The 72089-nt window shown below is 36.8% G+C and overlaps 1 long non-coding RNA gene across 2 annotated transcripts; it reads left to right on the forward strand.

Moving 5' to 3' along the window:
- Nucleotides 1-11035: 11035 nt before the first annotated feature.
- Nucleotides 11036-43383, forward strand: LOC105375852 (uncharacterized). 2 transcript variants are annotated; one of them, XR_928915.2, is made up of 4 exons: nucleotides 11036-12254; nucleotides 40845-40911; nucleotides 41633-41701; nucleotides 42856-43383. It is a non-coding gene; the product is annotated as an uncharacterized LOC105375852 (long non-coding RNA). The 2 variants fall into 2 exon arrangements; XR_928916.2 differs by having other exon boundaries at nucleotides 41636-41701.
- The last annotated feature ends 28706 nt before the right edge of the window (nucleotides 43384-72089 follow it).

Below are 72089 nucleotides of genomic sequence, written 5' to 3' on the forward strand. Positions count from 1 at the left end.
TTCTTAAATAGCTCAATCCTGTTGGCAGTTTGAGATAAGAATTAGAAATGTTTTCAGATGAAACTGCTGATTGTCTTCAAGATATCTACTGAAAATTATGGAGTCATTCAAATATAGTCTATGAAATCGCTGAAACCTGAAGAGAGTGTTAAAGTGGGCCAACTGGATGAGTTAATAGATGGGGTCTGGGTCAGAGTTAGGGAACTGGGGTTTCTGGACCCAGGTTTACCATTTTACATGGTTAGAATGTAATGTACCCATGCTCTAAAGTGCACATCTAACACACACGGTTCATAAATATTAGCTGTCTCTAACCCTCTCTCAGTGAACCAATGAGGCTAAAAAAGAAAACATATCCAAAAACTCCAAAAGGAGAAAATTGTGTAAACCGAAGTTAACCAACTAACCTATGAATTCTGAGATTTATCTTCACTCAAAGTTTTACTTAATGATAGACAAAAAGACTAGGACACACTTTTGTTTGTTTGTTTTACAAAATGCCTATAAAAGTTATGTCACCCCAAAGGCCATAATGTCCCTTTATACTCCTCCAGAGGCGGTTGCATGCCTATGTAAGCTATCTTTTACCTCTATTTGAGGATGAAAAAGTAAATTTTTCTAATTAGAGGAGAGTGACATAACTGATACATGTGTGTGTATGTGCATGTATGTATGTATGTATAGCAGCTATTCATATCAGTATTTGTGCACCCCAGAGAAGAAATGAAACATTCCTTTCAGCTCCTCAATCATTCATGAATAACACTAATTAGAAAAAAGACAACCTGGGCTGCAAAGGCCAGCTCTGTTTTTGCCCCCACGTTCCTCTGATCAACATCAATTCCCCTCCATCTAAGTCTTTGGATTTTGGGTAAGCATAATTTGATGATAATGATTATGGTCATCATCATTTTCCCCAAGATCTGGCATCTTCAATGCTATGGAAACTAAATTGAAGTTTGGGGATTTTGAGTTTCCCACCCACCTCACTGCATTGTTTTCTCTGAAGAGAAATATGTTTCAGTTCTGAGACAGCTGTTCCAGGGGATCACAGATCACAATGCTCAGTCATGGCTGCTGAGATATCAAATATTCAAAACATTGCTAGGAGTATGGACTATTTGAACAATACAACACACAAACTTCATTTATTGCACGTATGTAAAGCCATGAACTTAACAATGTACAGTCGTCTCAAGAACACATGAAGCATTTATAAAAATAACAATATAAAGAACTCATGAAGCAAGTCACAACAAATTTCAAAAAAATCAGTGCCATAGGCCATGATGATGAATTAAATTATTCACTGAGAATCAAAAGAGAAATAGAAAATCTGTATACATTTTGAGTTAAAAATTACAAATCTACACAACTGTAATTGAAAGAAGTTGCAATTGAGGTTAAAAATACCTAGATCTGAACCCTAAAGGGTTCATAAAGGCATGGAATGCAGCAAATATATTCTTACAGAAAAATGTCTGGGTTTAAATTTCATGTTAGAAGAAAGGAAGGGGAAGAAGAAAGAAAAATCAGATAACCTAGTAATTACAAGGAAAGTTGGAGGAGCAAACAGACATTTAGGAATGAGAACCATCAAGGCTATAAGTTGGTACTTTGATAACATAAATAAAACAGAAAAGCACTAGTGATGTTAATTGGAAAATAAGAAGCAAGAAGATATAAATTAACATTAGGAATGAAAAAGGGAAAATAAAAATATCTAGCCAAAATTTTAAAGAAAGCTATTACTATACAACTCAGCCAACAAATTTAAAACCTTAAGCCAGTTTTCTCAATCTTAGCCATATTGCTGTTTAAGTTGAATAATTCTTGGAGAGAGAGAGGTAGAGAGAGAGAGAGAGAGTGTGTGTGTGTGTGTGTGTGTGTGTGTGTGTGTGTGTGTGTGTGAAGGTGGGTGGGGCAGAGGACTGCCCTGTACTTTGTAGGGTGTTTAGCAGCATCCTTGGCCTCTATTCACTGGTTGCCAATAGCACCCAAAACTCACCCACAATTGTCTAAAAATGTGGCTAAATGTCCCTGGGAAACAAAAATCACCCCTGGGTGAGAACCACTGACTTAAATAAAATAGGCAACTTCCTAGAAAAATATAACTCACCAAATTCTGCCCAGAAAAAAATAGAAAATTTGAACATTACAGTCCTATAACCATTAAAGAATTTGAATCAGTGGTTTAATATTCCCAGGAGGGAAGCACCAGGCCTGAGATTTTACAAGCAGATTCTACCAAACTTTCAAAGTATATAGAAATCTTTCCAGACTACAGATAAAGAAGGAATATTTCTCTACTCTTTGAAGCTAGTTTAACCTTGAGAAGAATTGTATGAGAAAGAAAAATTATAGGTCAATCTCATGAATATTGATACAAATCTTAAATTATTAGCAACTGAATTCAGTTTGCTAATATAATACACAGTGATCAAATTCAGGTTTTTTTCCTAGAATTTTAAAGTCTATCTAGCATTAGATAATTAATATATCGTTCTTTCCATAAACAAATTGAAGGGAAAATGATCATCTCATTATTTCATTCATATGATATTCTCCAATCGGGCCTGGTGGCTCATGCCTGTAATACTAGCACTTTGGGAGGCTGAGATGGGAGGATCACTTCAGGTCAGGAGTTCGAGACCAGCCTGGCCGACATGCTGAAACTTCATCTCTACTGAAAATACAAAAATCAGCCAGGCATGGTGGTGGGCTCCTGTAATCTCAGCCACTCAGGAGGCTGAGGCAGGAGAATCGCTTGAACCCGGGAGGCAGAGGTTGCAGTGAGCTGAGATAGCACCACTGCACTCCCACCTGAGTGCAGTGTGGGGCAACAGAGCGAGATTCTATCTCAAAAAACAAAACAAAACATATGATATTCTCAATAGTTGCTAAAATTTTTTTGATAAAATTAACAAAATTGTAAACAAAGTATGAATAGAATGGATTTGTTTTTTAAACAGTAAAGGGTAGCTGCTAAAAACTTAGAGTAAACCTATTGAGAATAGAAAGCAGAAAATCATGCTCACTACTTTTACATGATAAATGTCTCCAGTACATTCAACGATGTACTGGAAACCTTTCAACAATGCACTGGAGACTTTAGCCAGTGCAGTAAGGCAAAAATAAATAAAATAAAATAAAATAAAATAAAATAAAATAAAATGTATGTATATTGAAAAGAATGAATAAATATAATTTACAGATGATCTATCTACCTACCTAAGACTCCAGAATAATCTACAAATAAATTAATAGAAATAATAAGGTTGTCTACCTCTCTGCCTAGATATGAAATGAAATTACACAAATTAATTGTATTCGTGTACGCCAGTAAAAATCAATTAGAAATGTGTGTGATAAAGTAAAAAATAGCATTTATAGTAGCCACAGAAAATATAAGGTTTAACTGAACAAATTTAACTAAAAAAGTGTAAAACCTGTATGGTGAAAATTATACAAATTTATCAGACGATGTTAACAATTACATAAATAGAGAAACATACCATGCTTGTCACTATGGAGACCCAATATCATTAAGCTATCACATCTCCTCTACATTTTTCTACAGATTCAAGCAATCCCTCTCCCAATCTCAGCAGACTTGACTCTAGAATTTACAGGGAAGAACAATGGTCCAAGAAGAGCTAAGATACATTTGCTGAGAAGTTAGGGGAGTTTCCCTATCAGGTATCAATAATTATTTTACAGTTAGCACAATGAGCACAACATGTCTCAGCACTGGGATCTGCAGGGTGAAAATGCAGCAGCTCAAAGGGCTTAGTAATGTGCCTAAGTATATGAGGAAACTTGCCATATGACCGAGGCAGGTGGCATCGCTTATTCATATGGAAAAAATGAAATTGATTTGTCACCTCACATTATGCACACAAATTCTGATGTTTTAATGACTTTAATGTAAAAAGAAAAGTTTCAGAATTCTTAGAAATTAGAGAAAGATTTTTATGACATCAGGTCAGGAAAGATTTCTTAAATCAGGCAAAAGATTTTTAACCATGAAGGAAACGGATTGGCACATCTGATTACATTACGATTAAGAATTTTTGTTCATCAAAAGAAATCATAAGACTAAACAAAAATAAGCCACATGCACTGAAAGATATTTTCAACATACAAGCAATAAAGAGTAACTATTCAGAATACATAGAGAGTGTATAAAATCGTAATCTAAAGAGCACTACTCTCTAGAAAAAAAGGTAAAAGACATAGGCATTTTATAGAAAAGGAAATATGAGTGGTCAAAAACATGAAAATATACTTCCTTATTAGTAGTTAGAAAAATAAAAATTAAAACCAACTGGCTGGCTTAAAATTAAGATTTCTGGTAAATGAGTTGTTAATGATGTGTATCAACAGGAAGTCTTTTGTACTATTAGTGGGAGTGCAAATTGCTACACCGCTTTGGAAAACAATTTGGCATTATCTTGGAAAGATGAGCACTCATATGCTACAGCTCAGCCATTCCACTCCTGGGCTTCTACCAAAGAGAAAGTCTTGCTTGCACTTATGTGTCCCGGGAAACACAAAAAGAATGAACCCAGAATCATTGTTCCTAGTAGGAAAAACCTGGAAACAACTCAAATGATCATAGCTAGGGAAAAGGACAAATGTTATAAATCTACAAAATGGAATAATCTACAGAAATGAAAATGTTTTCATTTGTTTCATTTCAAAGGTTTCATTTGTTTGAACCCACAGCTTCAAACAAAAACTTAGGTCGTTTTTGGAAAAAGAGGAAAAGTAGATTGCAATAGTTCATATATGGTGTGACATCGTTTCTATGAAGCTAAAAGTTGAACAGCACTAAATAACATTGCTTAAGTATACAAAAGTGTCTAATAAAGATATATTAAATAAAAAACGGAGGGCATGATCCACATTGAAGTTGAGATAATGTTGTGGGCAGGCAAGGGAATGAGCTAGGAAAAGAACATGAGTAGATATAAGGTTTATGAAATGTTTTAGATTTTATACATTGCGAGAGTGAGTTCATGGGTGTTTGTGGTATTATTATGTTCCATAGCTTATGAATATGTTAGGAATAGTTTTGTATATATCATGTATTTAACAATTCTTAAAGTAACCTGAATCATGAGCTTGCGAGGCCAGCATGGCTCTCTTTTTTAAGAGCAAATGCACACAGGCTGATTGATAGAATATTGTGTAAGTCATGAAAATTGGGCCTGAAACTAATATGGGAAGAAGATGAAAGCAAGAAAAAATAATTTCTGAGGAAAATCTGGGAGTCTGATTTTGCTTTTCCCTACTGGAAGTCCAATTTCACCCTTTTAAACACAAACAAAAGTTGGAAGATTTGTTATATGACTTTGAAGTGTGGTTTAGAACAAACACTCCTAGTATGTCTCAGGCAGATAATGAGATATTACCTGTAAATTAAACAATTTTTGTTCCTAGAATACACTGAATTGGAAAGAAAACAAAGTCAGTTGATATGTGATTGAGCAAGCATCTCAGCCTTTCTGTGAAAATGGAACTAGGGACATTTCATTACATCCACCACCAAAATGAAAGATGCCTCCAGCCCCACTGAGATCAAAGTGTGTTACTCTGAATGGACAATGGTAACAATGTCTCATATGTTCAAGAATGGAGAAGTGTGTGTATGTGCGTGTGTGTGTGTGTGTGTGTGTGTGTTGGGTCGGGGTGGGTGGACCTGGGGGGAATTTTCTAGGCTTGCAGCTGTGTGATCAATACATCAATGAGATATTGGTGCCTTGTTCTGAAATTTTCTCATTCAGTTCTCTCATTTGTAGAAATATTTACTTTTTATTTGATCCTGGGACATCTAAACTTCATTGCACGTGCCTGTTTGCCATTTTTTCTGACTTCATTCTCCAGATAAAGAACAGGCTTTTGGATTTTGATTTTATCACTTCCAAATTGAGTGATCGTTGGGACATGTTTGTGCCTCAGTAGCAGAGGAGTGAGAATACCTGAGTCACTGGATTCTTAAGAGGATTAAATGAATTACCACGTGTGAAGTGCTTGGTTCAGTGCCCAGCACACTGTAGGCACTCAATAAATGCATGTTCTTGAGGATCACCTGAGGCCAGGAGTTTAAGACCACCCTGGGCAACATAGTGAGACCTTGTCTCAACAAAATTAAAAAATTAAAAAAAAATAACCAGGGTGGTGGTATATGCATGTAGTCCCAGCCACTCCAGAGGCTGAAGTGAGAGGATCGCTTGAGCCCAGGAGTTTGAGGGTGCAGTGAGCTACAATCGCACTACTGCACTCAGCCTGGGGGACAGAGAGAGACTCTGTCTTTAAAAATAAACAAATGAATAAATGCATGTTCCCTGCTTCTTCTGTATTTCTGTGGCTTCACAGCCAGTCTAGAGAGTGGATCATAGCCTGGGAGATGTGCAGGGGATGTTTGTGATCACATGTAACTGGCATCTTCATTTTAAACACTAAGCTAAGGCTACCCAGGGTGTCAAGGCTTTGCTGCAGAAAATGTGGCCAGGAGGAGGCCAGCAGAACTAGAACTCCAATGTCATCTCACAGTAGGGCCTGCCTTGCCTTGCTCTAGTATATGAAAAACTTCTTGTTTCTCCTGGAAGGGGATCAACTTGCTTGTACATATTTGCCTATGTCCATGTGCATGCAATCTGACAATTCACCTGAATGGCTGATAATTAAAACAGCTCTTAAAGAAAACTTTCTTAAGTCTTATAATTTTATTAATACATTTCGGTTCATTTCTCAGGAGTAATTAGCAATTATATGATGGATAGTTTTGCTATAGTAGAGAGCTGAATTTCATTTTTTTCTTTATGAAATACTTCCACTTTATAATTTATTACATATATAATTAATTTCATCTGGCTTTAAAAATTTGACAATGGCCATATTTCACCCCACTGGTTTATTCTGTACAAATTAGGTTGAATTCCTTTAAAAGTGGTGACAAAAAAGTTGTCTTAAGAAAAAGGCCACAATGTTCATTTATTCATCTGTAGCTTTTGAGGGAAATATTCCTGGAAAAAATTAAGGAGGTTATCTTTTCCTGTCCTACTTTTCCAAAATACTTGGTAAACAAATATTGTCACTATTTTAGGATTCTAGAATTTACACATGGAAAAAGATTTTCAAAGGAAGGTAAATATTTCTCCCCAAAGAAATCTGAAGCAATGATGTTCTACATAAGTTCACTTCTTTCTAATGTGCCTCAAATGAAGAAAGCATTTTAGAATCACAGAAATACAAAATTTGAATGGATGGAACCCAAGAAGATGCTTCATCCATCGTTTAACATGTAATTGTCATTGATAGTGGAGAGGAATGAGCATAAAATAATAATGCAGAAATCCCACGCCCAAACTCCCAGGGAAGGAAACAGTATTTCAAAATTGTTAAAGGTATAAAAACTTCTGTGTGTGTGTGTGTGTGTGTGTATATATATAAAATAAATAAAATTATGTATATATAAAATAAATAAAATTATATATACAAAATAAATAAAATTATATATATATACATATATATATATATTTTTTTAAGATGGAATCTCACTCTGTCGCCCAGGCTGGAGTGCAGTGGTGCGATCTCGGCTCACTGCAAGCTCCGCCTCTCAGGTTCATGCCATTCTCCTGCCTCAGCCTCCCAAGTAGCTGGGACTACAGGCCTCCACCACCATGTCCAGCTAATTTTTTTGTATTTTTTTAGTAAAGACGGGGTTTCACCATGTTAGCCAGGATGGTCTCGATCTCCTGACCTCGTGATCCACCCGCCTTGGCCTCCCAAAGTGCTGGGATTACGGGCATAAGCCACTGCGCCTGGCCCCTTCTGTATATATTTTTCATGTCTCTAATTTTGACCCTTTATATGAGTTGGTATAGATCTTGAAGCTAATACAGCTCACTGTTTCAGAGGCTAGAGAGAAATCTCATAGAGTCTTAGCATTAAATGACATGCAATTGGAAAACAGTTTTTTTTCAAGGGATGCTAAAGAGACTTGTGCACAGAATTTTAAAACATACTAACCCGAGACAATATAGGTGAAATTATACCTATAATGTCAAATGTGAGGAACTATGTTTGATGATATTTATGATTATTATCGTCTTCTAGTTCTGTTGATCAGGACATTAGCTTTTATTAATAGATAACATCTCTATTTGAGTACAGCTTAAAAGCAGCTTGCCAAAGGTCTATTTCTTTCATTTCTATCTAGAGCACAGAAGTCTGTTACAATTATTTTTTCAAAGAGCAAAAATAACATAAATTTCTTTAAAATGTGAGTGGGATTTGACTGGTATTGCTGATGCATTACCTGGAGGATACAGTCCAGCATGCCTCAGTTACCAGCCCTGAGGGCTTCATCTGCCCAGGTGGCAATAGCGGTATGCCAACCTGGACATGGTTTATGAACCATTATATTTTTCCACCTAACTACTCTATATTTAGTGTTCTTATTTTATTTAAAAGCCAGGAAAACATATAGTCTGTTTGTAAATATCAATAATCACTTTTTTTAACTAAAAAGAAGTTAAATTTGTGAATCAGACAACTGCGGGAAGTCCCCACGACTTGTGAAACAGATGTACAGAAATTTCACTCACTTTGGAGATAGATGTTTGCAAACAGAATGGGCAAGATTTCTGTTTTTAGTTTAGGTTTATCACCAAGAAGTATGTTGCAGTCTTAAAAATGTGTGTGAAATTTGGGAGAGGTGGCACCTGCCTGTAGTCCCAGCTACAGGAACAGCTAGGATAGGAGGATCACTTGAGGCCAGGAGTTTGAGACCAGTATAGACAATGTAGTGAGACATCCATCTCTAAAAAATAATTTAACAAGAAATTTATAGAATGAAACAATGAGCTTAATTAAAATTTGATTTATCCTGCCTGATTTGAGAGATGTTGATAATTTCACCTATAATTCACACTTAATAAATCATCCGATTATTGCTATTTAGAAAATTGCTAATATTAAAGTCTCACACATAAGAGTACTTTTAATATAACTATTAAATATATTTTTGTTAATTATATATAGATACTATTTCCCTTTGAATAGCACTAGTTATTAAAATTTTTCTACCTCCCATGTGCATTGTTGTTGGTTTTTATTTTGCAGGTTTTATATAAGTCTCACAAAAATGTTTATTAATTTGGAAACAAAAAAGATTTATTTCTTAACCTTGGCATATCCCATGTAGAAGTTATCTGATGCCTGAGAATCAAGCTACTTTTATATCTGGAAAACGTGTTGCTTATTATGTATAAAATAGCATATAAAATGATTATACATTTTAAAAATACAATGTTCTCACCCAAGTGCTCTTATTTCCATTCCTTTCTATTAATAGCCACTTCTGGGGCATAAACATTTCTAGTGAGTCCCTGTCCTACTCCCACTGTGCCTACAGAGCAGACTGATATATTCAGAAAGCACGGAGAGGGCGCCAGGACCACAAACTCATGCCACTGCTTTGCCTCAGGCTTCCTGCACCATCTGCATGGTCCTAGAAGCCCCTGTGTGCACAGACCCCACCTGATCCATTTAAACACAGGTCAAAGTTGGCCCTCGTGGCATCATCTCTGGGCACAAACCCCCTCCAGTCCTTACCCCAAAGTGAGCTGGCTAGACTGTGTGATTCTCCACCTCCCATTTGCTATTTACCTCATTTACATGTACTTTTTCTCTTTTTAGTATTTTTAATGTATGGAAAATTGTGTGATTAAGGCAACCAAGAGTGTCTGGGCATATGCAGCTTCCTCTCATCTGGACTCTGCTTTGTGTGCAGAAACTCCAAATATGTGCTATGATCATCTCACTTTTGTGACAAAAAAGAATACATATATTCTGTTTCCACCTTCTTGTCTTGCCTTTCTTCCAAGGTCTTGCTGACCTATATAAATTTCCTTAATTTATTAATAGTTCATTTTATATCTACTGTCAATATTGGTGTCTTTTCCTCCTCCTATTTAACACATCCCCCTCTCAATCTCCTCTTGATTAGCGCTACCCTTTGGAAGCCGAGGGCTTTCTCTTAGTGAGAGAACTATTTTTCAAGTGACTCATGGTACCACACGTTCTATTTTAAGGCAGGGTGGGCTGGGCCATGTAGGGATAGGGTTGGGGCAGGCTGTTGGGAGGAATAAAAGAACTTCTGGTTGCTAAGCAACTCATGAACACCTCAGAGTTCACAGATGCCATCCCACGTGACATGTGACCAGAGACTAAGAGTGTAGTCAAGCGTAATGACAGTGATTTATTAGCTTAAAAAAAAAACAACTGGAATGCTTCTGGTAAGAAATAGCATGCTCTTTCTTCTGTTCCCTTCTCTGAAACCCACAGTTATCAACAAAGAGAACAAGAACTACAAACCCACATCTTCAAGAAATAAGGAAGTGGCTAAACCTCCAAAGTACAGCATTTGAACAATACATCCAAATATGGTGAACCTTGACCCAATGGAGGAAAAACATTGAGAGCCAGGGTATACAGTTCCAGATTTTAAGTAGACTGCAGCAACTACCATTTGGAGAAGGTGGACAGTCCAGGGGAAAACTGGGCACATCCTTGGTGGGTGAGGCGGGGAGGAGATGAGTAAAGTTTCCTACTGCAGAAAAGCAGAAGGGAAGGTTCAGAAGAGGAATCCCATATTTTCCTAATGTCCTGCAAACTATCCTCTTTACAATGAGAAATAGTCTGGAGATAAGGGAATGGAAACAGGAGAAAACAACACTCAAGTGCTTAACATACATAGATCTATATGTACATACTGCAACACCAGGAACCACATAGATGTCTCTGAGTGAAATGCTCACCCCAAAGTGGGCAGCATACCATGCTTGCAGAGAGACATACCCAGTCACAGGAAGTAGCAGACATGGTGCATCAGGCCACAAATGAAAGAAAGAAAGAAAGAAAGAAAGAAAGAAAGAAAGAAAGAAAGAAAGAAAGAAAGAAAGAAAGAAGGAAGGAAGGAAGGAAGGAAGGAAGGAAGGAAGGAAGGAAGGAAAGAAAGAAAGGAAGGAAAGAAGGAAGGAAGGAAAAAAGAAGAAAATTTCACATTCTCTGCTCACTGACATCTCTTTTTCAACCAAGTCCCCCATCCTGGGCTTGAGTGAACAGCAGCCCTAGAAGGAATGGTCTTAGTTTAAAAATGAGAAGCAAGTAGAAAGAATCCACATGAATGCTCTTCATGGATATTATTTGAAAACAATACTTAGGGATAGGCATAACAAGCAGAGAGCAGAAGAAAAATGCACATTAGAAGAATTATTCCAGGAAACAGAAAAATAAAATTTAGAAGAAAGACTATTTCTATACTTGCAAAATATTTTAAAGAAATGATAACTGTTAAAAAAGTTTCAAAGAGAAAATATTGATTAAATAAAATAAGAAAACCCCATGTAAAGAGTTGAAAAGCAACCTGGCAGACCTTAGCAATAAACTAAAATTTAGCAAAGAAACTACCACAGAATTTAGCAATAAATCTACAATTAAAGAGGGAAAGAAAAAAACAGTGAGTAACTGAAAACAAAATCAGCGATACAGAGAATAAACATGAAAATATTATATAAAATACAATGGAAAAGAATAAGATAAAAGTGTTTCAAGAAAAGATGAAACAGAGAGAAACAAATCCTCATAAACAGAATTGCATTCCTGAAAATGGGAAGAGATAATGAAACTCCCAAATGTTCAGTGATATGAAGGAGGAAAAGATTTCTAAAATAAGGAACTAAATCTGTACATGGAAAGATATTCCAAGAAAAACTATAGAGAATGAAATATATCTTTGTAAAGTTAGTGAATGTCAACAATGACTAAACAAGGGTTTCTGTGGACACAATGGTAGGAGGAAGTCACCTCTGAGGGGCGCAACCTCACAGACCACTGAGTTTTCCAGGGCAGCAATCACTGCCAGAAGACAGTAGAGCAGTACCTATGGGCCCAGAAGGGGAAAAGGTAGTGTGACCCAGGGATTACATGGCCGAGTTGTTACTTTGTTGTTGATAGATGACCGCAACAGATCTATTCCACTTGTAAAGGCTTGAAGAATATAATGACCATGAAATCTCTTGAAAAGAAAATCCTTGAAGATAAGATAAAATACAGCCAAACAAAAAATGGAACTAAATCGCTGAAAGCTGAAAAGGAGTTGGGGAATGGCAATGAACCCTGAGACCACTGAGAAATAGAAACAGGGCCAAACAACTGTGGAGCTTATCATCACATAATATGAGGTAATAGTACAGGCCTGTGTTATAAGAAAAATAATTATTAGGATGATTAAGTGTATTTTTTGGTTATAGTAGGAACTATAAGTGTCTTCACACTCTCCTTTTTATAGTTGGGAGTAAATAAATGCTGTCTAAAAGTTTAATGAATCATCACAGAGACATTTAAATAATGTACCTAGTGTTATTTTTTAATTTCTAAAAAGAGAAAAAATTCATAAAGTGTCACTATTAAAAAAGAAAGAAAAAAACTTGCCAACGGGACCAAAAGTAATTATAAATCTTCCCTATTAGCATAATGAAAAAACCCAGAAATACACCAAACAAAAGAAAAAAGAACACACAGCACACATTGCAACTATAGTTGGGAAGAGGAAGTAATAAAATCAAGACTTTATATTACAAAATAAATTTACAGCATTAAGGCTAAACTATTATACTATAAATATAAATAAAACACCAATAACAATATAGTCTCGGAATGACTTTAAAAGTTGTGAACTACAGGCTATTTACAAGACATACACCTGGAACAAAATGGCAAGGCAAAAATATGTTAGACAAAGGCAAACAAAATAAAGTAGGGTTCATGATGTTTAGGTAAGTTGGAATAAAAAATTAACTAATTCCTAACAAGAATGGTTAAAGTAATGTATACAAACCCAAATGAAGACCTAATGTTCATTTATTTTCTTCCTACTAAATAGCAAAATATTTGAAAGTGCAAAACTGTGGAAAATATACAAAGATCTGGCATGGAAAAAATAGTAGTTAGAATGTTTAACTCAATTCTTTTATTCCATAAAAGATCATGTAGTCAAAAAATTAATAAGGCTCTTAATCTAAGCAACGTTATTATTAGGGTTGACCACACACATACACTTATCCAACTTTACACACTGAAATTAGTGAATTAAATTCGATTTAAATGCCATTAAATTTTAACCAAACATATATAGCCCCCAAAGGAATTTAAGTAAATTACAAAGAGAGGAAAAATTCAGGCAAACATTTAAATCACTAATATTGAATTAAAAATTGAAATGTAAGGGTTAACTTGGCTGAGATTAACTTCTTACAGCCTAACATTCCAGAAAAAGGATTGGCCTTCTGAAAAGATCCATGGAATCCAGCTTTAGCCCAGTACCCAGGCAAGCAATCCTGGACATTCTCACATTTGAAACCTTGTCCTCAATCATGCCAGGAAAGAGGCTGATGTTTTCCTAACCATGAATGCTGATGCACTGATTCTTTCACATCATACAGCTACAACCCAAAGGCTTGGACTCCAGCCTCCAGCCATGCTAGGTACAGGCTGGTGAGTCTCCCAAACTGAAGCCAAAGCTCTGCTACTTTGTATTACTATTGTGTCCTGGTTCTTGGCCCCAGTAGGGGAGGGGCTGGTACTTCCCTAATCAGGAAGCTGAAAAGCTCCAGATCTAAAGGTTGGGGTCACTTGCCCAGAGTCAACATCCAAACCTTCTAAATCCATATGTTATGTCCTAGAATGCAGTGGCAAGAAGACCTCTGCACCCGTTTCTGCTGCTGTCTCCATGAGATTTCCTCAGTGGATATTCCCTCTACTGAGTGGTATATGTGTTCTCTGGTCATTTGACCTTGATTGCATGATATTAATGACAGAAAAAATGAAATTTTTTATAAGCTAGAAATTTTTGTCATGCTGTCTTAACTCTTGGTTAAAAGGAAAATGAAAACTAATGTTGGAGAAAAATAGTTAAACACTGTGTATATAAATACATATACATATAATATATATATATATATATATATAAACCTAAGAGTCTACAGCTAAAGCTAAGCTCAGAGAAATGGGTATATTATATTGTATATGTATAATATGTATATTACAAAATACTTATATAACCTAAAAAAAAGGGATGGCAATATATTTATTTTTTTATCTTAAGAATTAAGAAGAGTCTACAGTCTAAAGCTAAGCTCACAGAAATGGGCATATTATATTGTATATGTATAATATGTATATTACAAAATACTTATATAATCTGAAAAAAGGGATGGCAATATATTTATATTTTGTTATCTTAAGAATTAAGAAACAGATCTGAAAAAAAGAATAAAATTAAAAATGGAATGTAATGCACTAGAAAACAAACAAAAAATTTTGAATAAACCAAGAGCTGTTTCTCTGAGAAAATAAGGAATCACACTATTAAATTAGTAGCTAACTGTGTTAGGCCATTCTCCCATTGCTATAAAGAAATACTTGAGACTGGATAATTCATCAGAAAAGAGGTTTAATTGGCTTATAGTGATGCAGGCTGTACAGGAAGCATAACACTGGCATCTGCTTCTGGGGAAGCCTCTGGAAGCTTCCAACTATAGCAGAAGTTGAGGTAGGAGCTTTCATGGTAGGCACGTAGCAAAGCAGGAGCAAGAGAGAAGGGGGGAGGTGCCACACACTTTTATATGACGAGCTCTCGCAAGAACTTGCTCACTATCATGAGGACAGCAATAAGGGGATGGAGCTAAACCATTTAGGAGAAATCCACCCCCTTGATGTAATCACCTCCCAACAGGCCCCACCTCCAACACTGGAGATTACATTTCAATGTGAGATTTGGGTCGGGACACACATCCAAACTATATCACTCACCTTATTAAAAATTGTTAAAAGCTCACACATTTAAAGGAAATTAAAAATGAGAGTGGGAAAATGTTTTCATTTATTCAGCAAATGTTTACTGAGTTCTTGTTACATGCCAGTGTGCCAGGCATATTTCCAGGTAGGATCTGAGTATATAATGGAGAATAAGACAGAGAAAAAAAAATACCTCATGAAGCCTGCATTCCCACAAGGATGATAAGTTCTAATAACAAAACTACACGGGGAAGTAAGAAGATATGCTGCGTGATTGTTTTTGGGAGAATTGTAATTTTCCATAGGGTGGCCAAAGAAGTGATATTTGAGGAGTGACCTAAGGTTGGTAAGGAGTAGGCTCAGTGTGCATCTGGAGGAGGTGATGCAACCCAGAAGGAAAAGCAAGCCTCAGGTCCTGTGGCAGAAGCGGGTCTGGCCATTTGAAGGCTTTTGCAAAGAAGTGACATGATCTGACTGACCTTTTATGGAGATCAATTTGGTTGCTGCTTCAGAATAGACTGAGTAGGGGGCCAAGAAAAGAACAGGAAAATCAATTTACTGAGAAAGATTATTACTACTGGGAAATAAATAGATCTTATTTATATAAAACAAGAAATCTATAATTCACTCACTTCCTTTATGTGAGGTAGGAATTAGGGATCACACTCCTGGAAAAGAAAGAAGGCATTGACTCAATCAGTTCTCCTTGCAAACAGAGTAATGGCAGACCTCCTGGCCACAAAGCAAAGTAGTTTGTGCTAGCAGAACTGTCGTCATCTCTGGAGTGCTTTCACCAGGATTTATCTGGTTTCTAGCATTGCTTGTGGTAAACAAACCTGCATTTGTAGATTTACAAGGCATAGCCTCACTGGAATATGTTATGCATGCTACTTTTCATGATCAAGATCCTCCCGTCTGTGAAAATCTGGTTACTGCAGACCTCACTTAAAACCAGATCTGCCACCCTGGGCTAGAGTGCTTCTGAGGAGAGAAGGAAGGATCAGGCAATCCCAAGTAATCATGAGATGAAACAGAGAGAGAGAGAGACACTGATACTGAATCTCTCTCTCTGTTTCATCTCATGAGTACTTGTACCCTTTATATTATTATTATTAGTGTAGCTTGATACTGAATAACACCTTTGATTTGGTGGCCTGATTTGATAAACCAGTCCTTGGTGTTATTTAAGCAATAATCCAGGTGAGAGATGATGGTCACTTGAACGAGGGTAGTGGCAGAAAACATGGTGAAAAGTGGTAGGATTTTGGATCTAGTCAAAGGTAGAACTAACGGAATTTCATTAGGAATTGAATGAGGAATATAACAGAAGGTAAATAAGCAAGGGTGATTCCAAGGTGCTTGGCCTGGGGACTAAGAATAATTTACTTATTATCACACATGGAGGAAACAATAGGAGGGCATATTTGGGATAAAGGAATTAAGAGGTTAATATTGGACATATTAAGTTTGAGCTGCTCAAAATGTGGCTAAGTGGAGCTGTGTAAACAGTTGGTTATGGGGGTCAGGAATTCAAGGTAGAGCTTCTGGATAGCCATATAAATTATAGAGCCTCGGCATATAATGATATTTAAAATATGGGATTAGAATGAGGTTGCATGACCACAGAAAGAAAACAGAAGAGGTTCAAGGAGCGAGCCCTAGGACACTCAGTGTTGAGGGGTCAGAGAGATAACGTGAGGCCAAGGAAACACTAAGAAGTGGCGGTCAGTGCTGTAGCAGTCAAACGTAGTCTCAAATGGTCTTAGGTCAGATAAGGAAAGTGCTGAGAATTCACCATTAGTCATCTCAACCAGAGTTGTCAGCTTAAAGTGGTGGGGGTGACAGCCTGGTGGGAGTGAGGTCAAAAGAATACAGGAGGCCATAAATCAGAGACAGCAAATATAGGTCACTCTTTTGAAGACTTTTGCTGTTTAAGGAAGGAGAGAAATGGAATATCAGCAGGGGAGTGAAATAGGACCAAAAGGATTCTCTTTTGAACTTGGGATAAATAATAGTGTATTTACAGTGTGATTAAAAAAAAAAAAGGACTGGAGAGGAGAACTGCTGATGCAGCAGAAAGAAGGAGAATTACCAGAGTCATGTCAGTGAGCAGGGGCAGGGGTACTGTGCAGCAGGAGAGAATTCCGGCCTGTGAGCACAAAAGCAGGAGGTTGGGATGCTTGGGAAGACTCTTTCTCAGTGGGGCAAGGAGCAGAAGTCATTAGCAGAGAGTGACACTCATCTTGCAAGAGGAAAAGAGTGAAAAGAATGGATGCAAAAACAGTCAGGCAGCCATGAGGCAGCCACAGTGGTGACTGGTCCTGAGTTGAAAATGATCTGGTGCAAGGTTGTGTTTTTTTTCTCCAGCCACACCCAGTGGCAGGGTGGGAGCATAGAGGAGGTGGATGGTGGCTTAGCTCAGGGAATGTGACTTGGGGAGAGGCATGGGGGTTGAGTGTGTGCTAGGAAGTGATTTCATTGCTTGATAGTGGATGGAATTTAAGGTAGGTAAGGAGGGAAATACGGACTCGACTTTATACTTTCCGATTTTGGAATCTTGTAGACACAAGATTCTGTGCACTTCCAGGATCTTATCAGTTATAAAATACTCAGAGCTGTTTGCCTTTCATGTGTGTTTCACAGGACAAATAGTTGATAGGGTCCTCAGATTTCCTCAGGCCTTCCCCACAAGGCTGGACATGATGGCTGCTAAGACATCAGAGAAACATAGGAATCTGTCCTATGTGAGGTTAGTTCAAGGGCAGGAGACCTCATGGCCTCTTATTGTAGGTGATTCATTTTATGCAGGGAAACAGAGTTATCTTTTTCTATCCATACAACTTCTGCTACCTCTTGCTTAAGGAAGAATCTTTTTTCCCCCTTTTGGCTTTTAATTTTTTTTCTTTAACCATGAATAATGCTTTATTCACACCTTGTAAGGGATTATACAGAGAATGACAAGTTTAACTCCTCCTTAAAATGAATTACAATTTTATTTTTAAGAATTTTGTCCCTTTTTAAAGAACAGAGGCCTCGGAATTGTCACTGGAATTAGCATTTATTATGACAAAGCAATGTGGACTGTGATTGTCACTTAGCATTTGAAGATTAGATGATAAAATAATATGATAAAATAATATAATAAAATTTCCAAGTTGGAAAAAGCTAGTGTGTCTACATTACTACATGTCTTTCAAACTTGTTTTATGTAGCCAATTAGGCAAATTTCAAGTGTTAGCTGGCAGGCCTGTTTGTAAACGTAGAAAAATATGTCATTCATGGAGATTCTAAAACAAAATGAAACATATTCTTAATTTCTTTGTAATCAAACATACTTAATGAGAAGTCAACAAGCCTAATCTTTCTAGAATGCTTACATGAATACTATTTTGAGTTCACTAATGTTTGTTTTATTAAGGGGAGAAGGTTTAATGCTGATGTTGAACAATGCTTTCGAGGAATCTCTAATGTAGGACTCATGATGCCAGTTGCTGAGTGATTATTTGAAGTAAATGATTTCCATTGTATTCAAACCCACCAGCTTTTTTGAATTTATTAATGAATGTTGATGAGTTAACTGATGACAGAGGCTTATAGAAACAATTTATTAATTTGCACAACCACATTTAATGTGCCCCTATTGTGAATCAGGCACTGCACTGCATATGGAATACACAACCATGAACAAGCTTTGGCCTTCATCCTTGAATTTGGGAGACAGATATACAAACCTTGAATTACAAAACAGTTAATAAATGCCATTAGATACATTTGAAAAATGATATTGGAAGAATTAAGATGGTAATAAAATGCTTCCTAGAAAGGTGGTCTAATATTAACAGAATATGAAACATAAATTATTTTTGTATAATTACTTTTTTTTTCAATTCAGCAAAGCATTTAGGGGACATATGGTGACAGCCCTTTGGAGGAAATGGGGTCTTGCAAATACAATTACAATGAGAGTAATATCTTCTGGGAGATGATATACATATGTGATAAACAATGTAGTACAATTTACTAACATAATGCTGAAATAAAAAAGAGTTCAAGTAGAAGAATAATAAGTATGGGTGGTATACTCAGGAACTAGTAGGAAAACCAGGCTCTGGATTTAGGAAGGATGCTATTTAAAGGAGGTGAAGAAAATGGACTCTAAGGATCTAATGCCTCTCCTGATCCTAGACATTAAACAATTTGGACACTGCTATCATGGTTTATTAAGATCTTTTTCTTGGAGCAATATCAATACACACAACAGGATTTGAAAAGATTTTAAAACATGATTTTACAGTACATTTTATCTACTTCTCAAGGTAGAGCTATGTCCCACACACAAATCTGATAAAGATACAATATCAAAAATAAAAATTGTAGGTCCATTTTACTTGTAAATATGGAAAAAATCTAGATAAAATATTTCCAAACAAAATTTAGCAGCATATTAAAAAACACATACATTTTATTTCAGATATACTAGAAGGCTTTATCATTAGGATTCTATCAATAAAAATCCTTATATTAACACATTATTGGAAAATGTGAAATTATTAAAACATTTTATTAATACAGCCTTTGATAAAATTTCAGTCATGATTTAGATGAAAAAACTCTAAGTAAAATAGAAAAGAAAAATCATTTTCTTAAGCACATTTAAACTCAGCACAACTTAAACCTGACCTCAACTAATATATTAAATTGAACAACATAATAGGTTTTTCCATCATATTGAGAAACAGACATGACACCTGCTAATTGTGTTATTATTCAACAATGTTTTTGGCAGTTTTCACTAACACAAGATAAGAAGGAGAAATAAGCAGTATAAATATTGAAAAAGAAGGGACAAATTCTAATTATTTGAAGATAATTTGATTGTAAACTGAGATAACACAATAAATTCCATTAAAACAATGTATTGACCTAAATAAAAGTTTCAGTATGATAGGTGGGTCCAAGGTTTTATATGCACTAGGGAAACTAATTAGAAAGAAGGTATTGCAATAGGAAGAATACTCCAGTCTCAGAAATTCACAAGCACTTCAGAATCAAGCAGAAAAAGATTTTTCTGTTCTAGGGTAAAGGAGGAGCAAGCAGAGATTAGTAGAATGTTTAGAGGCAAGGATGGACAAGCAAAGGGAAGAGAACAGTGGGGTCTCACAGGAAAAGGGCTCTCTGTGTGGCCTCCCGGTTCCCAGGGGAAGCTCAGAAAGGGGATGCTTTCTACTTTTTTTGTGCTTTCTCAGGCTTGGGGAGCAAGAGGAGTTCAGGGCCCTGTAGGAAAGAAAGAAACCTGACCAAGGATTGGTCAAGACAAAGCAGAAGATAAGAAATGAGCAACTCCATACATTGGATGTACATTTTTAAAATCTTATATTCTGAATTAAGAAATATATAGATACATCTATGACAAACTTTAACAGTGGTATAAGACCTATATGATGATAAGTACAAAGCTGGTAATTAAGACCATGAAAGAAAGCCAGAATACATACCATGTTCCTGCATGATCAGCCCTAACGCTATAAAAATGTACATTCTTACCACATTGAATATCTGCTTAATACAACCAGAATCCCCCACATTTTTGCAAGTGATATGCTCATTTTAAACTTTATGTGGAAAAATAAATGTTGCTGGAAAGTTTTAAAAATCTAAAAAAATTCTTGGTGGGGATTTGCCCTAATGAATATTAAAATGTCTATAGTGAAAACAATATATTACACACAGCTAACATAGTATTTAATGGAAAAAGACTAAAAGCTTTCTCCCCAAATTAGAAACAGGACAAAGATTCCCACTTCTCCCACTTCAATAAAGCTGGAGGGCAATTAAGCAAGAAAAGAAATATGAGATACTCAGATTGGAAAAAAAAAGAAATAAAACTATTTTTATTTGCAGATATATTGATCATCTATATAGAAAATCCTAAGGAATACACACATACACATAAATCGTTAGAATTAATAAATACGTTCAGCAAGGTTTCAGAATACAAGGTTTTCAGAATACAAAAATCAACTTTATTTCTATACACCAGCAAAAAGCAATCCAAAAATAAAATTAAAAAATAATTCTATTTATAATGGCATCAAAAGGAATAAAATACTTGAGAATAAATTTAAGAAAAGAAGTGTAAGCCTTGTACAGTGAAAACTACAAAACAGCATTGCTAGAAACTGAAGAAGATGTAAATGAAAACACAACCTATTTTCATGGATTGGGAGATGTAATATTGTTAAGATGGCAATACTCTTCAAACTGATCTACATATTTAATGCAATTCTGTCAGAAACCCAGATGGATTTTTTTTTTTGCATAAAGATGGCAGGCAGACTTTAAAATTCATATGGAAATGCAAGGGACCCAGATTGGCCCAAATAATCTTGAAAACAACAAAGTTGGAAGACTCACTTCTTAATTTCAAAACAATAAAAATGACAGTAATCATGACTGTAGTACTGGCATAAGGATAGATACGTAGATCAATGGAATGGAATTGAGAGTCCAGAAATGGACCTATACATTTATGGGCAATTAATTTTCAACAAAGGTTCCAAGATAATTTACTGGTGAAAGAATAATCTTTAACAAATGGTGAGGGGGCAACTGGATATAAGCATGCAAAAAGAAGCTGGGGTCTTTCCTTACACCATAGTCAAAGTTAACTCAAAATGGATCAAAGACCTAACTGTAAGAAGCTAACACTATGAACGCTTAGAAGACATAGGTGTAAATCTTAGTGATCTTAGATCAAATGAGGGTTTCTTAGATGTGATATTTAAAGCACAAGCAATCAAAGAAAATAGATAAATTGGTGTTCATCAAAATTTTTAAAGACTTGTGTATTTCAAAGGACACTATCAAGAAAGTGAACATACAATCTACATAATGGGAGAAAATATTTGCAAATCATATATCTGATAAAGGCCTAATATCGAAAACATGTAAAGAATTCTTACAATTCAACAACCGAATGTCAAGTCAATTTAAAAACTGTAAAAGAAACTTTAATTGGCATTTCTTCAAAAAAGATATGCAAATAGCCAGTAAGCACCTAAAGAGGTGTTCAACGTCATTAGTCATTAGGAAAATGCAAGTCAAAACCACATTAAGATATCACTTTACCCAAAATATTATTTTTAAAAAGATAGAAAATAAGAAGTGTGGGTGAGGCAACTTGAAGCCTCATATATTGCTGGTGGGAATGTAAAATGTTGTAGTTGCTTCGGAAAGCAATTTTATAGTTCCTCCAAAAGTTAAAACATAGACTTACTATATGACTCAGCAATTCCACTTGTAAGCATATAACCAAGAGAATTAAAAAGATGTTTATGCAAAAACTAGTATATGAATGTTCATTGCAACATTTTTTTTACCCAAAAAGTAGACACAATCTGAATGTCTATCAGCTATTGGATAAACAAAATGTTGTGTATCTATACCATAGAACATTATTCAGCCATAAAAAGCGATGGGTATTGATATGTGCCACAATATGAATAGACCTTGAAAACATTTTTGTAGGTGAAAGAAGCCAGACACAAAAGGCCACAAACTGTGTAATTCCATCCATTAATATACGAAATATTCACAATAAGTAAATTCGTAGAGCCAAAAAGTAGACTATTGGTTGCCAGGAGATGGGGGAAAGAGAAATGGGGAGTGACTGCTGGTGGGTATAAGGTTTCTTTTTGGGGTGATGAATACATTCCAGAATTAGATAGCTGGTGACAGTTTGCATAACTTTGTGAATCCACTAAAAACCACTGAATTGTACACTTTAAAATGGTGAATTTTATAGTATATGAAAAATACCTCAATTTTAAAAGAAGAAAAACATAATGCCAAAAAAGTTTTAAAAATCCTCACTAGCACTTGTTATTTTCCATCTTTTTAATAATATTTTGTGTAAAGTTGTATCTTAATGTGGTTTTGATTTGCATTTTCCTAATGACTAATGACGTTGAACACCTCTTTAGGCGCTTAGTGGCTATTTGCATATCTTCTTTGAAGAAATGCCAACTAAAGCTTTTTGTTTCATTTTTAAATTGACTTGCCATTATTGTTGTGTGGTGCCAGCAGAACAATAAATAAATACATTACTCCAGAAAGAGAAACAAATACACATGGAAATTTATTTGTTAAAGGTTGCATTACAAATCAATGAAAGAACTGAATTATTGATAACTCATATTAACAAAATTTCCTTTTCAAGTGGAAGAAAGTAAAATTAGAATCTCACTTTTCACCATATAAATGAACCCCAGTGGGATCTCCATATAACAAATAAAACTATAATATATTAGAATAAAATTTAGGAAATATTTGTGTAGCCTGAGTGCAGGATGAGCTTTTTAACTGAAAAAGTTAAAATCTATAAGGGAAATAATTTTTGATTTCTTAAAATAACATTTAAAAAGTGCATGGCAATAAACATCATACACGATATCAAGAGAAAATGGAGAGTAAATATCTGCAGTTGAGGTATCAAAGTATTGTTCACTCTAATACAAAGCTGAGAAACAGAAACTTTTAATGACCAATACAGAGATAGGAGGTGGAGACATGACATTTTGTAAGCTGGAAAATATAAAAGTATTAGGGTAAGAGAACTTCTCCACTGTCTTACATTATTATGAGTCTGCCTGTAGTGTAGCCTAAGTATGTCTTCCCAGCCACTTTCTGGGGTTCTTACCTTCTAGCCAGCTCTATCTAGGAAATTTTTCCCTCATCTTGATGGAAACCTTACTTTCCTTTTCTGGCCAAGAGATTTTATTTACAATAACATCTTATTTTCCTTCCTGGGCTTAGAGAATTGGGGTCCACATTAGTCTGCTAAGGTGAAACGGTAAAACACTACAGACTGGGTAGCTTAAACATCAAGCTATTATTTCCTCCAAGTTCTACAAGTTCTAAAGACTGGAAGTCCAAGATCAAGGTTCTGGTTGATTTGATTTCTGGTAAGGGTTGTCTTCCTGGATTGCAGATGGCCAACTTCTCATAGGCACTTGGAGAGAGAAAGCTCTCTGATATCTCTTTGTATAAAGACATTAGTCTTATGGGATTAGGGCCCCACCCTTATGGCCTCATTTAACCTTAATTACCTTCTTAGAGGTACATACGGTTGCACTAAAGATTAGGGCTTCAATGTATAAATTTTAGGGGGACACAAACATTCAGTCTATAACAGTTCTTCTGGGCCATTTGTGCTTCACCTCTCTATACTCTTGCCGAGGCAGTCAATATAGGGGCCCTGACTATATGTGAGATGGAAGAGAAAGGGAAGTCAGGCATAAGTATATCAAAAATATTATCTCACCACATTTGGAGTAGCAAAAATTTAAAATAAATTTGAATATTCAATCAGGGAGAGAATTACTACATTTTAATAAACTCATACTAGAGACTATTGTGAAGGTCTTTAAAAGCATGAAGCAGATATATGTGCATTGATCTGGAACTCATAGCAACCATATAATACAACAAGAGCAAATCACAAAATACTATGTACAGTGGAATCTCATCTGTATTAAAAATTAAATCAAAATCTTTATGTTGGTGCACAGATGTACCAGCAAAGAAAAGGTATGAATGAGAGGCACAGGCTGCCACTGGTGAAGTGGTATTGGAGATGTGCAATATACACTATTAACTTCCTTCTGAATACATTACTGCCTTTTGAATTATTATAATAAGCAGGTTGTAATTCAAATGACTGAAATTTTAAAAAATAAAAAGATGAGCAAAGGACACTGCAGTCAAGGAGCGAGAATGAGAACAGTCTGAGATTGATGCTGCATGGTCATGTGGTCTGTCCCCATGGGTGGTAATAACCAGGGTGATACATCATTCTGCAGGCTGTGGGCCTTAGGTTTTCCGTTCAGAAACTGGATTTGGTTTTTCTATCCACACAGAACTGACTGACCTCTTGGGGTCAGACTACTAACCAAGTCTCTAAAACAAGAATACATATTACTAGAATAGTAATTCTAGAATACTGATTTATTGATATCCAATGGGGGAAGATGTCTTTAATTTCTGAGACACTTATTTGCATCTGGCTTCCAAAGTAGCCTCCTGCTGATATCAGGGTACTCAAAAATGATCGTGAATACTAAAAACATATTATGGGGATTATTTCAGCCAAATCAGGGAATCATCTGATGACACTTTTTAGCTTTCTAGATGGTTGGAAGATAGCCTGGAGTTTTTGATGTTGTGTTTTGATGATGTGCTCTCTCTCTCTCTCGCTTGCTCTCTCTCTCTCTCTTTCCACTCTCCCCCTCTGTCTCTCCATCCCTCCTTCTCCTCCTCCTTTTCCTTTACTCCTATTTCCTGTTTCTCTGTTCTTTCATTTCTTCCCTCCCTCCCTTCCCTGGGACCTTGTCTCCTTATCTTATTCCAGAGAGATGTTTTGTGGCTTAAGTATAGAGTTCGCCTTTGGGGTGTTCTCAAGACCCAGAGATTCTTTACCCCCTATTTAAGATCCAGGAGAATGTCATTATAGCCTTCTACATGCTGACTTTAGTAGAAATTCAAAATACCACTTTTAAGGTTTGATAGTCTGAGAAAACCCATCTTACTGTATGAAAAATCAATTCTCCAAGTTATAAAGTAAAACTTCATAGATAATGCTTTTAAAAATAGTAGAAAAATTAAGTCAGTACAGTTTGGATAGAACTATTTGAAGACAAAAGACAAAATATTGGAGAAATATTAGTTAGATAAATCAGTGGACACATGATATAAATGCATTAATATTCCAAAGAGCAGTTTCCTTTGAAAAGCCTCCTTTCCCTCTTTCCATATTGCTAGGCTTACAGGGGAAAGGCAATAATTCATTTTTTAAAAAAACTAGGGAACACAGTGGTCTCATGTGCTATGCTATTAAATCTGAGTCACTCAACTCTCCACCACAGATATTTTTCCTTGTATGTTGATGGATTTTTTTTAAAGTACCATCAATCTGAATGACAACTTTTTCTTAAACACCTGGGCTGCTCAGCAAATACAATATGAATTTAATCCTGCTAGGAATGAAAATAGAGGTGAGCAGAGGTGCCTGTTCCCCTCTGGCAAAATTTTGACTTATGAGTTCATCCATGCTTCAAAATAACATCACAGCAGTACCTTCCATGGGTGACATGGCTCCATTAATGCTAAAGTCACACCTTGACTACAAGGAGCATGCACACCACCACCCTTTGCTGGGAAGCATCCCATCTCCCAAGTTCCATCCTTTCATGGCAGCCCCTTTTCCATCTGAGCCCATTTTTAAGATGCCACTTGTTCCCATCTTTGAGTTCCTATGGGGATCTAGATTAGAAATTTTTCACTCTTGCAGTAGATAAAGTAGCCACTAGCCATGTGTATATTAAAACTAAATTATACATTTATGTCTTCTGTCACATTAGAAACAGGTGAAATGCTCAATAGCCCCAGTAGTTAGGGCTACAGTACTAGGCAGTGCAGAGAACCTTTCTTTTGCCGCAGACAGTTCTAGGGGAAAACAGAAATGGAAGATGTCTCCTGTCTCTCCTACTGCATGACGATAGCTGCCAGGTCTGGCATTTTCACAGCTGTGTCCTTAGGGTCTAGCTCAGTGATTTTCACGTGACACATGCATAAGTCACTAAATGAATAAATGCATGAAATGAATAAAATGATCAAACGAATGAATGAATGGATATTGCCATTAATAATGGTTTTTCTTGGTCTTCCTGAAGTTTTTCATGAATTAATTCTTATTTGACCCCCATGTCTCAGCTTAAGTTATACTTCTTCAGGGAACCCCGCCCTGTCTGATCCTCCACACTGGGCTAGGTCCTTTTCCCAACATCAGTCTTATACTCTTATGGTGATACTGCCAATACTTTCGTTAACTGCCTGCCTGGCTTTTGGTTTCTCCTCCTAAATTAACAAAATTTATTGAGAGTAGGACCTTTCACTTATTTTTTTTTTAAATCCATAACACAAGCACAGTGCCTGGGATGTTAACTGAAAAACTGAAGGACTCTTTTTGCCCTTTAACATTCACTTATAGGCTACTTAGATTGAAATCTAAAAGTGCTTGACTGCCTTTAGAGCTTTTCCTATAAATACTCCCCAAGTAGATTCATATGGTTAAAGAAAAACAAAAATATGTGCATAAAACCCACTACAACCTCAGGCTGTACCTTGGCTCTCTTCAGCACACTAAGGCAACAGAACTCAATCTGCACAAAACGATGAATAGGAAGCAGTTACGGGCCATTTCCTCCCAACCTCAGTGGAAACTTCAGTTGCCTTTACTTCCTGTCATGTGCTCTCCATCCCCCAGTGTCCCATACCTACTCTGTGGCTATTTAAAAACAAAGCCAGTAAGTGAAAATACAAAAACATAGTCCGATAAGGTACTGAGTATCATCCAGGCTTATAAAGGTTATTTCCTGAATTAGTTTTCTGAGAAAAAATAAACTTACGGAAGCAATTTGCATAAAACTTTAATAGACAGTCACATTAAATCAGTGTTCTTCAAATGATAGCATAAATAGAAATCACCTGCAGCATTTGTGGAACTTCAGGTGCTTGGGTTCCTCAGTAGATGGGGCAGGGATAGGGCTGGGCATTTGAGCATCTGTCAATCAAGCTCCTGGGTGACATTAACGTAGCCTGCACATGCACTGCAAAACCTCGCTGAAACTAGGATTGATTTTCCTCCATCTTCTGTTTTACAAAAGAAAATAATTTTCACTTTATTTTTCTTATTTCATGGTTCAGTAATTATGTGCAAGAACAATTCAGATATTTAAATCACATCATATTGCCTAAAATTTTGTAGATTTCAAATTTTGACCAGGCCAGTGACTCTTTGCTGTCTGAAAGCTCTCATTTTTAATTTTTTTCTGTAATATAGCTGCACATCAAGCCTACAGTGTTATAATAGCTTAAATTTGTAATCCGTAGGCTCTTAAATAAAGTTTATCAATGTCTACTTAGTACACCATTTCATATATCAGCTGCAAAAACATCTTCAGTATTATTATTCTGTGCCAAGTCTGTAATGAATAAACAGCACTGCAAACACTTCAAACCTGTTTATTCACTTTGGAGAGCTTTTCTTTGGTTCAAGTCTCAGAGGATTTTGGCTTTGACTTTTATGAGAAAGGCCTGTATATTCCTATGTCTCTTCCATTTCCCTGAAATTTTTCGGTTTACATTGTTCACTCTGTCTTTTAGATTGCAGCAAAAAGTCAAAAAATTGACAGAATGTCCAAAAAGAGAATCTGTGGGTGGCTGTTATCCGCAGTGACTGAGTGAGAAAATTGCCTGGGTCCTGGATCAATGAGGGGCATTTGAGAGAATGCATCAAGGGGAAGACCTTGGGTACACAGTCCCCAGGAGGCAGCTAATGTGTCACGTCCTAAAATCTAATTCATGAGAAATTATTTTTATTTCAAATGAGAAGATCAATGCATAGGGAAGAAAATGTCACATTCAGTTTATTACTTTCTCTAAAATAATAGTGTAACCTGAATCTCCATTGCTATACAGTGTAAAAGAGAAAAAAAAGAATAAATGAAATCCAACTGTGTTAGCTTCACCCATTCTAAACAAAATAAAACTGCAGTTTTAGGAACCATTTCAAGTTATTTGAAAACTTTCATTTCCTAAGTCTATGCAGTTTAAATGCAGAGAACTGCATTTGAGCTCAACGTACCTTTGAGGGAAAGAAAAACATGAATATCAAATAACACTATACAGAAAGCATTTCAAGGCAATCTCTTTGATGTAGCTGAAATATCCCAGCCTCAGTGGCCCCACTATTCTTCTAATGCAACAAGACATCAGGAATTTAATTAAAATTTAAAGATTTATAAGATCCATTCCTCTCTTGGGTAATATACACAAAGACACCATATAGGGTTTTTCTTCCTCTCTCCACTTGATTTCTACTGTGAGTTGCTTTAGTTGGGAAGTCTTTCTCTAACAAAGAAAACACTACTAGGCTGCCAGCTATCAATTCTATATCATTAACCTCTGAAGGTCACTTTTTGTAATACATGTTATAAGAGAATGATTAGGACTTCTATTGTTAACTTTGACAGAGTAGCTTGTTAGGTTATCAACATATTAAACAACCTATCAACACTGTCACCAAGAGAAACGAAAAATGCTGAACAAAATATAAATAAAACAAACAAGCAAAAAATCCAGTTGTTTAAGGCACCGGAGGACAATCAAGGACACCAGGCCTTGTAGGACCAAGTCCATAAAGTGCATTGGGTGATATTTACTATACTTTTCTATTTACTGATTCCTAAGCACACAGATCATGGTGGCTGAGCAGAAAGTGGCTCAGCATTTGATAGTCTCAGTGACCTTAGAAGAAAATAATGGGAGTTTAAAGTTGTAAAGGCAGCCAGGACTTGAGGGACCAAAATTCTGTATGAAATTGGATCCTGGAGAATTAAGTCCAACATTTTACAACTGGTTTTTCCCTTGAAGCCTTCACCAGTTCCTACACTGCATGGAATGGGAGGACAAAATTAGGTAGAGAGAGCCGTGGAGGGGCAAAGCCCAAGCAGAGCTTCAGGTCATCTCATGGGAATAAGGACACAAAAGTCTGAGTTTATAGCTTGCCAAAAAGAGAATTTCTAGTAATCACTCCAGACTTTCATTAGATACCCTTGAAAGGATAAACTCTGGGAAAACCAAAATGGACAAAATCTGACAATGGACAGAATCCATCTTGAATCATCTCAATCAATGGATCAGTGCATGCTCTACAACTCCTGACTGCCTAACAGAAGACAACTCAATCCTTTCTGTAGAAAGATCATGTCATAGAGTCCCTGAAATGTTGTATAATGCCCAACACTCAAGCAAAAATTATATGTGTCAGGAAATGTCCAAAAGACCAAAACCAAGAGCAGGAAAATCTATTAGGAATAGGCCTACATGTGATCTAGATATTAAAGTTTAGGATTCAGACCTGGCAATAGCAGTGACAAATATGTTCAAAAAATAAACTATACAATGAAGACTAGCCAGAGAACTGGGATCCATAAAAAAAGTCAAATGGTAATTATTCTAGATTGGAAAATCACATTAATTGAAATTAATAAGAGATTAATTTAAGAGGAAATTTGACTCAGCAGAAAAGGTATTTGGTGAAGCAGAAGCTAGGTCAAGAGGAAATACTCAAACTAAAGGACACATAAAAAGGGAATGAAAAATAGAGAATGTAATAGACATGTAGGACATAAGTACAAATCTAAAGTGGGTGTAACTGGAGAGGAGAGAAGGACAGAGCAAAATGAGAAGAAATACTAGATAATTCTTCCAAAATGTGAAAGATTCAAACCACTGATTCAGTAAGTTCTATAAAACGGCAATGGGATGAATAAAATAAATTCACATATAGGCATATCATGGTAAATTGCTAAAGATCAAAGAGAAAAGATTAATCTTTTCTTTTGCATGCAGAGGAAAATGATAAAACCTTCCAAGGAAGAACAATAAGATCAAGGGCTGATTTTCCCACAGAATTAAAAGAAGACAAATTACAATGGAATTATATCACTAGAAGGCTAAAATAATACAACTGTCAATCATGAATTCTTTGCTTTGTCAAAAGATCCTTAAAAATAGAGATAAAGATATTTTTGATAATTAAAACAAGGAGAAAATTCATTGTCATTAAGCCTTTAAAAGAAATATTAAAGCACATTATTTAGGCAAATGAAAGATAAGGAAACAAAGATAAGCCAATTAAAAGACCAATATTTTAAAATTGGATAATAATACAAAACCCAACTATATGATGCTTGTCACATAAATATAAAAACATAGAACAGTGGAAAGTAAAAGGATGGATAAGTCTTAAAAAATAACCGAGAGAAGGCTGTTAAAACTATATTAACAGGCAAAATTGGCTTTAATGAAAGTGATAATACATTCTATAATACATTCTATAATAATAAAAGGGTCAATATATTAGAAAGACATAACATTTCATAATTGGTAGGCTTCTTATAGCATAGGCCAAAAAATATATATAATACATATATATTTTGCATATTATAATGTATACATATACACTTATAAATATACATACTTTTATATACACACATATATATCTGCTATATATATGTGTGTATATAAAAGTATGTGTGTGTGTGTGTGTGTATGTATATATATATATATGTATATATATATATATGTGTGTATATATATATATATATATATATATATATATATCTCCAGCAGAACTAAAAGGAAAAAAATCTGCAACCATAATGGAATGTTTTAACATATTCTTCCCAGTTACAAATAAAAGGAGCAAGATCCATAGAGGATTTGAACAGGTAATTAACAAACCTGACCTAAATGTATATACAGAACATTCTGCCTCATGTTTCTGAGAACCCTATATTTTGAGGCACATGTGGACCACTTATTAATAAAGGGCCATAAAACAAATTACATAGAATTTGGATTTGAGTTCTTGGCCATATTAGATGTGAATTGGAATAATAAAATGATTTCTAGGAAATCCATACATACTAATTAATTAATTCTTATTAATATTAAGGAATTTCTTTGTAAATAACTCATGGGTTCAAAAAGAAATTACAATAAAAATAAGAACATGTTTTAGACCGAATGATAATTCTAACATGATGTATAAAATCTTGTGAGATTCAAACACAACTGTGGTTAAAGAAGCAATTATAGCCTTTAATTCACATATTAAGAATGAAGACTGAAAGACAATGATATAAGTATCCATCTCAAGAAGCTAGAAAAACAACACATTATTTTTGAAACAGATAAAAGAAACAATTCCTAAAAGGTAGAAAACAATGAAATAGAAAATTCTGTGTAATAGAAAACTTCAACAAAGCTAAAGCTGTTTTTTTTAAATATGAACAAAATTGATAAATTTCTGGTGCGATTGATTAAAAGAAAAGGCCGAGGCACAAATAATTAATGTTAGAAATGAAAAAAAACAGACATTACTACAGAACCTAAAGAAATTAAAAATATAAAACAAGAAATTATGAACAGCTTTGTGCCAATAAAGTTGAACTTTCAAAAAAAATAAATAAATTGGATAAAACAAAACTTGCCAAACCTTTCCTTCATATCCTCACATGGTGGAAAGAAAGCTAGAGATCTCTCTGGGGTCTCTTTCATAAGGGCATTAATCCTATATAAATGAGGGCTCCACCCTCATGACCTATTCACCTCCTAAAGGTCCCACCTCCCAGTAGCATCGCCCTGGGGATTTCAACATACAAATTTTCGGGAGACACAACTATTCAGTCAACAACATCAAAATGAAAATAATTGAAATAGACCTGAAGAGAGTCCATTGACATAACCAACCTGGAGAACATCTAGGCACTATTTGCTAAAGCTCACATAGCAGGCATACCCTTAAACCCAGAATTCTGTTAATATTTCTTTGTAAATACCCCACCAAAACTTGTGCAGAAGAATGTTCACAGCATTATTATTTATAATAGCTTTGTCACCTCCAAACAAAGATGTTTTTTTCTGGACTATTCCAGGAATCAGAAAAGAAGACATCATCTTTCAAATGCTATTGACCAAAATCTTAGTATACTGGCTAATTAGGCTTTGAGGGGTGGAAACGGTGAAAAAGAAAAAGTAGAGGTGTTTCTTGTTTTTCTGTCCTTAAAGATGGAATATTGTTTTCCTAGAAACAAAAAGGGAAATCAGCTTGACTGGAATACAGCTTATATTCCAAGACAGTAACCACTATTAAGGAGAAAAAGCAGTTCTTTAGTTTTCAGTCATTTGGTATCTTTGTATTTCATACTCTATTGAACTTTACAGCATTAGAACTTCCATTTAAGTAATACTATGTTTCCAGCTAAGGATGCATGGTCCTTGGAAACCCTTTCAGTATGATTATAATCTTGATTACTTTAATATGAAAGTAACAAACGGCAACACATACCCTGTTAAAAATAAAAAACGATGGGCTGGGCGCAGTGGCTAACGCCTGTAATCCCAGTACTTTGGGAGGCCGAAGCGGGGGAATCACGAGGTCAGGAGATTGAGACCATCCTGGCTAGCACACGGGGAAACCCCGTCTCTACTAAAAATACAAAAAAATTAGCTGGACGTGGTGGTGGGCGCCTGTAGTTCCAGCTACTTGGGAGGCTGAGGCAGGAGAATGGCGTGAACCCAGGAGGCGGAGCTTGCAGTGAGCCGAGATTGTGCCACTGCACTCCAGCCTGGGCGACAGAGCAAGACTCCGTCTCAAAATAAATAAATAAATAAAAATAAAAAAGTAAAAAATAAAAAATATAAGTTACAATGGCATGAACATTTCTATACATGTTTCTTGGTGTAAGTATGGACAAATTTTTAGTTGGTATGTATCTAAGAGACAAGAATTGTTAGATAATAGGTTATATTCATGTTCAAATTTTGAAGTGGCACTATGCATTTCCAAAGATGTACCAATTTATGCTCCTATCAGTAGGGAATTAGAGTTCCTTTTGTTCCATGTCTTTGCTATTCCTTGGTCTTGTCAGAGTTTTTAACTTTAGCTGCTCTGATGAGTTTACGAAGGTATCACATAGGGGTTTTCATTAGCATTTCTCTGATGACTAATGAGGTTGAGCATCTCTTCATATGTTTATTGGCCATTTTGATATTCTCTTTTGTGAAATGTTTGCTCAAGTCTCTGGCTCATTTTTTCTTTTAGGCTCTGGTCCTTTTCTTATTTAGTTGTCATTATAAATATATTTTGGATATTAACTCTTTATTGGTTGTATGTATTACAAATAACTCCTCTAAGTTTTTAAGTTTTCCACCTCTGTCTGAGAAAGACATTTTTAATAACCAATGTTTTTAATTTTAATGCAGCCCAATATGTATAAAGAAATAGTTTCCCATTGCAAGTCATGAAGATGTTTTTCTAAATTGTATTATAGAAGCTTTGTTGCTGTTACACATTTGTATCAATAATCCATCTAAGATTGATATTTTTATTATGGTTTAAAGGAGAGTAAATTTTCATTTTTTTCCATATGGCTATCTAACTGACTCATCATTGAATGAAAATGCCATTCTTTCTTCATTATTCTTTGTGTGTCAAGGTCAAGTGTCCGTGTGTGAGTGAATCTGTTTCTAGGTTTTCTACTCCATTCCACTGATCTGTCTTTCTGTCCTTGCACCAGTATGGCCAGTCACAGTTACTGCAGCCTCATAATATATTTTGGAATGCGATAGAGCACATTCTCCTACTTTGTTCCTCTTAGTGGAGTTTATCTTGTCTATATTTGTCCCTTCTCCACATATATTTCACAGCTAACATCTCAGTTTTCAAAAAATATCTGCTGGGATTGATTGTAATTGCTTTAAATCTATGGGGGTCAATTTGGGGAGAATTAAAATTCCTTAAAATACTGACTCTTCCAAATTATAGATATAGTACAACCACTTTTTCATAAATTTTATTAGAGTTTTCTTTGTAGAAATTGGGTATATCTCCCAGCACTTTGGGAGGCCGAGGCGGGCGGATCACGAGGTCAGGAGATCGAGACCATCCTGGCTAACACAGAGAAACTCCGTCTCTACTAAAAATACAAAAAATTAGCCTGGCATGGTGGCGGGCGCCTATAGTTCCAGCTTCTAGGGAGACTGAGGCAGAAGAATGGCGTGAGCCTGGGAGGCGGAGCTTGCAGTGAGCCGAGATCGTGCCACTGCACTCTAGCCTGGGCAACAGAGGGAGACTCCGCCTCAAAAAAAAGAAAAAAAAAAAAAAAGAAATTGAAATTGGGTATATCTTTTATTAGATTTATTCCTATATATTGTTTTTTAGTACTATTGTAAATAGTATGTTTTAAGGTATTTTCTTTTCTAATTATTTGCTGCAGATAGATGGAAATACATCAATTTTATATACTGATCAGTGTCCAGCAAACTTGCTAAACTTATTCATTAATTTTGGAATTTATCTAAAAACTATTTTGGACTTTATACATACAAAATTATATCATCTGTAAATAATGACAATTTTTCTTCCTTTCCAGTCCTTACATTTTAGATATTTCTGTTTGTTGACATACTGCAATGGTATCTAGAGTAAAATGTTAAATAGAAGTAGTGATAGCAGGCATTCTTATTTGAACATTTCACTATTCAGTGTCAAGTAACATTTTTGTATATTGTTTTTATTATCAGTTACCTACTAAAAACTCTTATTAATAATTTTTATTATGAATCGGTGTTGAACTTTATCAGATGTTTTCTGCAATGATTGAAATGCTTGTATGATTTTTCTTTATTCTCTTAAGATGATAAATTTGTATTTATTGAGTTTTCAAATGTTAACCTTCCATGCTTGTCATGCTAAGCTTGATCATGATGTATTATTTTTAATTTTTTGATTGTTTAATAATATTTATTTAATTATTTTTCATCTTTGTTCATGAATAAGATTGTGTTACAGCAGGTAGCTAGTCAGGTATGAGCAGGCGGGAGAGGGCTCCCCACAACTCACACGCCAGGAGTGTTGGACACCCATTAGGTGATGGTCAGGCGGTTGTTAACTGTTTCTCTAAAGTGTAATTGGTCACAGCTGGCAAACCAGGACAAGGCAAGCTCCTAATAGATAGAAAACACCTGAAACTGACCAGCAGCTTCCCATTAAGTCCCCAGAAGTATGCCAACATATAAAAACCTGAAGTCAAGAGGTCAGGCTGTGCACTTGGTTACTCCAGTCGCCCGCTAGCTTTGCCCTCTTACAAGTCGTACTTTCCTTCTTTTCTTTCCTTTCCTTCCTTTCCTTGCTGTTCTAAAGCTTTTTAATAAACTTTCACTCCTGGTCTGAAACTTGCCTTGGTGTCTTCTCCTTTATTCCCTTCAGTCAAATTCTTTCTTCTGAGGAGGCAAAGACTGAAGTTGCTGCAAACCCATATGAATACACCTCCAGTAACTTGGGATAACTTGGATCTCTGCCACTGCTAACAATTGGTCTATACTTTTTCTTTGTTGTAATGTTCTTGTAAGGATTTGAACACATAAAATGTGTTCAGGATTATTGTCCCTTTTAAAATATTAAGTAGATGATTGTGTAAGATTGGCTACAAATTCTTTCATAACTGTGAGAATAATTCACCTGTGTAGTGACTTCATCCAGGACTTTTCTTTGTGCAAAATTTTAAATTATAGATTATTTTTCTTTAGGAAAATTTAGGTATACTGTTCCTTCTTGTTTAGTTTTAGTAAATTGTCCTTTTATATGAAGAATCCATTTTATATAAAATTTCAAAAACATGTGAATAAATTTGTTCATAATACCCCCTTCTTATCTTTTGTAAGACCTGTACTTACGTCTCCTTTCTCATCACTGATATTTAATGTTCATGGCCTCTCCTTTTTTTTCAATGATTATGCTTGCTAGGGGTTTATTAATTGTATTCTTTTTAAATAATCTTTTTTGGACTTTTTTAATCCTTTCTATTTTGTTTGCTTTTTTATTATATTAATTTCTAGCTTTTTCTTTATTATTTAGTTTATTCTCATTCCTTTGGCTTTGTTATTTTCTAACGTCTTAATTTAGGTCATTGATCTTCAATCTTCTTTTCTAGTATACGTATTTAAGGGAATAAATTTCTCTCAAAGTATTTCCCATTTTTCAGGTGTTATTTATTTTTATTTTTTTTGAGATGAAGTCTTGCTCTTGTCCCCCAGGCTGGAGTGCAATGCATGATCTCAGCTAACTACAACCTCCGCCTCCTGGATTCAAGCGATTCTCTTGCCTCAGCCTCCCAAGTAGCTGGGATTACAGGTGCCTGCCACCATGCCCAGCTAATTTTTGTATTTTTAGTAGAGACGGGATTTCACCATGTTGGCCAGGCCGGTCTCAAACTCCTGACCTCAGGTGATCTACCCGCCTCGGCCTCCCAAAGTGCTGGTATTACAGGCGTGAGCCACCGCACCCGGTCTTAGATGTTATATTTTTATCATCATTCAGCTTAAGATACTTCATTATAAACTATTGTTTTCCTTTCTTCTTCGATCCATGGGATACTTTGAAGTGTATTGCTTAATTTCAAACATACTGATTTTCTAGGTCTCATTTTGTTATTGACTTTTTGCTAAATTGTACTGTGGTCAGAAAACATATATTTTGCATGGCTTTATTCAATTGAAATTTGTTGATGTTTCCTTTATGGGCCAGCATATGGTAACTTTTTAAATGAGAGAGCTTGTAAATAATGTGTATTCTGCAATTCTTTGTTGTATAATTCTACATATACAAATTTCTTATTTGTGCATTTTAAATCTTCTATATCCTTACATTTTTTTGGGTGTGTGTTTATGTTGGTAGTGAGAAACATATTGAAATATCCCACTATAATTTTCTTAGAATTTTTTAGTTTATTCATGTACTCATTCATTCAACAAAGAATTATTCTGGGCCTGTCAAATTTTAGAAAATATAGCCTATGAATTGCGTTGAGGAAGTTTTTAGTAATTAAGGAAAGTAGTTAGACTTTTATAAATTTTAAGGCAATGTTATTAGTTGCATAAAAATGTAGGATTATTATATCTTCCTATTGAGATAATAATGCTTTTCCTTTTATTTTAATAAAGTGTTTAACATCTTTTTTGAATATTTCATGGTTTATAGTCTACTTTGTCTGATATTAATATAGTTACATAATCTTCCTTTGGCTAGTGTTTGCATTCTATGTATTATTTTTTCATTCTTTTAACCTTTTCCTGTGAGGATTCCAAACATGCTCATTTTTGGAATCATCTTGGATCTGCAATGTGGATTCATATGAAAAATAATAACAATTTTATAGTACTTAATATGTTAGGCCCTAGCACATACATATTAATTCACTTAATCTGTGCAATCACCCTATGAAAGCAATGATTATATATTCATTTATTTAATTCATATATTAATTCACTTAATCTGCATGATGACTCTACAAAATCAAATTATTATTATTATTCTCATGGTTTTACAAATGGAGAAACTGATGCTCAAAGAGAAAAAAAAAATAACTTGCTCAAAATTATAGAGCTGATGAGAGGCAGAGACAGTTTGGAAATAGCAATCTAGCTTTGGAGTCTGTTCTTTTACTTACTATCCTGTGTTACCACTTAAAAAAATTGAGAGCCCAAAAATGTAATAGAGGGATTTATGATTCATGGACCTGCCACCAGTACAATCACTTAGGCCCCATGCCCAGAAGGGGGCCCTGTGCTTGGGGTTTAATGGGTTTAATGCCTTGCAGTGACCATCTTGAAATCCTGCATAATTTTATCTTTGGATCTGTGCTTTGTGAGTGAAGATGGATGGGATAATGGAGCACACCCTGAAGTCTTGGAACCTCCTTTCCTCCCTTGGATGGGCTCTCAGCCATCCTCTCCCCTGACTCCATGTAGCAATCACTGTGGCCTCTCCAGCAGGTTGGGGACTCGACATGGGGAAGGTGGGATCTGGCCTTGTGCTCCGAGTCATGGGATGGGCCCAGCACCTGTGGGGGTCTATACACACCCTGTGAGTAACCCTTGCTCAAGCAGCATATTAAATCACAAACAGAAAACACTATGAATAGGAAATATAAAACAGGTGAAGAGAGACCACGAAAGAAAAGTTTCTGTCCCCTTCTTTCCTGCTTTCTGGAAAAGGGCCTCACATTTACATTTTTCACTGGGCTTGTAAATTATGTATAATTATGTAAATTATCTAGACCTGGTAGATGCTAGTTGGTGCATTGTTTGCTGAGACCACACTTTCATTTTCTTTATCTTTTATATCTTAAACATCTTTTAGGTACATTTTTCTATCTAGTATTCAAAACACACAACCTTTCCATAGCACTTACATACAATTACACTTTGCTGTGGATTTTTAGTTTACTGAGCATGACTACATGCATTGATCCACTGCTCCTCCTGAGTCCCCAGGTGACAGGGAAATATTGTCATCCCTGCTTTGCCGAGGAATAAGTGGGTTATGTGAGGTTTCACACTGAATAAGTGGCTGAACTGGGGCTTGAATATTGGTGTTCTAACTACAAAATAGTTTTCTTCCCACTAAATCACAACTTGCTTTTAAGAAGGCATCTTTTTTGGATCTCAAAGAGGGCAATTTCACATCCAGTATTGGCTATGGAATTCCTATATTGCATCTTTAGAATAGCTACTTATTAAGCATAAGCTTCTACTAATATGTTTTATTCACATGGCCCTTTGGTGCCAGTTTTACAATGTTTTCAGCCACAAGCAAAGAAACAAGTAGCTGAAAGCAGGCAATTAGGATTGTACTGAGAGTTTTGGAAGTGGGTGGAATGTCCTTAAAATCCAAACATCTGGTTGTTATACTTGGTGAGCAATAAATGATTAAAGTGTTGCTGACACCAGTTAGCAGAAATGTATTCCAAAGCTTTGGTTTATGTGAGTTTTGTTTTTAAAAGGGCCAATGATAAAAATATAATCATCCCAAATGTGACTAACGCACATGATTTGCCTCCCCCTTTTCAATTCATCCTGTTTAGTATTCTATAAAGTATATTAAAATGATTGGTGAAATGATGTTCATGATGAATGCTATGTCTACAACCCCTCTAAAGCAAAAATGCTCCTGAATTTACAATGGTATTATGTCCAGATAAAACCATAGTAAGTTGAAAGTTGAAAATATTGTAAGACAAAAATGCAATTAATACAGCTAACCTACCTTACACGTGCTCAGATCACTTCCCTTAGCCTATGGTTGGGCAAGGTCATCTGGCAACACTGCAAGCTAGAGGCTCAATGGTTCACGCTCATGATTGCAGGGCTGACTGGTTGCTGTGGCTCTGTCCCCGCCTGGCATTGCAAGAGAATATGGTACCATGTATCACTAGCCTGGGAAGAGATCAAAATTCAAAATTTAAAGTATAATTTCTACTAAATGTGTATCACTTTTGCCCCATCATGAAGTCAAACCATCATAAGTGGATCCTAAGTTGGGGACTGTCTGTAAATCCGAGGATTCTTCCTCATGAAATCACTTTGAGATTTTCCAGATTTAACACTGAGAACACAGTGTTGAGATAACTTTTATTTTTGTGGTGCTGTCTCTTTAGTAGTTACATATACTTGGAAATTCAATTCACTTATTACCTGTAGGCACCACTGACATCGGGAGGCAAATTATAAAAAATAATAATTTCACATTAAAAACAATGCTGGCCAGTCGCAGTGACTCACACCTGTAATCCCAGCCCTTTGGGAGGCAGAGGCGGGCAGATCACCTGAGGTCAGGAATTCGAGACCAGCCTGGTGAAACCCCCTGTCTACTAAAAATACAAAAATTAGCCAGGCGTGGTGGCAGGTGCCTGTAGTCTCACCTACTCAGGAGGCTGAGGCAGGAGAATTACTTGAACCCAGGAGGTGGAGTTTGCAGTGAGTCAAGATCGCGCCACTGCACTCGAGCCTGGGCGACAAAGTGAGACCCTGTCTCAAAAAAACTAAAATAAAAACAGTGCTGAAAGCAAATAGTGGGATAGTTTGAATCCAAAATTATTCTTTCCTGAATTTACAGTTTATTTCAGAGCATAAACAAAAGCTGTTGGGTGCTGTTTATGCTGTTTCCTCATCTCATTGAGAATGATGATAGAACTGTCCTGCCTAATGGAATAACCACATAAAGTGAAACTCTCACCAAGGCTCTTGAATGTTACCTTCTTGTTAAGTAGAAAATGTTGGGACACTGGATCTAAACAAAACAATACAAAACATGTTCAGTTGACCCAAAAAGGAGAGTGGAAAAAGGAAGTAAAGGAAGGACAAAGACAATTCCTTGAAGTATATAACAAAATGCTCAGAAGTTGAACCAACTGATCTGTGGAGCACGGAGGAAAGTTTTGAAGCTAGAATCATAAAATGTTACTGGAAATCTAGAGGTGGTAAGGTAAGACAATTTGGTTGTCTTGCAGGATTCTAGACGTTGGAATAGAAAAGACTCGCGTGGGAAAGAAGTTCAGAGACTGGCCAGTGGTCTCAGTAAGTCTGATTTTGTTTGATTGCTTATTTCTCTCTTGTTTTATTTCAGTTAAGAGATGCTAAAGTCTCTTAGGAAACAGAATTGGTGTGGAATCAAGGTAAGTCTATTGTTAGGTTAAAGTAAACTCAGTTGATAGCAGAAGAGTCCTTTGGATAATTCATTTAATGCCTTCCTCTGGATCAAGAGTTTCTATGGCCAATAGCTGTGTATTGAAATAAAGAACAGCACTCCACCCTTCTTGCTCCCCCCACAGACACACACTGTGTGTACTTTTATTAAAGCTTATGAACATGAATTTACAGAAAATCTTACAGGGAAAGTGAATGTGAGTGAAAAGCTCTCAAGTTGCTCAACTTCCAGCCTTGCTCAGGATGCCTGCAGAGGCCTTGTTATATGTCAGGTCTGCTCGAGGCCCCAGCTCTACCGGATGTCAGCTGGTCCTCCACGCAGGCTGCCCTCCTCGACCAGGCCTCCGATAGGTGCTCTCCTGCCGGCCCATCCACGGATCGAAGCTCAGAGCTGCTCCCACCCGCACATCCCCAGGCCTGGCTTGCCTCTTCTGATCCTATGAGACGTTCTGTTCATGCCTAGAAAGCATATCTTCAATAGAGAGAAAGGGGTTTTCTTTCACTTCCTTCCTTTTGTAAATAAACTGCCTTTTGATTGTAACACATAGGTGAATTTACTCAGGTGGACAACAATGTCACTTTATTCCTCCAGCAGATTTCATATTGCTCTCAAGGCCCTGCAGTGGCGACAGTGGGGAGGATTTAAGATTGCCAGTTCCCGGTAAGCCAGTTTCTCCCAGTTGAAAGCACTCTCTTCAAATCAAAGTTTGACTCCCTGTCAGGATGATCTTGTTTCCCCCAGACAGCTTTCCTGCCCCTCCTCCTTCCCAGGGAAGGACCTGGGTACAGGGAGCTGTAGGGGAGGGATCCGTGGTGCCATGCTTTCTGGAAACTTGCTGTCCTCTGCAGCGTCCTGCAGGTCACTGGGTGCCCTGCACTGGTGCAGCTGAGGGTGCTGGCATCACTTCAAGTTTAGGCCACCCTCCTGTTCTTGGCGGTGGCTGCCCATGCCTCCATCCACAGGGTCCTCAGACTCATGCTGCTTTGGGCCACTGGTTTGCTCAGGGGACATTTTCTCTGGCCAATATACCCAGATATGTCCTCCTGCCAAGGGAGAGGCTACTCTGAATGACAGCCCACCTTCCCAGGCTGCACTGGGGAAGGAGGAAGTGGATCTCCATGTTCTCATAGGCTGGGTAATCCATCTGGGTTTTGCTCTTTGTCCTCCTCCTCACAGAAGATTTTGTCCTGAGAGGTAATCAGGGCTGGCCGTCTGCATCCCTCTCTGCCCCGATCCCTCCAGTCTTCACTTCTGAGGGGACCTGCCTCTCTCTCTCAGCCCCCTTCCTCCCTCACTGTCCTTCCCCACTTGGGGCAATAAAGACAGAAGGGATGATTCAGGAACAGAAAAAGATGACTAAGATGGGGAAAATACTAACATAGAGATGTTTCAAAAATATATTTCTTACTTGTTCTATTTATTTTTATTCTCCACTTATTGAATCAAGGGTGTTCTGCAGCCTCGGTTTGAGAAATAGCTGGTGGAGCCTCTCTCTCTTTCTCACCTCCACCGTCTTCCTGCCCAGTTTGCCCTGTGATCTTCCCCTGTATACAAGCCCTGATCATGGTTAACTGCCTTCTGAAAGGACAAACTCAAAGAATCCAGCCAAATCCTCAAGGATCACGGTGTTATCAACAGTCATCTGAGTTGAGAATATATACAATTATATACAGAATGTATTCTTTAATCTTCTTCTAACAAAGTTACATATAAAAGTGGGGTTATTTTTAAGGTCCTTCATAAAAAGAAGAGAATGCTTCCAATTATGCCTAATTAAGCCCATACACGATTTTTTTTTCTTCCTGATTCACTAGGCCTTAGAAGCAGGAACTCCAGTACCTAAGGGAAGGATGCTGCAGCCGCGTGTCTGTGGATACTGAAGGAGCAATGACTTGATGGAGAGTCAGCTGAAGATTTTATTCAACAAGAAAAATGTTCTGTAGAGAAAGTACGAATGGATCATGTGAATAAGTAGGGAAAACACTGTTTAAAAGTTCAAGAGAACAGAATATTTTAAAATTGTATCTTAGAATCTGCCACTCATGTACACATCTCAGATGTGCCAGTTTCTCTCCATCTTGCTCTAGTCTACAACAGTTAATGAGGAGCAGCATGTTTGAGGCCACATTGAGGACATATGCTGTGGAAAGTTGTGCCTTGGCCTTAGAGCCACAGAATTCTCAGTGCTAATCCCCGCTCACCACTTAATAGCTGTGTGAGCTTTGGTAAATCAAGGGATTTCAAATCACTTGATTTCTCTGTGCCCCAATTCCTTCTTCACCCTCTGGGGATCTAGTAAAGACTGAGTTAGCACACAGAGAATATCTAGCTACTTCATTATATGGCAGCATATGGTACCTATAGATACTCAATAAATATTAGTTCCTTCCTCATCTTTCCCTCCTTTCAGTTGCTTCATTTACGTAAAAATAATACATCTTCTTATATTTAAAAAGAAATAGTTCAAGACCAGCCTGGGCAACATAGTGAGACCCTGTCTCTACAAAGTAAAAAATTGGCTGGGTATGGTGGTGTCCAGCTGTCCCAGCTACTCAGGAGGCTGAGGTGAGAGGATCTTATGAGCCCAGGAGTTCGAGACTAGAGTGAGCTATAATTGCGCCACTGCACTCCAGCCTGGGCAACAAAGCAAGAACTCACCAATAAAATAAAATAAAATTTAAAATAAAATAAAATAAAATAATTTTAGGCTTTCCATTGATTTAGATTGGCCTTCCTCAAATCAAGACTGATCGCTGTTTGTCTAGTTAATAAGACTAGTTCTATTCTGAGACAGGGATGAGAAATTTGCTTTTAGCTTTGAACTCTGCTTCCAGAACTGCAACTCCAACATCAGGTCACTTACAGAATAAGCCCCTTGCTGATGTGAGAGGTGCTTTTCTATGTATGTATTCTGGAAACAATGGAACCTGTAGTATTTGGAGATATCACAAAGAACTTATGGCAGAGGTGGCTACTGTCTACCAAAGATTCATATTTTCCTTCTACCATGCAGAATGAGGTGGTTCCCAGCCAGACCGGCACTTCACAGAAGTTCTTCCCACTTCTGTCTAGTGGCCCAGAGGGGCTGGGCCACTTGTCTTCAATGGCAGTGTCAGAGCAGAGTGCTCTCCGTCCCTGCAGGTGGATGTTGTGGCAAATCAAGGCGGCCTCTTCACACTTTTTTTCTTTTCTTGTCCAACATTGGATGTTGATGGTCAGAGTGACTTTGGAAACCATTTCTTGAAGACGGCAGAGTTTCCATGATACCTAAAGGTAAATAGGTTCCCTCTAGCAACCCACTGAGATTAATTAGCACCCTCTGTAATTCCAGTCCCCAGCCCCACCCCTGCTGCTCCCTGAAGGCAAGAACCAACCTTTATAGGGAGACCAATGGATGGGGAGTAGAGTCTGGTTCCAGGGAAACTGAGCTTGGGCAGCTGCTATGAGTCAAATGGTGGGGGTTGAAGAGTGCTGGACCAAGGGTGGACTCCTCTACCCGCTCACTTTATTGTAAAGCAGTTAGTTTGTTAAAAAAAAAAAATTGACCTTGCAGTCTTCTTACATTGGTTTTAGGAGCTTGGGTAATGTGACTCTGTCCTGAGAGATGATCATTTTCCCATTTCTGAGTCCTCTGGTGGAGAGCCACACCTAGACAGGGGTAATTTCCCCAGGACGGGATGTTATATGTTACTTGAGAATCAGGATTTAGAGTGAGGACTGTGAAAATTGTGCAGTTGTTTGTATAAAACTTCAGGTTGAAGAATCACTCAGCAAAACTAAACAACAACAACAATAAACAAAAATGAATTAAAAGAAAGTCTGTTAGATGATATCTTGGTATTCAAGCCATCATCCCCTTAAAATAACTATCAACTCCTAAGTAGTAAATGGGAGATGAGTGGAAAATTCTAAAATGCCCTGTTTGCCAGCAGATTGTTTTCCATTCTTTTGTAATATTTGGCATCTATAAACCTTAGTTCATGTTGGGCAATGTGCTTTTTCAGAAGATTAAGAAGATGGCCAAGTTGCACCTAAAAGGCATCCTGTAGGATAAATCTCCACATCATGCACCTCCACTGCAATGAAGCCTCACAGTTGCTTTTGAAAAGTATGAGTTTCTACAGTGAGCAAACAAAATAATGCATAGTTCAAAGCACTTTGTAAACTATGAAGGATTATACAAATGTCAGGTATTATTATTACAGAGCAATTTTGTCTTTTTCTTTGAAATGTTTTTTAAATCCCTGATAATGTAAAGATGTGGGTCCATCATGTCATAATGTAAGAACTCTGTTCATTTCTCTGTAACTTAATTTTGTAAATTTTCTTTCTTTTTGAATACCCCAAACTGCCCCCTCCCCTAAATACACACACACACACACACACACACACACACACACAGCCCAAAGGGCTACTAAATACTAAAAATTTAAAAAGTAATTCTGCTACTAAATACTAAAAATCAAAAATGATTATATTAAAACAACCTAACATTGCATAGCTACCAAATCCTTCCCGTGTTGAGTAAGGAAAGGGGATGCATTTGTATTTTTCACAGTACCTATGATGGTTTGCTATGTAGTATCATGTGCAGCACAGTCACTCAAGTCAACACTGGAGAACTGAAAGAAATAATCGAACATCAAGCAAGTGCTTTTTGGTATAGCAGACAAACTCTGTGTGTACAGCAGTAGCAGGTGCGATAATTTCATTGTGTTTCACACTTTTGAGGTTGGAGTTACCCTTTCCCGAGGGCAGGTGTGGGGCCCACTGAAACGGCACAGTCAAAGGCATGCATGGTCTGCTCCCCAGGCTGGCTGTAGGAGTAGTGAGATGCAGTCATTGCTGTTGTTGAAAATTATAAGTATTTTGAGATGTTTGATCTTTTTATTTAAACAAAAAGGTTCTCCTGTAGGTGGGAGGCCAAATCTATGCAGCAGATGTAGCTGGGTAGGGGAAGTTGATAGTGACTGACGTGGTGATGGTGGTTTACAGTTTATTTTAGGTGCATTTACACACATGAGTTTTCTATTTTCTTTTTGAAGATAAGGAAAATAGATTTAAACTGTTTATTTAAATATATGGCTTCTAAAATGTAATGTATAAAAATACATAGAATATTAATTTTTATTTATTCACTTGTTCAGATGTTTGAAGTTGAGAAACATTTATATTCTTTCTAGGAGTATAAATCTATATTTTTGTCAATAGGTAAGGAATTACTGCAGGAAAATAGTGCTGTTCTGGAGACTAAGCACTGTGTGTCTCTTGGGCAGTCTCTGTATTTCTCAGAAAAGACAGTATATCCCCTGTATGTGCTTCAGGGAAAAAGCAGGCACACAAACAGATAAAAAGCAAAACAAAACCAAAACAATAGCACAATCCCATGAAACTAAAAAGGTCTCAAGGAAAAAAAGACATTTATTCCATTTATTATTTAATCTTGATAGTTTTGAAACTAATGTAGAAATTTCGTTCTCATTATAGATAGCGAAAAGAAAAGCTGAAAAGGAAAAAATTGTTTCATAACCCCCATTATTTTTCCTGAAAGCAAATGGAAATCTTAGGTTTTCAGTATAAATGTACTTGGCAACTATTCTAAAAGACTCAAGGCTTGGGAATGATGATGGTTCTTCCTCTTCCTCAGTGAGCAACAGCTTTCCTTTGGATAAAATGACTCACACTAACTTTACATCATCTGATGAATCAGTTATGACCTAAATGTCTGCCAAAAGTTCAAACTTTGCTCCGCACTTGCATACAATGATGGCTATCCAACGAGAAAAGGATTTCCAGGTTTTGCCTGAAAGTTGACAAGAATTGACACAAAACAGAATTGTATCTAACAGACATACATAGGGAGCTCCTAGAAGTTGGGAAACCCTGACTCCCATTCACCTGACAAATATAGGTGGACTTTTCTTCTCTTCCTCCTCTCCCTCTTCCCTCTCCTCCTGCCCTTCCCTCCTCTTTCCCATTCTCTTCCTCCTCCTCCCTCTTCTGCTTTTTAAATATAAGTTCTATTTATTTTAAAATTACTTGAATTCATAGACATTCATTCCCCTTCTTCCTTCCCTTCCTCTTCCCCCTCCTTCTCTTTCTCTTTCTCTCCTCCTCTCCTCCTCCTCCTCCCCCTGCTCCCTCTCCTCCTCCTTTCCTTCCTCCTTCCCCTCCTACTTCTCCTCCTCTTCCTCCCACTCTTTCCCTTCCTTCTTCTCCTCCTTCCCCTCCTCCCGCTTCTCCTCTGCCTCTTCCCCTTTCTCTTCCCCGCTTTCTCCTCCTCCTCCTCCTTTGTATTTTCTTTGATCCTAAGTGTGTCCTCCACTCTCATCTTTTTCTTTCAAAATTATTTGAACAGACAAAAACTCATTTCTCTCCTTTTTTGAAGCGGGCAAAGGGAAAGATGCCTGGGAGGGGAGGGGAAGTGGAAAGAAATTGTCTTCCTTCAGTTATTCTTTTGTCTTCTCTTCTCTCCGTGGCCCTTTTGTTCTCTCTAATTAAGATGTATGAGTGAAAAGGATACTAGAGGCAGAAAATTTAGGCCTCATTTTCTCAGGGCACTCTTCTACGTGGCTGGCGTCTCTGCGACGAGGTGCCATGGCTGGCAGTGTAGACGCCCTGCTCACATCCCCGCAGCCGCGTGGGATGGCCCCGGTGTGTGGCGAGTTTTCCATGCCCGGCGCTGGTGTGTGTTCTCTGTCTGAGGGCTTCCTTCGGCAGGTGGTGGTGAAGTGAGCAGATGAGGGGTAGCACCCCCAGGAAGCCTTCCCCAACTCATAGGGGCAGATTCTGAGGACTGTTCCATGAGGGTTCTTGGAGGGTTCCCAGCAGAATCGATCCCAGTTCCCACGGTGGTCACCAACTTGCTGTTATACACTTATATTATTATAGTGCATTTTCTCTTTTCTGATATTCTAACATACTTTCCCCCTTCTTCCCTGTGCTTCCTGAGGTCATCTCCTAACTCCCTGTCCCCAAGTCCTTTGCTTAGGTTCTGCCCTAGGAGGAACCCGAAGTGTGATGGTCACTGTCCTGAATATCGTGGAAGATAAAGGGCTTGGAAGCATTTTCTTATGAACAACATTCACAGGGTTCTGGTACACATATTTTAATGGGATTTTCTAATAGTGTGTGACATTTAGATAGTGCTTTATGGTTAACTACAAGCTATCAGACAAATTATTTATGTTGATCCTTAGAGGTTAGTATACATGCAATTATTATTAACATTTTACTTATGAAAAAATGGTGTCAGAGAGGATACATGGCTTATTTAAAGTCACAGAGAAGATCTGCAAAGAAAACCCAAGTTTCCCTTACTATGTGAAATTCTATCCGTACAGTTAGGACATTTATCCTTTACTGTCAAATTTATGGAAAGAGAATTTTACTAATTTTTGTTTGATTTTTCCTGCTGTCTTTATTTTGGCTTTCTAGTTGTGGGCCTCAAAAACAGTAATATAGTTGTTTCCTGCTTTTCCCAGTGAGGAATAGAAAAGAGCCAGTTAAGTTTGTAAGTTACAGTTATAGTTTATGCCTATGTACAACAGGCCAGTGATATAATCTAAAAGTGAGTGATACAGTCCCTGGAAATTAATTGGGAAATTCTGTTATATAGTTGTATGATGATTTTTTTCTCTTGTTCCCAAAGCAACCCCCTAGGAGAGATGGAGATGGAGGTGGAGGGGGTGGGAGTTGGAGAGAAAAAATGAATTATGTTTAGCAAAAAGAAGCAAATCTTGGGTGATTCATTTCAGATTGCCTAGGAAGACTGTCATCCCACAAAAAAAAAGGCCTATTCTCATAAGACTTCCCAACCCACTCTGCAGTGTTAAAGGAAAATTTCCTCCAAGATAAACACTTTGCATAGGCACTTATCTTACTGTAAAGACTAATTCACTAGGTCTGCAATTCTTAATGCTGAAGCCTCAAAGTTACAACTACAGTGAAATTCCCAATACTTTCCTAAACAATTAGGAGATGAAATTCGACGGACAGCCAGGATAGAAGTGTATATTTCTTGCACCCTCTACCTGCTACTGTGCATGTAATACTGGAAATTATTCTCTAGCCTTGCATGAGTATAAAATTCAACAAATCCCTCAAGTTTTTATAAAGTTGTCTATTTTAAGGATGGCTTCAGAAATGTCTAAAAAGAAGTAAATAGAGTCACTGTTGACAAAATTTCCAAAATAAAGACAAGTTTTATTCCTAAACCTCCAGCATATTTAACTTTCTGGTTTGATTTAAGTTGCAGTTTGCATTTTGTAGTGAAGAGTTATGATGTTAACCACAAGGAACATAAAAGTAAATATAAAGTCTGCTTCAAAAAAAAAAAAGCAAGACTGAAATGTCAATCTCTTTATTAAGCAGAAGTTGTCTTATACCTGGTGTCTTGTTAATTTTTATTGAAATCTTTGTAGGATAGAATTGTCTATCTTCCATGGGTCTGGAGGGCTACCTTTTGTGTATTTAATATTTAGTATTATAATCATATCGTAAGTGTTTTTTAAAAATTATCTGTTGCTTTTGTTGTTTGTTTTGGTTTAGGAATGTGAAGAATGTAATATATTGGGGCTTTGGTTTCCTTCCTTTAGGAAAAAAAGACTAGTTTGAAAGAGGTTTTTATTTCTGGGAAATATGAAAGAGAAGGGAATGTTTTAATGGAAAATTTCCAACCTCCTCTTCTTTTAATCCAGAGTCAGGAAACACTTTTAAAAATAGCATCAGATTTGGTACATATAGTTATGTAGGTGAAAAAGAACTGAACTGAACTTGGGCTGGACACATACATGAAAGTCAGAGTTTTAAAAAGCCATGTTTCTATAAATGAAGAAAGTGGAGGCTTTGCATTCATATTGCTAATTAACTGAAAAATTAAGTAAATTACTTTTTCTGATGTTTTCTTAAATAAATCTTGTAGGGATATGATTGCTTTTGGTACATAGAAGAGTAGAATATTTTGAAAATTCAGGTTTAATAGGTCAGTCGAAGGTTGATGTTAGTCCCTAAGAACGTTACAATGCCTTTCTCCCAAGATTTTTTTACTAGCAGTGAGATCTTGGGTTAGCAACATTTTCATTCACTTGCAATTCACAGGATCCATTTTCTTTTTTTAATACCATTTGTTTGACTTAAGCTTTGGAAAAATCCCACTTTTGTATTTGTAAAAGACAGGTTTTTTAATTTGAAAATGAGACATGTTCAATTTTATCTTCTGACAGGTAAAAAGTCTTGGAACAAAAGAATTAACATTTATTTGCTAGCATAAATGTGAAAAGTCTCCAAGGACTTCTCTTTTTGGGAAATATATTTCAATCAACCTGACTATTCTGCAAAGTAAGGAGTGAGTTCTTTTTATCTTTTATTATATTCTGAATTTGATATCAAAGAGGAATCTCTGGAGACAAGAAGGCCATTATTTTGTGATCTAGTAGCTGCATGATAATGATGAAACCACCTTCCTAGATTTCATGATATGCCTCATACTTCTTAGCTGAATTTTAGAACAGAGCAAAGCTTTGCATTGCCTGGTATGTCTAAAGCAACTTTGGGCTTGGAGTACTCATTTGAATTTCTATGCTCATGTTGCCCTTGACTTGCCATGTGATGTTAAGTAAGTGATTTCATTTTTCTGGATCTCCATTTCTTCATCTATTATGTGAGGAGGCTTTGTTCAGATCTTCTCAGTGCATCTCTTAGGCAATACCCTCTACTCCATAATGACTTTTTCAAATGTGGCAAAGCTAACACTTAACGCAATTCATGGGCAGTGCTTTCAGATGCTTTAGTATTTTTCAAAGGAAGGCTTTGAATTCTATATTCAAATCAGATGTGAGAAATATTTGCAATGATTTATCAGACAGTGTTATTTTCTCCTCTTACTGACTAATCCCACAGGAAAAGTAACTAACATAATAGTATTTGAATCATCTCAAACCTTGAATCCAAACAATAGCTTCAGAAAAAGTTGTAGTGGTGGGAGCTGTTTGGAGGCAGCAACAAAGAGCACAGGAACTGTAGAGGCAAAGTCAGAAATAAAGTTTCTTAAACAAGACCTAAAGCACAGTCCCAAAGGAAAAGACTGATAATCATTCTTACAATAAAATTTAAAACTACTGCATGAAAAAAGACACCAGAACAATCTTAAATGACCAAAGATAAATTGGAAGATTTGTGCCATGAATATAACCCAATGAATTAATATTATGTGTATATATATGCATATATGATTTATAGAAAAAATATAAATTCCTATAGAAAAATGTGTAAAATATATTTGAAGTATAATTTGAAAATATAAGATGTAGAAATTATCATTAAATGTGTAAAATAGTCAACCTTTGCTAATCAAATAATTGAAAATTCATGTTTCAGATAAAATATCTTTCACCTATTAGAATGGAAGATTTTAGAAAGAATGGTAATACAGTTGCTGTTAATGTGGAAAATTTCTTTTGGAGGAACTAGGAATTTGTACAATATTTTCTTGGCATTTAGGCAAAAATATTAAAAGGACTTAAAAAAGCATACCTCTTGATCCAGCAATTCTGTTTCTTAGGAATCTATTCTGAGAACAAACTGGCAAAATACAACACTATGCATGGTGATTTTTAGAGTATCTTTATAGTAGCAAAAGGTGGAATGACCCAAATATTGAGAAAAATTAGCTAAATAAATTATGGTACATCTATAACAAAGAATAATATGCAGCTCTTAAAAATGATGATACATGGGTTTATTGGAATCAATCATTTATGTATATCATCAAGTTTTTAAAAAATTACAGACCATAATGTAGCCATGATGGAAATGTTTTTAAAAAAAAGGAAAAGAAGAAAAAAATAGACTGTGATTTGTTTGCCATAGCTGAATAGAAAAAAAAGCCAAAAGCCTATAAACCAAAATGAGGTGACCAGTTGTCAATTAGTTTCAAATTTGGGGTTATTTTTATTATTTGTGTATACTTATATTTTCTAATTTTTCTACAGTAAATATGCATTCTTTGTGAAATAGAGAAACTAGGTAAAATATAACAAAATTATTCCATTTATCATTGTAATTTCACTTCTAATAACTTTACTAGGCAAATAATAGGAGCTGTAGAAGGACTTTTATGTAATGTTGTTTATCAAAATGTTATTTAAAATAGGGAAAATATGGGAGTAAACCTAAAAGTACAATGAGAAATGGTGAAATAAACCGTGGTACCTCCATGGTATGGGATGATTATTCTTACTAATAGAAGAAAGTACTATATTTCATGAAATAAGTGGAATATAGCAAGATTCCAAGTATGAACACCAACAAAAAAAAATTTTCTCATACATAAAGGGGGAAAGAAAGGCTGGATAAGCATAAACACACACCACACACACTGGCACACACCTGCCACCGCCCCCTAAACACTCACACACATTCAGGCAAGCCAGGAATGTTCATGTTTGCTTCGTGGGTTTTACGAATGGTTTTGTCTCTTTTATATGTGTTTGCAATTTCTAAGTTCTCCACGTTGAATACTTATCACTATTTTAAAACACCCCACATCAAGCATAATGCCCTTAATTTCTGGTGTAGGGTATAATGGTATTAAGCGAAAAAGTTGTGCCGTGACACAAGTGTGATGCATTTGAACAGATGTGCCTTCTTTTCCCTACAGCGTCCACACTAAAAATTTGCTCTGTTATGCTGTCATCTTCTCCTTCTCTGGCACACACTACATTTTTTAAAAATTAGGTTTTACATACATTCTCATGGATGGTTAAACAAATATTTCTCCATGATCATGACCTCACAGGGACTATACACACACACTCACTGAAATGCCAAGTGGACGAGACCTGCAGGGGCTAACTGGTAGCTCTACAGCTCTGAGAGCATTTCTCTGAAGTCACGGGGACAACAAGGTGGAAACGTCTGTGGTAAAGAGATTGAGTTAAAGATTTTATTTTATTTTTTTCTTTTTCATTAAAAATAGGTTTAACTTATATTTCCATGATGATTAGTGATGTTGAGTATCTTCATGGAATTGCAGGTCAAAACTACAATGAGAGATCACCTTGCACCTGTAGGCCATTATTAAAAAAAGAGAGAGAGAGAAGGAGAGAGATAACAAGTGTTGGTGAGGGTGTGGAGAAAAGGCAACCCCTGTTCATTGTTGGTGGGAATGTAGATTGGTGCAGAACAGTGTGGAGGTTCCTGAAGAGATTAAACATAGAGCTATCACATGACCCAGGAATTTCTCTTCTGGGTATATACCCAAAGAAAATGAAATCACCACCTCATAAAGACATCTGTACTCTGTACTCCCATGTTAATTGCAGCGTAATTCTCACTAGCCAAGATATGGAAACAACCTAAGTGTGTACTGATGGATGAATGGATAAAGATGAATGGAAGAATGGAATATTATTCAGCCTTTAAAAGGAATCATGCCATTTGCAACAACATGGATGAACCTGGAAGACATTGTACCAAGTGAAGTAGGCCAGATAGGGAAAGAAAAATACCGCATGATCTCACCTTTTTTTTTTTTTTTTTTTTGAGACGGAGTCGCTCTGTCACCCAGGCTGAAGTGCGGTGGCGCCATCTCGGCTCACTGCAAGCCCCGCTTACCGGGTTCACACCATTCTCCTGCCTCAGCCTCCCGAGTAGCTGGGACTACAGTCACCGGCCACCGCGCCCGGCTAATTTTTTGTATTTTTAGTAGAGACGGGGTTTCACCATGTTAGCCAGGATGGTCTCGATCTCCTGACCTCGTGATCCACCCGCCTCGGCCTCCTAAAGTGCTGGGATTACAGGCGTGAGCCACCGCGCCTGGCCTGATCTCACTTTTATGTGAAAATTTTTAAAAATTGAATACATAGAAACAGAGAGTAGAAGAGTGGTTCTCACAGTGTGGTGGGGAAAATGGGAAGATGTAAGTTAAAGGGTACAAAGTTGCAGTTATATAAGAAGAATAAATCTAGAGATGTAAAGCATGATTACCATAGTTAGTACAATTGAATTTTATGCATGTAATTTGCTAACAGCAGATTTTAGGTATTCTTACCATACACACACACAAAAGAAAGGTAACTATGTGAGAAGATGAGTATGTCAATTTACCTGGCTGAAGTAATCACTTCACCATTTATATGTATGTCACCATGTATATATACACCATTTAGTATACAGTAAATATGTACAATAAAAAAGAAAATTTTCTACATGAAATAATTTTCTATATGAAAATTGTTCTGCTGAATTTTCATGAGATTTTTTTAAATGATTCATTTGTAATATTACTACCTCCAGGTCACCTCTCTTTTTTTCTGTAGGTCTGGCTAATGACATTATCTCTTGCAGACCCAATGTCTAGACCAGTATTGAATAAAGATTGTATTTTAGTGCCAGCTAATTATGCAGTGTTATAGTTTTTTAACATATTCTTGAAAACCTTGTTATTTTATACAAACCAAACCCTTTTTTTCAGAAAAACTTTCATTTTCTATTCTTTTACTAGAGTAAAATTTTGTTACACTAGAACCAAAACATTGTTGCCTCTGTACTATAATAAACAAAAGGTTTTCAGGCTGGGTGCGGTGGCTCATGCCTATAATCCTAGCACTTTGGGTGGCCGAGGCAGGAGTTTGAGACCAGCTTGGCCAACATGGTGAAACCACATCGCTACTAAAAATACAAAAATTAGCCGGCCGTGGTGGCACGTGCCTGTAGTCCCAGCTACTTAGGAGGCTGAGGCACGAGAATTGCTTGAACCCGGGAGGCAGAGGTTGCAGTGAGCCGAGATTGCACGTCTGCACTCCAGCTTGGGCAGCAGAGTGAAACTCCGTCTCAAAAAAAAAAAAAAAAAAAAAAAGACTTTCAACCATTGCTGTCACTAAGGCAAAGATCTACTAGAATACTTTTCAATTAGATCAATCATATACAAAATCAAAAAGTAAGAAAAAAATATTACCCAAACTTTCACCTTCATTCAGGAACAAATGAATATTCATTTCCTTCTTTTTCAACCGGTTTCTTTCTGCATTGGGAGTTTTTAAAAATCATAGGTTAAGAACTCAAATGGTATTTTTGAAAAAGTTTTAGAAATTCAAAATATCTGTTTTTTGTGAACATTTTATGTAAAAGAAGAATTATTGACAAACATGACATAGGGAAACAGGCTCATAACTTACTAAACATTCACAGCTCAGTTTAAACAAGCAAACAATTTTCTAATGTTTAAAAAAGTACAGCTTTAAGCTAATATTTATTACTGGATATTTGTAAGTACCTAAATATGTGATGCTTTATTATAAATAAACTGAGAGGGATATGCGCACACTTGGTGTGATGACTTGTCAGCTGTGTGGACCTCCAGTAGTTCTCAGTACTCATGGAAGGATTCACAAGGCCAGAGGTAAAGGCTATGTGTGAAGAAAAAAACAAAATCAAAACAGAAAGAAATACTTTCCCTATGTTTAGTATTACATGAAAAGCCCAGCATACATGAAAGAATATATGGTATGTTCACCACATTAGAGACTTTCTCTACAATAGAGTGTGTCTCTTCTTTTAGACATATGGGTGATTTTTCTCTTTCATTTTCTACATTTGCCATATGGTCTGTTATAAGTACATTTTACTTTCATAATAGAAGAAAGACCACAAATTGTCTCTTCTGTTTCAAACATTTTGCTGAGGTCAGAGAAAATTACTACTTTCCATAAGATAATTTTCTTATTTAAGTTGTCCTTGGAAATGCATCCAAGTGGTAATTCTAATTGACAAAGAAGTCTCATTCAGTACAGGATTATTTATTTAGGAATTTTGTGCTTCTGTGTCACACAATTAGCACACAAAGTATTTTTATGTGGTTATTAATCTAGTAACTTTGAGGTAATAATCTTTATACAATTTATATCATTTATAATTTGGCTTTGATTTTCCCTCTGAATTTTCTTTAATCAATATCAGATAAACAATTTATTTTACAATTTGGTTTTGATTTTCCCTCGGAGTGGTGTTTCTCTTATCAATATTCACTCTTTGAAAGAATCTGTGGCTTCAGAATGCTGTTAAAATTATAGCACCAAGTACCTAGAAGATATCCCATGGACCCTCTGTACATACTTGGCTGTGTCTTGCATTGTTACCTCTAATTTTATTAAAAGATATTTAACTGATACTAAATCCTAATGTAAAATCTTCTAAAAGAGCAATTTGACCTGAATAGGGATTCCTGGGCTTTGCTGGCCAGTACTCTCCCGTTTTCAGAACACGTGGCTGATGCCCCAACCCTCATCATTGTGGGATGGGGGGCAGTTCTCTCTGGCACACCTGTACCCTTGCATTTTCACTGAGCAGTCACATGTCCAGATGTGTTGGAAAGTGGACATCCACTGCCATGCACTTTCCTTAGGGTTTCTGGATTTATCTTGGGACTTGTATTTTGTAAACAATGTATATGCCTTTTGTCTGGCTGGATGAACTGGATATTTCCAAGTGTTTATTTCATTATTTCTTGGCCCCATAGCGGACTGAGACTGAAGTGTGGTTTTGATATTAGCAGCACCCCACTTCACAGGCCACAATGCAGGCCAGACCGGGCCCCAGAAAGCTGCCCACTTTCACTTTTCCGCTTCATCTTGAGAGATAATGCAGGTGACCTTTAAAAAATTGTTGCTATGGTTAAAATAACATCATAACAGTGAAACATCAATAGTAAAAAACATCACAATAATGTGATGTTTATTTAGCATTTCTGAAATTGTGGAAGTCTGGGATGGGAGAGAGAATAGCCATCAGTTATTTAGGAAGACCTTTGCAGGGGAATTTGCTAAGGGTCTACGGATCCCTAGTAATAAAGTCGCGGCTTGCGTTTTTATGGTGCTTTCAAAGTACTTTCCTATATACCATTTCATTTTCACTTTCCTACCCACCTAATAGAGTAAGAAGGACTGACATTAATCAATTAAAACTCAGAATCCTGGAGCAAAAGAAGGTTTGTTCTTTTTTTTTTTTTTTTTTTTTTTTTTTGAGACGGAGTCTCACTCTGTTGCCCGGGCTAGAGCGCAGTGGTGCCATCTTGGCTCACTGCAACCTCTGCCTCCCAGGTTCAAGTGATTCTCCTGCCTCAGCCTCCTGAGTAGCTGGGATTACAGGCGTCCGCCACCATGCCTGGCTAATTTTTGTATTTTTAGTAGAGACGGGGTTTCACCATGTTGGTCAGGCTGGTCTTGATCTCCTGACCTCAGGTGATCCGCCCACCTGGGTCTCCCAAAATGTAGGGATTACAGGTGTGAGCCACCATGCCCAGCCAGAAGTTTCCTTCTAAATAAGACTAGGGACATTGCCTATTTCATTCACGCTGTATCCCCAGTGCCTAGAATGGTGCCTGACAAATATTCAATTTCCCCTAGATCTCTGTTGAATGAAACAAATGAGAGAAAAAAGCTACCGGGTTTCATAGTCAGGACTAGCATCTCTCCAACCCCCTTACTCCAGAGATTCACATTTCTGATCAGTGTTTCTTTTTTTATATCACATCAACTTAATCCTTAGAATGTGAGACTAAATACCAATGAACTTATTTCTTTGAATGACAGACTAAACAAACAGCAAAAGATATTCAGAAATAACATTCTGGGTCATCCAAATTTTAACTGGAAAGTTTTTAGCCCTCACTGTGTGGATTTGCCCCTGTGTACTTGTGTGGTTACTAATACACCAAGTGCCCGCTTGCTTAAACTCGGTTGATATCCAGAGATTCAGTGATGTCAAAGCAGGTTAATAGACACCAAATTGAAGTAAAGATTGGGTGGCTGAGGTACATGAAAAACTAGCAATGAGCCTCCATCTGCTTACCTACCTACCTTTGAAAATAAATGAGTGATAAACAAAAAGTTTGTAGAATCAGAACTGAGCACTTGTCTAGCTCACATTTACCTGATTATTGCCAGTGTATCACTTTATTCGTACTATAAAAATCAATGAATAGGTATTTATGACATAAAATCCAATGCTACAACATGTTGACATTAAAAAAAAGCTTTATATCTTTATATTTGACTCACAATAAGTGAGTAATATATTCAGAATAGGTAAATGGAAAATTGTTTTTCAAGTTGAAGTAACTAACCCTGTAGAATGTCTAAGCTGAAGAGACCTTGTTATCTATCAGTGTAATTCACGTGGAGCGCCTCAGGGCTAAGCCGTGCTCAGCTGTAGGGTAGGAACTGATGGAGCTATCAGAGCTGAAGAAACAGTTTGGTGATAGATATCTGGAGACAGTAGCTAGCTCTTCTCAAAAAAGCAGCCCTAAAATATCCTAAAATTGCTGGTTGCACAAGAGACAAAAGAACTGATTTTAAAAATGAGAAAAATAAGATAATAAATGCTGCACTAACACTGAGTAGATGTGGAACATTATTTCTGTATTTCAGAGCCAACTACTGTTATAAATTATGAATGTTCCTTGTCCCTGAGATGAAAGGATGAGGGCTTCGTGAGGCTGGTCCTGTGGCTGTTTCCCATTGGTGCTTATAGATCTTTTTATCATCTTGACAAGTATTAAAAGTGAAAGCTTTTTGTGACTCTAATAATAAATTTTTGTAAAATTCATAAAAAATCCATTTTCTGGCTGAAAGGGAAATTATGATGATAGTTTTAGGTGTTTTGTGATAGTTTAATATGTTATATATAAAATGTTTTATTTTTATTCTCTTTTCATTAAGAAGAAGCTCTTTAGAGTAGTATCAGTAGAAGTTATCTTCAAAATACATACTGCTATTCGTTCTAGCTTAGTCAGAAATAAATTTATAACTAGGTTTGGGCAACTTAAAATAAAGGATGTTATTCTCAATAATTACTTCAATTAATGACAAAGAGAAACTAGTCAGATTCTGGATACAACCCAGTGGAATAAACCACTTCCTGTCTCTACAAATATCTTTTTAGAGATAATATAAAAGGATATTATTTATCCGTGGAAAATGCATATGATATATTTCAGCCTGAATACCTCTTTTCCACAGAGGACTTGAATCCTTTCACAAAATAGTATGTAAATTATGAATTGCTAAAACGTACATATGTATATATTCCTAAATAAATGTGTGTGCCTGTGTGAGTATGAATAAGACTTGGATATTAACTTCTTTATATATATCCTATTTTTTCCCAGTAGCATTACATGCATTCTTGACTTAATTTTTTTATTTGGTAATTTCCTGCTAATTATTCTTTCCATATCAATCCAGTCTTTTGACTTTTATTTAAGTCTTATGTATTATTTTTCTAATCCTGCCTTTTAAATGATTCAAAAATTTAATGGAATAGGACAATTTTTTTTTCTAATCTCACACAGTTTCTTTGACTCAGAAATCCCGCAGCATTTTATATGGGTGGTTCTGGCTCAGGGTCTGTCATGGGTTTGCAGGCCAGTTTGTTGGCCAGAGTCGCTGTCATCTGAAAGCTTGACTGGGGCAGGAGGATGTGTTTCCAAGAAAGCCCACCCAGATGACTGTTGGACAAAAGCCTCAGTTCCTTTTTGGCTGTTGGTTGGAGGGCTCAGTTTCTTGCCACTGGGTTCTCCCCTTAGGGCTTCTCATGACATGACATCTAATTTTTCCCAGGATGAGTGATTTAAGAGATAGAGAGAGTGAGAAGATTACATTGCCTTTTATGACCTAGACATTGCAGTCTCACAGTATATCTTCAACTTTATTCTGTTCATTAGAAGTTAGTGACTAAGTTCAACCTACACTCAACAAAAGAAAATTAGACCCAACCGCTGCTTTCAGTGGGGATGTCAGAAAATATGTTGACTTTTTATACACCATTACATCTTCTAAGATTTTTTTTAGTCAAGTAACAATCAAAGCCCAGGATTTCTTTCTTTTAGTCAACATCAGTCTTATGCCATACTTTCTAAATAAAATTACTGTCTTCTAGGGTGTTAAAATAGAACTTGAAATTCACTACTCAGATTAAGTAAAGGAAATGGAGTGTATCTCTCTACTTCTCCTGCTCCATACCTATTGACATTCAAAATACTAAATTAAAAATGAATGCATACCTATGGTTCTAGAGTAGAAGAAAAGGTCTCATAAGTGGACCAGTAGTTAGGGGACAAGTTTGGAATGCAGATAGTACAACATTCAAAGAGCTGAATAAAGCATAGCACAAAAGGTGGTTCAGATACAACAGCAAGTTATCCCTAATGCTCTAATTCAGGAGAAGCCCTTAAAACAAAGGACCTAACCTTCCTACGGGCCAGCTACCTATGCTAATCAGTCTTTTTCCCATATTGTACAAAGACAATGAAATATGAAACATTTTGGAAAGCTATTGGTATGACATATAAAAACAGAAGTGAACACAGAGAAATTATTCTAAAGGAAAAAGATAATTCAGACAATTCTTTGAGGATTTTCAATTTTCTACTCATTCAGAGATGCATTTTATTCACTATTAGTTTTGTAGTGGGAAGTTATTCCAAGTATCTATTCCACTATTTTGCCAGAAATTGTAGTGTAAAGAATTTCATAAATATAAAAAAATCTAACTCATTCTCAAATTTATTATGAATTAGTGTCATCTATTGGATGAGGGCTGAGGTCTGCACTGAAAGCAGAATTCAGGGCCAGAGAAACAGAAGAAATATTTAAAATCATTTTAAAATGTAGCAAATGATCTGACCAAAGTAGTCAGATTCCGAGCCAGGGCACAGGTTGAACGGACAGTAAAAGCCAGCAAGCTGACTGACACAGAGCTCTTGTAAACTTAGTGGACATCCGGTTGCCTGCCTTTGTAAAGATGGCTGCAAGGGCTGTGCCCTTTCTGCTTGATTTAGCTGGCTAACCTAGGCCTCCAGTGAGATATTATTAGAAATTCATAATAATTTCACCACTCATACTTAGAAGAATTCTGAGAAGTAATTCTCTAGCAAACTCCAAGTCAGTTTTGGTTTTAATTTTCAAAGTGGAGAAGTGAATTTCTATTGAAAGAATGCCACATATGGCATTATAGAAACACAGAAAACCCTTACCTCCTCTATTTCTTTTACGTTTGACTGGCCCAGTTATAAGGAAATGGTTGGTTTTAGCTGGCAATTGCCTTGTGGAAAAGTGACGACCCATAGGGCATTTTTGGCCTAAATTTTGCTTTGAAATTTTTTGCCTTATTTCTGATTTCTGCATGTCTTTTTTTTTTTTTTGTTACTTTTCCATTTTCATTAAAATATGCTATACCCTGCCACAAAAAGTGTAGCTGTCAATCTATAAAATAGTACAATTTCAGTAATCGTGTCTGGTATTTTAAATTGAGAACCATAAAAAAATATTATTATTATGGCTCTGAAGAATATATAACTCCTCAGGAAACATCATAAAAAAGAATTCAGAGTGTGTGTCACCCCCAGAAAGGAAGGAAGGGAGGCAGAGAGGGAGAGAGAAAAAGCTTACTAGATCATTTTAAGTTCCAGAAAATGTAATGAAAGGAGAATCAAAATTTTTAGTTTAAGAGAAAAAAACGTTAGTTTCATGAAGATTATTATTTGTTTTTCCTTGTTCATGCCCTTTTTTCTTTAACCTTTTTTTTTTAAACAGAAGATATTTACATCATTAGGTCTAGTTCCTAATAATTCATGAAAACAATGAGATCCCTGGTAAACATTTTTTGTCAACATAAAACATAGAAACGTATGTTTAGAGTTGAAGCCAGAAAATTTTTATGCATCTATTTGGTGCTTGCTTTTAAAAATATAACCTACTTCATTGTTGGACATTTAGGTTGGTTCCAAGTCTTTGCTATTGTGAATAGTGCCGCTATAAATATACGTGTGCATGTGTCTTTATAGCAGCATGATTTGAAACCATCATTCTCAACAAACTATCGCAAGGACAAAAAACCAAACACCGCATGTTCTCACTCATAGGTGGAAATTGAACAATGAGAACACATGGACACAGGAAGGGGAACATCACACACTGGGGACTGTTGTGGGGTGGGGGAAGCGAGGAGGGATAGCATTAGGAGATATACCTAATGCTAAATGACGAGTTAATGGGTGCAGCACACCAACATGGCACATGTATACATATGTAACAAACCTGCACGTTGTGCACATGTACCCTAAAACTTAAAGTCTAATAATAATAAATTAAAAAAAAACATTTTACCAAAAAAAAATATATAACATACTTCATCCTTTGTTTTTTTCCTTGCATAATACATCAGCAATGTGTAAAAGAAGTCTGAATTAAAGGAATGTTATGTCTACATTGTGGGCCCTTGTCACAGTAGCCAAACAACATAATACTTGCATTTAATTCTGCATACTATGTTTTGAAGAGAAAGTTGACAAATTAGGGAATATCCAGAGGACAAAATATTGTGCAGACTCTATAAATTACCTCATACAAGGAACAGGTGAAAGAACTGGGGTTGTTCAGCCTAAAGGGGAATAGAATATGTAAACTATCTTTAGAGATTGAAAGTCTTTTTGGGGTGGGGTGTATATTTGTGATTATAGTAGCAGAATGTGAAGTATATTTGTGTAGAAAGGTAGACTGGAATTAATTTGAGTAGCTCCACAGGCAAAATTGGGAACAAAAGGAAGATTATGAAGTAGATGTGGACTCAAGATAAAAAAAAAAAAGAATTATCAAATCATTGGAATAATGCCACAATGGGGATCCCTTGTGCAACAGCGGGTCCCCATAATCTGAATCAAAGGCAGATGATCATCTATCAGAAATGCTGCAGAAAGAGTTTTATGAATCTATAAAGGACTTTGGGTAAAATGATTCTATGGGTTATTTAAAACCCACAGTTACAGTTGAGGTCAGTCCTTGCAACTTAGAAAAGATTTAGTGACTGTACAGAAAATACAAAGAAGAACAACTAGAATGACTAAAGACAGGAGGGGCTCCTTATAATAACATACCAAAAATATTAGAAGTCTCATCTGAAAAGTTAAAGATATGATTCAAAGTTTCAAAAAAATTAGTTTGTTTACATTAATATTAAGGAAGACTTTGTAACACATTTACCCTTTAATCCACATTTTTAAAAATCAAGGCAACATCTAGTTTTAGAAATAAAAGCAACCAAAGAATGAGTCACTGTGTTAGTCCATTCTTGCAATGTTATAAAGAGATAACTGAGGCTGGGTAATTTACAAAGAAAAGAGGTTTAATTGGTTTAGTTTCTGCAGGCTGTACAGGAAGCATGGTGCCAGCATCTGCTTCTGGGGAGGCCTCAGGAAGCCTACAATCAAGGCGGAAGGTAAAGGGGGAGCAACACATCACATGGTGAGAGCAGGGAGCAAGAGAGAGATAGTGGGGTGGGAACACTTTAAGAAACCAGGTCTCACGTGAACTCACTGAGTGAGAGCTCACTCCTCACCAAGAGGATAGTTCTGAGCCATTCATGAGGGATCCTCCCTCATGATCCAATCACCTGCAACCAGGTCCCACCCCCAACATTGGAATCACTTTTCAGCATGAGATTTGGAGGGGGCAAACATCTAAACCATATCAGCCACAGTGTTGTTGATGTGGGTCTGGTATAAAAGACTGACGAGAGCTCCTCATAGACCTCCTGTCTCTCTCTGTTTCCACTAATCATACACACTCACGGCAGATTAATCTTCCTAAGGCCTTCAGCTTAGTCCTACTGGAGTCACTTTCCTGTTCAGAATCCTTCAGTGTCTTCTGAGTTCATACCAACCAAGTTCAAATTCAGTGTCTTCCATGGTCTGATATATATCAACTATATACCCAGACCCACTGTCAACTTTTTATGTATCAGCCAGATGCCTTGAACTTTCCAAATTTCATGTCTCAGTTTTGAATATTCCCATCTACTGGCATAGCTTTCTTTCACATCTGCAATTGTCCACCTCCTACCTACTCTTTGAGACCCTAGCTCAAATGCTGTCATCTCCACAGAGCTCTCCTGATCTCCCAGATAGAAATAACCTCCCCTTCTAAACTACAAACACATTCTATATCTTTTTAATTTCACTTTAATTTTTTACACTCAGGTTATGTAAGTACATGTTCTAGTCCACCTCCTGAACTCCTACAAGCAAAAGCCAGCTCTTATGATTCCATGATCCCCATAGGGCCTTCTGTATGTCTCAATGAATGAATGTTTTGCCATACCCAATAATTACCAGAAATGCCACTCAGTCCCAAGGATAATTCAACCTGCTGCATCATTCATGCAGGGTTGACACAGGATTCTAGCAAGGAAAGATGGCACCAGCCCTGTGAGCAGATTACAGACCCGCTCAATTGCAGCCTTGAGCGCTCATATGGATTGCTTTTTTTACTTGTATTTCTTTTCTCCTCTTGTCTTTATATTACATTTGTAGTTTCCAGGAAGCTGGGCAGAGGCACCCAAATTGAATATTATATCTACAAGCATATTTTCCTTCAATTTTTTTTGTTTTCTTTTTTTTTTTTTTTTTCTGCGACAGGGTCTCACTCTGTTGTGCAGGCTAGAGTACAGTGCAGTGCAGTGAACTGATCATAGTTCACTGCAGCCTATAATTCCTGGGCTCAAGCAAGCAGACCTCTCACTTCAACCTCCTGAGTAGCTGGGACTACAGGTGCATGCAACCAAACTTGGCTATTTAAAAAAATTTCTTATAGACATGGGCTCTTGCTATGTTGCCAGGCTGGTCCTGAACTCCTGGCCTCAAGTCACTCTCTAGCTTTGGCCTTCCAAAGTTCTAGGATTGCAAGTGTGAGCTACTGTGCCTCTCTCCTTCAAATTTCTTGATGAGTCATTGAGTGAAAACGCTTTCTAGCCTGCCCCACCCACACCAACACCCCCCATGTACAACAATCCTTTTTAACTGGCCATTTTATTTTATTTCCTTTCTTTCTTTCTTCCCCGCCTCCCCAGGTTGATGTATTTAACCAACACTTTTCCCAACAATTACTTCTCAATTTACTCTACTTTGGTGATTTTATTTTCTCCCATCTTATCAAAACCACCTCTATTAACAAGCCAATCTTTTAAGCAAACGTATTTGAATATTCTTAATGATTCTTCTCTCATACATCTTTATCAGTAGATGCACCAGACTTAAAGTTTATGGTGCAATGAAAACAATTTTATGAACAAAAAGCTACAGAATAAATGTTGGTGATGATATTGATGATATGTATTTTTTTTTTTTTGAGACGTAGTCTCGCACTGTCACCCAGGCTGGAGTGCAGTGGCGTGATCTCGGCTCACAATGATACGTATTCTTAAAGGAATTTCATTACAGTTTTTCTTTCATACTGCCTTTAATTTGTTCTTGTTTGAATGTGATATACTATGTGACAAAATTGTATGTTGCCACTTTTTAACAATTGCTTATAGGATAAACAAAAACATTTTTAATTAATTCAGATTTCTGGCTTCCAAATTATGTTTACATAAAAATATAATATTTAAATTTTAACATCAAGCACTGGAGATTTCTACCTCTTTATTGTCTGTTTTCAAAGTTATTCCTATAGATAGTAAACTTAGTTGGAGCCACTGCTCGCTGTTTCCAAAAGAGAATTGAAAACCTGAGGGTGACACTCATAAGATTGGCATGTCATTTCAAAGCTGGTGGGTTTAAGACACATCTAGGCATGAATCACGTGGGCTGTCCAGGTGCTTATTTGCACATGGGACCAAAAAGCATCCCAAGAAAACACTCAACATGAAGGAAGGAGTCAACTCCATTAGTCTAAGCCTATTAAAATGTTTTCAGTAACTGGAAGGGAGAGAAAACTTCTCAATTTGGATGATGCCTATCAACTAGATTTGTCTTCCAAAATGCAAAGGAGTGGATTCTATGGAAAACAGAGAACTATAAAACAAACAAGCAAACAAAACAAACAAACAAAAAAACAGAAGAACAATTTCGGTGGAATATCTACAGCAGCTTCTTCTCCACCCACATAATCATGGACATTGTCTCATGAGCTTCCAAGCATCTTGGGTCCTGGGACCCCGCAGAACCTTAGTGTTCTAGGGAGCACTCTCAGTACCAGAGATAGCAGATTTGTGCAGTACATTTGAAACTTCCAAGGAATACCAGGGTGACATTTCAAATACATTAGCTAGGGTGAGAACCAGTGACATTAGGTCACCACTCTTAATGGGGCCCCACCTGTGCTCACTGGCTGGTGAAAGGTAAGGATACTCAGGTTTCACAGAATGTTACTTGTAATCTACTCAATGCCCTGAGGCAACAGGAAAATGAATAAAGCACGCACATATATACATACAACTCTCAGATTATGTATTACATTTTTGTGCCTTCTCATCTCACCTTTGAGACCTTCCTTGATAATCATCGAAACCATTTAGGTAAAAAATTAGAAATTGGAAAGGCGAGTGACCTAGTCTTCTCTGGGCCCTGTGCTCCTTAAAATGCATATACCCTTACAACACAGCTTTGTTGCAGGGGTAAACATGGAATAATGTCTTTCTTTTACAAATGCAGCAGAGTATAAATAATTCAACAGTAAAACCTAATGTACTTCTAACAGTGTTTTTATTCTGTATTCAATATAGTCACTAAATTCAGTAGCAGGGGGTAAAATTTACAGCTGTACTTTCTTATAAGCACTGTCCTAGGTACCACCAAAGAACCATTGCTGACAGTCAGATGGAATCAATATTCACAGAAAGGTTTTTTGGGGTAGCTCAGGGCTTCAGACACAGATGTCCAAATCAGGGACTAGGGAATGGCATTTTTGGTTATTGCTGTTATGCTGTTGAGCAATAGTCATGTTCTCATTCCAGCTTTTGATGATGTTTCTCTCTGGGCCTTCTGTAAAGAGCCAGTTGGTGCTAATAACTCAGAAAAGGTATAAACATTTCTGAGAACTGCATTTTGGCTCTGAAGTAGGCTTTGCACTGTCTCATCTGTAATCAGTGTTTGTGGCCCAGATGGAACTATGACAACCAGTTATAGCTAAAAGATGACCAAGAAAGGCAGCCATAAGTATAGAGTAGTGCTTTTCAAACTGTAATGTGCACAGAAACCAGGTTGGGAGTTCTTGTTGACACACAGATTCTGTCTTAGTGAGTTGGGGTTGAGCCCAATAATTTGCATTTCTAACTATCTCTCAGGTGACCGTGATGGTGATGCTAGTTCAAGAAGAGCAATTTGAGTAGCAAGCATCTAAGATAGCACCTTGCATGCCAAACTAAGAAGCCTGGAGCAATTGCTCTATGGGAAAACAAATTACAAAAAAGTTTTAAGATGAAAAACAACATGACCAATTTAATATTTGAGGTAGATCAAGGTCTGCACCAAGTAAAGCACTGTGATTGATACAGGGAAACAAAAGAAATTCAATAATTTGGTCTCTGCCTTACAAAGAGATTGCCCCCTTGTAAATAGCAAAGGACATTGGGCATTGATATTTTATTGTAACCCGAATGTACCACCTCTCCACAGGCTCAGATAACATCAGATAAACTTTCTTCCTTAGATTTCATGGGCCGTGGTTCTGACTTACATAGTTGCAGCACTTCGAGCCTTACCTCCTGCTCCCATCATTTCCGGGGGTCTCCCGTCATTTCCAGGGGTCTCCCGTAGGTTGCACGTGTTCAGGAACTGCTCTTTTGTGTGTTTGGTTCTGGTTTCCTTACTGATGTCCACTTCAGGCAAAGTGATTTGAGGCTAATGCTCCATCCCTGCCAGTGCCCTCTGTGGCCTACCGCTCTCCTCTCAGGGCTGGCTCCTGACGGTCCCAGAGCTGCAGGACGCTAAACGCGAAAGTCAAGACATGCTATATGAGGGAAACCTTATTCTCCACCCCCTGAGGTTTTCTTTCATGTGGAGGAAGATCCATTAATGTAACATCACTGCCCTCTCCCCACCTCTCCTTCCATTTCAACTTATTCCCTGACCAGGGAAGAGATATGGCTTCACTGGACTCATGTTTGGAAGGAAAATTCCGATTTATAATCTAGCTTATTTTTTCCCCTTTCCCTAGAGCGGTGGTTCTCAAGGTGTGGACTTTGAATCAGCACATCAGCACCACCTGGAGCTTGTTAGAAATACAAATTATTGGGCCCAAACAGACCTGCCAAATCAGAAACTTGGGAGTGTGGTGGAGAGTGAGGCCCTGCAATCTGTGATTTAAATACTCCCTCTGGGTGGATTCTAAGACACTGGTTCTCAAACATTAGAGAGCATCAGAATCACTCCTGCAGTTTCTGATTCTAGAGAAAGGCCTGCTGTTCTTCAGAAAACGTGCATTATTCAGTATTTTTTGAGGTAAGGTTTTGCTTTCCTTGGGCGTAAAGTTATATAAAAGCAAAGCCTACTAACTCTTCCTATAGGAAACACATATATTTACCTGAAAAATTAAATGTTAAATCAAACTAATGCAACATATAAACATGCACTTGCAAGAATAACAAAATATAATTTGTGAGGAAAATTACATAGCTGTTGAGGAGTAAGATTACTCCTTCTGACCTAGCTAAAAGTTGTAACCAAGAAGGAATGGGCTGCTTATTTTGAAAAATAACAAAGAACTTCTCACTTCTTTAGGGGAAAGAATTTTTATGGATAACGTTAAATTTAAATGCCATGGCCAGGAAGAGACTCATTTCTGAATTTATTCTTCATCTTTCAATCGGCTGTGATTCTTTATTTACTGTAGAAGACACCACAACCCAGATAAAGTCTACCGGGGTGTTGGTCAAAAAGGAGTCCTGAAAAATGTACCTAGCCAGGCCCTACTTGTGCAGCATGAAGAGTAACTCATAAAATGAGAGGCTTGGCGCCTTCCAGCAAATGTGCCTCCAGAAAATATTTAATTCATTTATTCAAACACACTTTCATTAAACAATTCTGGACACTTTTTTTGAACACCTACTCTGTGCCAAACTCTGAGGCTAGAAACATGACAATTTATAAGAAGAAATTTGGCTCTATATGTGAAAGCATTCGTCAATACATTTTATTGGCAATAACGTGTGTGAGACTGACAAAATGCTTTCCACTCAGTTTTCCCAGAACCTGATAAGATAGGCATCACTTCACCTTTTATGGATGGGGAACCTGAATGAGGCCTAGGTCAAAAGGGCAAATCAAGGCCTCCTGTGCCGGGGTCCTGTTCCCAGACCCTACCCCCATTGTTCTTCCATCACAACATGCTCGGCTCCTCACACAGGGTGGTCTTGGCTCCCTCTTTGATGTAAACTGTGGATATGAACTTATTTGGAAAAAATGTCTTTGCAGATGTAAGTAAGTTAAGAATCTTGAAATGAGATCACTCTGAATTATCCAGGGGAGCTTTAAACTAATGACAAATGCCTTTAAGAAGAAGAGAAGACACAGAGGGAGGCAACCACGTAAGGATGGAGGCAGAGACTGGAGTGACACTGCCACGAGCTGAGGAACACCCGGAGCTGCCAGAAAAAGAAGAGGCAAGGAGGAGGCTTCCTCTAGAGCTTGAGGAGAGAATGTGGCCCTGCAACATCTGGATTTCCAACTTCTGGCCTCCTGAGTTGCAAGAAAATACATTTCTGTTGTTTTAAGACGCTATGTTTGTGGCCATTTTGTGATGGCAGGCCCTGAATTAGGATACTAATTCAGTAGTCATCAATTCATTTCTGAAATTACTCTCCTTGGCAATTCTAAGCTGTGTTTGTCACCTTTCTTTAATCCTAATCTCCTGAGAGCAAGGACTCTGCTTTAGATTGGACCCTGCTCTGTTCAAATGCCTGCCAGTGAAGCATCCTTGAAAAAAAGATTGAAATAATGGAGTAAATTTTGGTGTTCTCAATGGACATGCAATTATTCCCAAAAGATGAAAAAAGGAAAGACGCAAACATTTATTTAGCTTTTTGAGTTTATTTTACATTTGTAATTGATTTTATTCTACAGTTAACTTTTAAGGTCACTAGGTATTTCTTTAATCTAATTATGCTATTTTCTTATAGAAGGAAAATATGTGAAAGCTGCAGAACAAGCAAAGTGCTCTACCCTGTGCTGGTCTTTCCCCATGCGATGGTTACATCCTTGGGTGGCATTAAGCTCCAGGCGCATTACCCTACTCCCTGCAAGTGCTCAGCTCCTGCAGCTGTAACCACTGATCCTATGCCTACTTTCAAAGACTTGAATCATGGTCTCTTTCCTTTCAGGAAGGTTAGCTGAGAAATACAGCTCTGTGCAAAGCCTCCTAGTGGATCATACTTGCAAACAATTCTTTTCATAATCTTTTATTTATTCACTATAAAGTGAAAGAGAAGCAAAACCAAGTAATTTTCTAAATACCTTATGGACAGTGTACTGCACTATATAATTACAAATTAATTATAATGAGTGGATTCAGGTGATATTTTAATCGCATCTTTAGCTAGCCAATGTTGGAAGCACGTGTTGGAGATTTAAAACCTAAAAGCAAATTTACAAGTTGCCACAATCCTTGCTTCACACACTGCCACTCATACATGCTGGTGATCCAACTTCTGAGCTTGATTTGCAGAGAAAGAAACAAAAAACTATAACGAGTGGATGGCTCTTGTTCTTTAGAACTGAGAAAAAACTGTATGTAAATCACATAGGACAGGCTTTACTATTTCTTCTATAAAAATATATTGAGACATAGAACAAAAATAGTAAGTGGACAGTGCATCTAGATATTTTAAAATAGAATGACATGTGGTCTCACAATCTGAGGGTGGTTTCTTCACAGCTCATTTAGATACAATTTTGCTTGAAATAAAACTGGAAATATGACTCTCCACTGAGTGTTTTTAAAGCATCCATGTTGCTGGTGGAAATTCCTCAGGACTTTACATGAATAGTTTACTTTTGAGGTGTTTCAGACAGTAATCTCACCTTATTTTTCTTGCGCTTTTAGGAAATTCAGAAGTTTCTTGAGACTGGATAAAGAAAAAATAGAAAAAAAGTTTTGCTCTTTTATCTCTGCCTGAAACTTCTGAATCAAAGCTACTTGGCTAGCCATAAATTCTGAGTAGCCTCTCTCGTAAGGATTGCCAAGTGTGCGTTGTAACAACCAAGATGATAATGAATCATCATTTCTTTCTGTCATCTTGAGTTGATGAGAGTTTTCTTAGCTTTCTTTTAAGTGCCTTCTGATACACTTGATAAAATTGTTCAACACTATAGAAGCTACATTAGTTATTTCTGTGGGTGAGGCAGAGCCATTCGTTGCCAGATAGCAAGATGGTAGGAGTGTAGAAAGCAGCTTACTCTTTATAATGCAGGGGCAGAAATCAATTCCAGGGCCCAAGATATGGGATCTAAATAGAGTTTCTCTTCATATTTGAATATATTATCACTCACATTGAAGCTATTTGTGGTGTAGAAAGATCATGAATAACAAATTGTATTCTACCTTGCATTTCAAGGAAAACTACCTGCTGGGTCTTAGTTGGGATTCAATTCAACTCTTTCAAAGTTATAAGCATTAAAAGGTGATTATGTTTTCAGGAGCAGCCTAGTGGGATGGAGAAACATTTTCAAAAACTAAATATCAAGTAGAATGTGTCAAGTGCTTTTATTAGAAATAAACTGGATGAGAAGGAGACAGTGTGGTAGGCAAGATTAATTTCAACTGGATGGCTCAAGAAAGACAAAAATCAACTGAAAATAGATGAAAGACTTAATATAATACTTGAAACTATAAAAATACCAGAAGAAAACGTAAGGGAAAAATTCCATGGTCTAGACAATGAATTTTGGTATATGACCCCCAAAACACAGGCAACAAAAGCAAAAATAGACAAATGGAATTACATTAAACTAAAAAGCTCATGCACAGCAAAAGAAACAATTAGCAGAACAAATTGACAGCCCACAGAGTGGGAGAAAATACTTCAAACTATCTATTCAATAAGGGAGTTAATATTAAAAATATATAAGGAACTCAAACAACTCAATATCAAGAAAAAAATCTGATTAAAACATGGGCAAAGTACCCAAATAGACATTTCTCAAAAAGAAACGTACAAATGGTCAACAGGTTCATGAACAGATGCGCAATATCACCAATCATTAGAAAAATGCAAATTA

Source organism: Homo sapiens, chromosome 8, assembly GCF_000001405.40.
Source record: "Homo sapiens chromosome 8, GRCh38.p14 Primary Assembly".
Lineage (NCBI taxonomy): Eukaryota > Metazoa > Chordata > Mammalia > Primates > Hominidae > Homo > Homo sapiens.